The 72,089-nt window shown below is 37.9% G+C and overlaps 1 protein-coding gene and 2 long non-coding RNA genes across 3 annotated transcripts; 1 reads left to right on the forward strand and 2 right to left on the reverse strand.

The window, feature by feature from the left end:
* Window positions 1-8,390: 8,390 nt before the first annotated feature.
* LOC135760459 (glutathione hydrolase 1 proenzyme-like) lies at window positions 8,391-53,544 on the reverse strand. Its single transcript, XM_065274446.1, has 11 exons — window positions 53,498-53,544; window positions 47,777-47,910; window positions 44,182-44,271; window positions 43,849-44,038; window positions 42,831-42,976; window positions 42,587-42,733; window positions 41,773-42,010; window positions 41,428-41,528; window positions 8,880-8,995; window positions 8,642-8,758; window positions 8,391-8,537 (listed from the first exon to the last, which is right to left on the reverse strand). The coding sequence occupies exons 2-11, from the start codon at window positions 47,823-47,825 to the stop codon at window positions 8,391-8,393; spliced, it is 1,341 nt and encodes a 446-aa protein (XP_065130518.1). The 5' UTR covers window positions 47,826-47,910; window positions 53,498-53,544.
* Window positions 27,742-34,607, reverse strand: LOC135760555 (uncharacterized). Its single transcript, XR_010537437.2, has 3 exons — window positions 34,518-34,607; window positions 32,858-32,993; window positions 27,742-28,031 (listed from the first exon to the last, which is right to left on the reverse strand). It is a non-coding gene; the product is annotated as an uncharacterized lncRNA (long non-coding RNA).
* An 11,712-nt stretch (window positions 53,545-65,256) lies between the features above and the next one.
* On the forward strand, window positions 65,257-66,957 carry LOC135760550 (uncharacterized). Its single transcript, XR_010537429.2, has 3 exons — window positions 65,257-65,414; window positions 65,852-65,998; window positions 66,263-66,957. It is a non-coding gene; the product is annotated as an uncharacterized lncRNA (long non-coding RNA).
* Window positions 66,958-72,089: the final 5,132 nt, after the last annotated feature.

Consider the following 72,089-nt stretch of genomic DNA (forward strand, 5'->3'; position numbering starts at 1 on the left):
AATCTGGTTAATAAAGTAAGTCACCATTGCTCCGATTAGTGTTTCCTTTAGTTGGGTACTTGGGTCTTGAAGTTTAGTGTTAGTTTTCTTCTGCTAATTGTGGAAGTGTGTTTATAAAACATATCTGTTAAAGCAGAGGAAGATGAGAGAAATGAAGTCTATTAACTGTTACTATGTCAATTAGTATGAAAGTATAAGTCTTGGGATTCAATGATACCATGAAGTAATCACTTAATATAAGTGTTTAATTTACGTTCTGCCAACCCTGTGAAGCTCCCGTGAAATCCAACAGTGCTGTAAAAGTCCACATACACTGAAGAGTTAAATATTGTTTACCCAAATCTAATCTGTGGTTTTAGTCAGACACACTGAGAGATCAACAATCAGTCTATAAAACACAATCATGGTGACAATCAACAACAAAACATCATGCCTCAATGCATGCTGTGTACCAGGATTGTAGAAAATTCATTCATAAATCCCATCATGCATTGCAACATGACAAAAATTTTGCAACTTTCTTACCATTAACTGTCACCATTGTTGAGATTTGTATCAGAAATCATGAAGTCTCTCTTAAGCAAAAAACAACAACAAAAAAACACTGAAGCATGACAGCAGTCTTATTCAATACAATTTCATTTGCATAGAGATTTTCTATATGCCTGTTTCTTCATAATTAATGTGTGATCGAATGTTTCAATGATCTGTAGAGTAGAATATAATAAAAATAAACAATCTGAGAAGGTCTGGAAGGTTTTCCCTCTACATTAAGCAATGAACAAGTGGTTTTACTAAAACATTGTTGCTATTGTTAAAAGAGGAGAGTTAGATCAGTGAAGGTCAAGGGACAAATGCCTAACTAAAGGAAACACTAATCACAATAATGGTGACTTCAAATGAACTCATAACAAACACAAACTTAAGATTTAATGTGATACATTTTGTGATAAATGTCTATTTGACTTGTGAGACATCACGTCAGAAAGAAGATTTGCCTACTAAATCACGTGTGTGGATGCTGGAATAGTTGAGCACTTGTATTTTGTTCTGACAGCTGTTTAGAAGTCAAACTTATCCATTTAGAAAATAACTCTGCAAGTTATCATTTTATTTTTCAAACAGAGATGATAATAGAGAGGCAAATGTGAAAGATTGCAGCTTTTGGAGGCATACACCCAACAGTATTCATCTATTGCATTTAAGAATTTGTCTTTCTTTATTATTTTAGTATTTTCTCCAGAAAACGAGTCATCAAAATAAAAATTTAGAGACAGGAAAATGTCCAAAATGTAATTGATTTGAATGACCAGCAGGTGTTCACCATTAATGTCTTAATCATCACTTCATTATCTCATTAACTTTAACACTGATTCAGAGTTTTATTTTTAACACCAGTCTTTTTTAACACCGATCTTGGTGTGGATTATATAAACACCAAATAGTGTTGATTTAACACTGGTAGAGTTAACTTAACACTGGGGATTTTCCTGTGTGTATGTGGGCCGAGGAAAACTGGTTGTGTGGGCCAGAGCTAAGCCGGAACAAAATTGCTATGTGGGTCTGTAACCTTGGATGGAGCCCGGTATGAAATTTACTGAAAGCGCAAAAGGCCCCCAGCACTCAAAGCACTACCTCCTACAGAATGTAATATGCGCCTTCATGGAAGACGTGCCCACCTACAGGTGCTACTATGGAAATCAGCTGACCAGCCTGATCCACGGGTTGTGGATATCACCTTGTTTGGATGGGACAAGAAGATGGGTCTAAAGGAAGGAGAGAAACTGATTATGCCCACACAGGATTCAAGTCCAGTTGCTCCTCCTGCTTTGTTAGATGTTGTCAGCTGTGGTTGCAAAGCCAGGTTGAAACCTTGTACATCAGCAAAGTGCAGCTCTGTAGCTGCAGGTCTGGGCCCGGTTGCATAAAGCACCTTACATTTTTCCTTAAGTATGACTGTGACAGAGTGACCTGTCCCTATGCTCGCTGGTCCGTGCAGCACACACACACACACACACACACACATACATACATACGCAGTCATCCCCTGCATACCTCATTCTCTCCGTTCCTGCTGAGGCGGCGGGTGCACACGCACGCCGATAGCATGCTGGTCTTCACACACGCATACATATCCATTCCGTTTCCATCCCCAACCGTATTTAACACACACACACACATTAGCGTTGTCTTTCGTTTGATGTTTGGTCCTGTTGTTATGTCTATACTTCCTTGTTATGAGCGTTTGTTAGCGTCTGTGTTGCCGGTCTTCCACGGTGCTTCTACATTATTGGCCGGTCGAACCCGAGCGCCACCAGCGGCCTGGATAAATAGCTCCAGGTCCGCTGTGGGTGGGCGTGTCCGCGTGAAGCAGCCGAAAGCCGGCTCGTCCATTATCCTGTCTGTTGCAAGGGGGAAAATAATTAAACTAGATATTTTTATTATGTGTTTATAATTTTTTGTTTATCTTTTGTGTTTGTTATTTTGATCACCTTTTGATTCCTATGAATATTTTGTTGATACAGATAAATGTATATATAATTGGGTTGTGTAAAAGTACATAACTATCTGTTTACTCACCTCTGTTGTATATTATGGTCTCAACTAAAAGGGGGCGGGGCTTGGCCTATAAGAAGGTGCCCCGGAGAATGATCTGTGTCAGTTTACCTGGCTAGCTAACGTGCAAGTGTGGTGCCGTGAGAAAATCTTTGTTTGTCCTAAAGTAGTGGGCTTGTATTTACATATACATTTATATTTTCCTTTGTTTTTTCACAGTTTTCTTTCTTTGTTAATTTTGTACATAGTGTTGGATTGGTATTCACCTCTTAAGCACTGTAAAATAAACATCACTTTTACACTTTAACATCTTTGAGAGTATTGCCATCATTTTATTTTTATTTTTTTTGGGAAAACCCAGTTACGCCTGACAGCGGGTCTACGAAGACCTGTTGTCTGACAATGACACTTAAGGGGTAAATTCCCCTTAACTACTGTAAGAGAATAATTAAAGTGTTTTGCATATAATCCCTTAAATGGTTCTCTTAGGTAAAGGTAATCGTAAAGTGTTTCATGACAGCGACCCCAGTTTGTTGTTATTAAATACTATTGTTGCCATGGAGACGCAACAGAAAAAACTTAAGGGTCAATTAAGAGAAAACGCTTCCCCGCCAATGACGAGATTTTCCGTCTTTCCGCAATACCGCTATTATCCACCAGGTGGCGCCCTTCCGCAACTTTTTAAACCCGGAAGTATTGCCCTATGGCAAGCTGCTGCATGTCCGTGTCTGTTTTAAAGATCGCTCTGAATGGGATCTCTATGAAAAGTCCGACACACACATGGAATTATCTCTGCTTTTTGCTCAAAATGTGGTGTTTTTGCAGAAACCTACCTATATTCAAAAGCTGATTACAAAAGAACTACTCAAGGTAGGATGAAACGGTTTTTTGTTTGAAAGCAGAGGGTCTGTTCTTACATTTGGTATATTGTATGTTTATATATTTGAAGAAGAACATTTTCTGGAAGGCATTAAACTTTGGTGAAAATCATGAAAAACGCTGGCGCTGGCTGGCAACTTTTTTAAAAAATGCTGGCGGTGGAAGAGTTAACAGTAGAAGTTCATTCCAATTCTCAAGAACGCAAGTACAGAGGAAGCATGAAAATACCCGGATGGGTTATTGATATCGAGGACAAAGATATGTATAAAGGTTAGATGGCTCAAGGCGGAGTCAGCTGTGTCGTCACTTGGCGGCCATCTTAGGTCAGTGCTGCCATAGTGCTGCTCCCTGCTGCTGTGGACGGAAGGTGAGTGACATACGGCAACTAAAATGCTCGTAACTTGCTGAATTCTTGACGGATTTACAAATGGTTTGGTGTATTACAAACCTTATTAACATGGCTATGATTTGTGCTGATGCCGATGTTTCGATGTATAATTTTTCACAAGTATGCAGTTAAATAGCCGCATCCCTGACGTTTATGACACACCAAGCCGTTTGAAAATCGGTTGAAAATTGAGCAAAATATAGTTATTTCAGCACTACATGCACTTTAATGTTATAACTGGACGAGCGGTCCTGTCCTAAGATGGCCGCCGTGTGACGTCGTCGGGTCCCATTGGCTCTCAGCGCCGGTAAGCCATCTAGCCTTTATACATATCTATGATCGAGGATGCATCGAGTGTAGACTGAAATTGCTTCACGCCCCATAAGTCATTGCGGCAAAACAATGGCGGAGGTCAGGTGACCAACAGGAAGATCGCACACATCTCAATTCTCATAAGTGCGTTCTGTGTTCTCGCGACCTTCTGAGTTTGTCCTTTCAATGTCGCCTGGCAAGTTCGATCTCCACGAGGACGCAAGTCCGTTCTTTGCGTTCTTGGAATTGAGAAACAGCCTAGATACTTTGAGGCAGGTGTGTTGAGGGAAGTTTTAGCTAAACTCTGCAGGACACCGGCCCTCCAGGACCGACTTGGCTTACACTGTAAAAAGATTCCGTAGAAATTACAGTATTACTGGCAGCTGGATGCCAGTAACTTACTGTAAATTTAAATTTATGTTATTTAATGACAACAGTTTGTTCAAAGTTAAATGAACATTAAACATTAACAAGTCTTTGTCTTACAGAATAAAAATATAAAATAACAGCCTCATGCAAAGCATTCTGGGAACCAAAAATCCTCATCAACCCTTTTCTGGGTTTTTCCTTCAGATTTTGTTTCCCAGAATGGTTTGCTTGAGGCTGTTATTTTAGTTTTATTCTGTAAAGATACAGACTTGCTAATGTTTAATTTTCATTTAACTTTGAACAAACTGTTGCAGGTAATTAACATAAATTTAAATCTACAGTAAGTTACTGGCATCCAGCTGCCAGTAATACTGTAAATTCTACGGAATCTTTTTACAGTGTAGGTAATGTCATCTCATTGGGTGTCTTAAAGAGCTACCCGATTAGTTTGTATTGTACAGTTGCAGGATCCAAGTTATGTCAAATACCCGCATTGCTTTTTCATCCAGAAATGCATAACATTCAACCCAACAAAGATTCATTGTTTATCCAAAAATCAATTTTGAATCTTCAGCCTCACTATATCTGTAAACAATGCATCAACATTCACAAGAGTGCTAATATGATTCTGAAATGTTACTAGCATACTGCATAATGACATGTGCAACAAATGCATATAGGGCGTCAAACTCATAGATTTGCATAATTTAAAGTTCAGGTTTTAAAATTTGGGTCAACATGTGGCACATCTTTAAAGCTGAAAGTTATAAAATCCTATCAGAGGTCCAAAATGTCATTGAAACACACCAGTGGCTTTGCTGTCATCAGGATAAAACATGTTACCCCTCAAACCCTCCCTCCTAACAGAGCATACCCACAAAACACACCCCAAATTAACCCCTGAACATATATACTATATTCTCATAATTTTTTAACACATCAATAGTTATGCGCTGGCACAGAGTTAGACCCTTTTGACTCCACACAGAAACAGCAATGTGTGCGGCATGACATAAGGAACATCCTGGTTCTGTTTTTTCGCTCTTCTTTATTCTTTTTTTATGTATTATAGAAGTATCGGATCGGGACTCGTTATCGGCAGATACTCAAAATCAAATGACTCGGACTCGATGGCAAAAAAAACCTGATCGGGACATCCCTAGTTTTTATTATAAATCTTTGAACATCAAATTATGGATTTGAATTTTTTATGTTATTATAACCTAAAGATCCTATGTGAACGTTTGTAACAGTGTTTTTTATCTTGTCATTTTCTTGATATAGAAAACACATTTTACTGAAATTAGTCAAAATGGATTTATTGCGTTTTGGAACCAAACTCTTCATATATACATTTCTATTGCATAGAAAACAAGTTTATTCCTTTTAAACAACACAATGCTAATGCTTTTACATGTATTTTAAGAACAATTCAAAAATTAATATTGAAAAACGCGTTTTTTATCACATCTTTCAAGTATCTTATCATGCACCGTAAATTCTCTGGTGTTAATTTAAGAGTGTGAATTATTTAATTAAGTGATCATTTTAGTGATGATTATTTGATTATTGAAGACCCCTGATGATAATGAGCAGAATCACAGTAGGAAAGAAAAACACAAGAACTACAATTGACTTCCAGCTAATGAAATAAACTGAAAAACATTACAACTCTCATTACAAAACAAAGTCATTATTTCTGTCATTATCTGTTTTTTTTAGGATTAACAGATGTTCAGATGTTACTGTTAACATTGCCACTTTGTAGGTGCGAAAATTAGGTCATTGAAATTTGTCTCTCCTTATGATGTCATAAGGAGATCTTATTATAACCTTAATCTACCTTAATCTGCACTATCCAACCACAGCACTGGCATTTAGTGCAGAGAGATAATTGGCAGCACAATTGAGTTTCAACTGCAACAAACGACCATCATTGTGATCAGTGTTTGCACTTTATATGCTCATTTGGATTTTAAAAGACACAGCCAAAATGACACATTTTTGCTCACATCTACAGAGTGGCAGTGCTAACATTTTCATGCCATGACCCCTTTAATGCAAAGATGGTCAAACAAATTCCTTGCACTGTAAAAGAAAAGTAACTCCTCAATTGTTAAAGACATTTAAATGAATGGGGAAATTCTTACAAGATTTCATAAACAGGCTTTTCCTCAGATCAAGCTTGTTCAATTTCATTTTTTAATCACAACATATTGAAATATTTCATGTTGCAACGCATGATGGGAGTCAAGAATTTATATTACAGTGTATCCCAGTATGCACTGTAGCATGAAAGATGTTACCATGGTTGTGATTAGTGATGGAAATTTTCATTCATCTAAGTGCCTCATTCGTTTTCAGTTCGATCAACAAAATTATTTGTTAGTGATGGGAGAAACGAAGCTTTTCGAAGCTTCGAATCAATTGAACCAGTTGCTTCGAAAATTGATTCAGTTTTTCTAAGCAGTTCGAAACCCACACACGCTGGCGACACCTGCTGGTCAAAATAGTGTAAAAGCAGATGTGTCCAATCATTTTACACTTTTTTTACAAAATAATAGCAAGATTTTTATTAAAATATGTTAAAAAAATTATTTAACTTAATTAAGACATAGTTAAAAGTGTATTATGTGTTTTTAGTTTTATTTAGGGCAAACAAATGATTAAAACTAACTACCCGTTTAATTATGCACATTTTGTCATTAAATCTGTCTATAAACAAAAAGTAGACAAAATGGCAGTGTTATTAGTCAGAAGGATAAATGTTTTATGAACTTTTATAATAAAACTGACCCGAGTTCACCGAAACATATTAAACACTGGTCATGTGATCAACTCCCCCTAGTGGTGAACCATCGGATTTTCGAAACAGTTATGACGTAATGAAGCCTCGTTTGCTAAAATCACGTGACTTGGGCCAGTTTGAAACAAGCTCCGAACCCCTGATTCGAAACAAAAGATTCATAAATGTTTCGAAGCCTCATGAAGCAGTGCTTCGAAAACGACCATCACTATTATTCGTTCAGATTTGTTCATTGATTCGTTCAGTGACAATTTCTTTATTTTACGTAATACGCCAGTAGGTGGCAAAGATGTGTGTTTTATGTGTTGTAAGACAATGAAAATGGCACACTGTTGCTCAGGCCTACACAGTGGCAATTGGTACATGTTATAACAAATTATCTGTGGATTATTTTGAGCTTAAACTTAATATACCCACTCTAAGGACACCAAATATTTAATTTACATCTTAAAAAAAAATCATATATGACCCCTTTAATAAAGCTGTGGAATTGTGAAATACTAAGCATAATTTTATCAAGCTGAAGAATATATTAAGACACACATACAGTTATAGTACATATAATCTGGATTTGTTGTAAATAAAGACTTGTATGCTGTAGGCTTGATTAAGTTTCTTGATTAAGTTTCTAATAATATCTTAATAATACAAAAGTTTACTAAATTAGGTCTGACAATGTGTGGAATAATCAAGTAATCCAGATAAACAACAATAATGACATCAAATGAGCTTTAGTAACACCCCCTGTATGTGACAGAAACAACCACAAAGTTACCATTCTATTACTACCATGATATTTGAAGTGGTAACAATGGTAACACAAATTATAATCAATATGCCAAAAATCTGGCTCCAATATTGCAGTGCATGCAGAAAGTATTCAGGTTTCTCCCATTTCTCATCACAAAAATGAAAGGTGGAATATCATTAAGAAAAATCAATGCACAACATTTTTTAACAGAGCTGTACAGTTTGTCTAAAACAGTATGTTGTTTATGTGGAGCTAAATTTTTCACACACAGTTTTGGAGCTGCAGTTAAACAATGACAGATTAGCTGACTACAGTTGACTCTACAGTTCTCAGTATCCTGCAGGAAAGCCACCTTTCCTGTCATCACATTTAGCACAGAGACTTCCATTATCCATTCGAACAGTTGCCTGGACAACTGACGTTAAGTTCATTACCCTTATAATATGATTCTTCTTTTTCAGTCCCTCAATTACAGGCTGCATTCACAGAGACAAGACAGAGAAAAACTTTAAAAATGTACTAACTTTGTGAATCTGTTTATGGATATTTCATTTTAAGCATTTTTGTACAGAATTCCTACCTTAGGAAAATCAACTTCTACAGTCTCAGTCACATTAGTTTCCCATTCATTGAAAATCCTCGTCTCATTAACTGCTTTATCTAGTTCATAGTCAAAGAACAGGTGGTTTAAGATTACCTAAACCGGGGACGTGAAAAGGTATTTTATTAAAATACAATTACATTTAAATCAAATATTCTTTTGTTTGTACCCAAACATTTGTATTTTTTCTATTGATCAAATCTGTTTTAGTGTTTACCAGTGCAGTTGCTGTTGTGATCCTTTTCCCACCTGAAGCTCCAACCACCATTTTGACTCGCTTGTGTATTTGATCCATTATTATTGTTGGACACATTGATGACATTGGTCTTATACCTTGTCAAATAAAAATATTTAATTTGTTCTTAGTTCCCAGATTGAAAGTTTTTATGATGTCTATATATATTTATACAACAGTTCTTTCTGGTTCTCGAATCTGATTGGCTAAGAGCTATGCGATATTGTGCTGATAACGGCACTGTAACCGCATCACCTTTCGTATTATTCCGCCACCTAGTGAATGGAGGTCCTAAGCAGGCTCATCTCTGAATGGAAAAACACAGACGCGCTGTTTTGAATCACTCTCCGTGTGTCTCATTCACTGGTGTAGTCTACGTGATACGCAGGTATACGCCGTATACCCACTAGAAATTGTCAAGGATTTCCGTATACCCACTAAAAATAGCGCGAGGATGCGTAACAGCATGGTTTTGTGACATTTTTAAAGTTTAGTCATAATATAGATGTGAAGCATTGACCATTAGCATGCTACACTTGCTACTTTAGCGGGTTGAAATACATATTAGGCTATATACTTCATGCCGAACTGCGCGATCCGATCGGCGTATGAATTTCTATGAAATCAGATTACTATAGTGACGCGAAAGTAACTGGGGAGCAGACTGGCGAGTGACAGCAAAGTACCGCGAGAGAGACTCCAGTTATCACATGTAGAAATCTGCTTTGACTCGCTCTCGCGGTACTTTGACATCACCAAGAGGTTTGCTTAGCGCCAAATGAAGTCGAACCTGCAGTGTAGCTGCTCACGCGACACTGTAAACAAACAGTCCAGAGAAGTGAACGAGTGCTGCCTGCAACATAAACTCCATAGAGTTTACAACGCACATGTGAGTAAACAACATTTAAATCAACAGTCCAGTTTATTACTTTATCTGGAGGTAAGGCTCCAAATGCAATAAAATAAGCCCGTGATTATACCCTGATGGTTTTTAGCTGCCTTCAGTTCCTCTGCATGTTTGCTTGTGCTTCACAGTGTTAAACTTCCCTTCTCTGTGTTCATTTATATATCTACGTTCAAGATGTATATGATCTTAAATTTCTGTTTGGTTTGGGTGTCTAATATTAGGCTACATGATGGTCTTGTAATAATAATTATGTATAAGCTTTTAAAAATAAGCTTTTATATCAATGACTATGCAAATTAGAGTTAATTCATGGTCATCTTAAATGTGTATTAATTAAAAACATTTACACCATTAAATTACACATGGTAATGTTATCAATAGTTGTCAGATAATAGCTATTGAAAGAATTTTATATTTTTTTTCATTTAATGCATGTGTTAGCCACAGATTGAAGATTTATTTAATTTTAATTAACAGTTAAATAACTTTTGTCCCTGAGTTAGATGTTGATTAACACTAAACCAGTCTAAAAATCAGTCCAGTTTCCCCAGCTGTAAACCCATTGGCTGTTAAAGTCTTTTTTTTCTTATAATAAACTGACATGTTGATAACACGTTCAGTTTATGTGTTATGAGTACACTTTCAGAATGCTCTAAGTTACATGAATATCTATACTGTATGCATCTGTGAGTGTGGTGGTGCTTATGAGGTGTCGCGCTAGGACGGGTAAGCATAAGGGTGAGAGGGAAAAATCACAGTATACTCACTACAAAAATCTAGACTACACCACTGGTCTCATTAGTTTACTAGCTCATAAATCAGTCTGTGAATCCCCAATCGGAAGTAATTATTCTGTCAAAGATCAGCGCTCTTGGATGTTACGTTAAAGTTAATGGGAGAAATGTCTTGTCACATCGTGTGGACGATTAACACTTGGAAAGAGGAATATAAACACTCGTTTTTTTCTGGAGCTATATCTTTTATCAGAACGCGAAAACACCGTGGAACTGCAGGTAAGCACCGCAGCTTTTAAATGTGGACATTGATCATTTACTTTATCGTGATGTGACTATTAAAACATGTTATGAGATATCGCCACTGGTATATTTATAAGCAGCATGCAAAAACATCTCTCTGACACTTATAAAAAACCGTTTTGTATAGTACTGACAAGAACAAAGTTTAATAATAATAACCGAGTGCTCGTATCGCGTTAAGAATAAATGAGAAAGCAATAGTAACGTTATACAAGTATAGTTTTATTAACTTTTACCTCGCGCCAAAACAATAACAACACAAAAGACACTAAATATGAATAAAAAAACAAGTAATCGTTTGATCATGACACCACATACTGCTGATTTGATCTCATTTTGACGATCATAAACAAACAAGGCCAACATGAGAGCCAGGGTATCTCTGTCAGAAATGTAGCCCAGAGAGGGCGGTGGTCAGCGGGGCGAGTGAACACTGACGTCCGCTCATGCTTTGGTTCTCATTCGTACCGAATCTCAGTAAGCACTCGTTCAAACAGGCGCTATCTTTACTAATCGACTGCAGATTTAAATATAATACATATACATTCTCGACTAAACTAATCTTAAAACTACACTTTGTGACCAAGAAACGGTAATATAAAGAAACGGCTTTTCCGTCCATTGAGTTGTTATGAGCTTCAAAGCAGCCGAAAGTTTTACCTGTCATTCTGGCCGCCCTCAAATCCGTGGCGGAAGAAGTAGTTCTCAAACAAAGAGGCTTTTAAAATAACTCCGTTGTTGTTTTTTAGTTTTCGTTTTTCAAACGTGTGCCGTCGAACTGTTGTATAAAAGCAATATCGCTCTCGGAGTCGTGTGATATAGCTCTATATCATCACGGCTGTGATTGCCTCCGGCACTCGGCCTACGGCCTCGTGCCTCTGGCCTAATCACAGCCGTGATGATATAGGGCTATATCACACTCCTACTCGAGCGATATTGCTTAAATATAGTGTATAATCTTTAGGAATGTTGCAAAAAGATTGCCCATAGATAATTCCCAAATATACAAGTTCAAATCTGACTTTTTCCATGTTTAAGTGCTATACGGACTACCGGCACATCCGGGAACTTGACTGTAAATGTCGTCACCGCCCCTTTTCGGGGGATAAAAAAGCAGCGCTTCCATTGGTTTCCATTCAAAATAGCGGAACAAAGCAACGTTTTTACACAGCCAGCAGGCGTAAATAACTTATGAAATCACTCAGATTAAACATGTTGAGTATTTATCTGTCCATCCTGCCTGCCATAGAGCGCGAAAGGTACATTAACACATTTAATTTGGTCAATATAAAAACATGTCCCTTTCATTCTCACAGCGTCAAATTTTGTGTAACAACGCCATCCAGTGATTGTTGGAAATATCGCTAAGCCAGTTAGTTGTATGGCTGGACGGAAAAGTGCACTCATTACTCTAAATATAAAGACATAATAAATAAATACGAAGTAACTTTCAAATACGAAGTAAAATCATTCACTTGCTTCCCTGTTGACTCGATGAGGTACGAGTAAATGTCCGGGTAAGACACCTCTGGCCAATAGGGAGCGTTGTTACACAAATTTGATGCTGTGAGAATGAAAGAGACATGTTCCGCTATTTTGAATGGAAGCCAATGGAACGTCTAGTGCGATTTCCCCCAAAAGTGGGCGTGAACCTGTTCAGAGACATTCTATGATGTTGCGCCAGTTGTGCGTATAATTGGGTCCCCAGTGCTTCTATCAACCTATCAAAATGCGAAAAAGATCAACCCAGTAACTTAGTTTTGGTAAACCATTCTCTGCAAGCATGTGAAAAAAATAGCTCATTGAAATGTGGCTCCCCTTGTGACGTCAAAAGGGATCTTACTATGATAACAACACTTCTTAATCTGCACTATCCAACCACCCCTGCAAGCAAGCCTACGATAGCCCAGCAAAGATGTTTGGACTTTATGTACTAACCACCAAAAAATGGCACAACTGTCTTTTCTTTTCCATAAACATGTCTTAAAGGGCCCATGGCACGAAAATGTTAGCATTGCCACTTTGTAGGTGTGAAAAAAATTGAAGTTTTGGGTGCGTCCTTTAAAGGGGACATATTATGAGATTTTTTTTAAGATGTAAACTAAGTCTAAAATAGGTCTGAGCAAAAGTGTGCCGTTTTGGGTGTGTCATTTAAAATGCAAATGAGCGGATGAAGTGCAACCACTGATCACAATGATGGTGGTTTGTTGCAATTGAAGCTCAATTGTGCTGTGAAATATTTTATCTCTCTCTTTCTCTCCATACTAAATGGTTGTGCTGTGGTTGGATAGTGCAGATAAAGTGGGCGGTATTATCTTATTCTGACATCACAATAAGGGCCAAATTACAATGACCTATTTTTTCACATGCTTGCAGAAAATGGTTTACCAAAACTAAGTTATTGGGTTGATCTTTTTCACATTTTCTAGGTTGATAGAAGCACTGGGTACACAATTATAGCACTTAAACATGGAAAAAGTCAGATTTTCATAATATGTCCCCTTTAAAATACAAATGACTGGATTAAGTGCAAACACTGATCACAATGATGGTGGTTTGTTGTAATTGAAACTCAATTGTGCTGTCAAGTCCTTCTTTTCTCACTCTTATGCTGCGTTTACCCCAACCGCAGTAGAGGCGTGAAGCGCGAGTGATTTGAAGGCGCGTTGACGCGCGTCAAGAGGTCCCGCGGCGCGGAAGAGGTGTTCGGCGCGGAAGATGCAAATTGAGCATTGTGCGCGGTACGCACGAATGGTGCTTTTTGTGCATTTTATGGTTCACGTGAATTTGCGGCTGACGCCCGAGTTGAAAAATTTGAACTATGGTAGAGAAATTTTGAGTGTTTTATCTTAAGCTTAGTATAAATGTTTTATATAAAGTATAGTTTTAATGTGTTTTATGGTTGAGGTCTAAATTAATTAAAGGAATAGTCTACTCATTTTCAATATTAAAATATGTTATTACCTTAACTAAGAATTGTTGAATCATCCCTCTATCATCTGTGTGTGTGCACGTAAGCGCTGGAGCGCGCTGTGACGCTACGATAGCATTTAGCTTAGCCCCATTCATTCAATGCTGCCATTTAGAGATAAAGTTAGAAGTGACCAAACACATCAACGTTTTTCCTATTTAAGACGAGTAGTTATACGAGCAAGTTTGGTGGTACAAAATAAAACGTAGCGCTTTTCTAAGCGGATTTAAAAGAGGAACTATATTTTATGGCGTAATAGCACTTTTGGGAGAACTTCGACTCGGCGCAGTAACACCCTCCCTCTCCCATTATGAGAGTGAGAAGGGGAGCGGACTTTTCAGGCGAGTCGAAGTACTCCCAAAAGTGCTATTACGCCATACAATATAGCTCCTCTTTTAAATCCGCTTAGAAAAGCGCTACGTTTTATTTTGTACCACCAAACTTGCTCGTATAACTACTCGTCTTAAATAGGAAAAACGTTGATGTGTTTGGTCACTATAACTTTATCTCTAAATGGCAGCATTGAATGAATGGGGCCAAGCTAAATGCTATCGAAGCGTCGCAGCGCGCTCCAGCGCTTACGTGCAAACACAGATGATAGAGGGATGATTCAACAGTTCTTAGTTAAGGTAATAACATATTTTAATATTGAAAATGAGTAGACTATTCCTTTAAGTTGTCTCTCTGTTGCTTGCCATGACAGTGTTTTTCCACAGCTAGGCCTGGATGGGGGACGTGTGACCTCGGTAAGAATAGCAAGATAGCTTTATGATGCATTAGAAAACAAAGGCATTGTGTTTTACCAGCAATGGCTGTCATTTTGTGTAGCAACTTAAAGGTCGCAAAGATACAGGCACAGTACAAACAGATTGTTTGAATGGGAGGGCTACTAAACTGGGGCACTATTTAAATCACTGAGAAACTCAGAACGGGGTCATTGTCATAGTCATTGTCATCATCATTTTATCAATGCAGGTGTATACACCCTATGACCAGTATTGTGTTTCAAGCTGTCTGACACAATTCTTTAATAAAATACTTTGAAGAGAATTTTACATCTCAACCGTCTCTGATTCTCCTGAAAAAAATCCACGACAGAACTTTGGCGGAATTTTGCGCCGCGTTAACCAATCAGGAGCCTGCTTGCTGCTGTGGTGGCAGCCCGGAGTCACTCATTCAACCAACGCTTGACATTGTCCGTAATATACGACACAAGGAGCTATATGACACAAGTTCTTATTTCTATAGAGGAGACAGTAATAAAAAGGACCTCGCTTGGAAGAGTGTCAGTGAGAACATCGGGCAACCTGGTAAGTTGTAATACACACTTCACTTTTGAGTCAAGTGACGTTTATCGACCTGCATCGTTTATTTCCCCCTATAGTAAGGTTACCGAGTACAAACTGGTAACTCTCGATAAATGCACAATCAACATCAGTCATCTTGCAAACAGACAACCGCATAGCACTTGCCCCTCCCACAATAAGCGGAGTTTGCCTCTGACGCGCGTCAAATGCTTGCTTTTTCTGCGCGTCTACTCCGCCCTACACAAGCGAATGCATCCAAATTGTTCAAGCGGCAAACCACGCGCGGTAGACGCGATTTTGACGCCTGAAACACGGTTGGTGTAAACTCAGCATAACTCTCTGCACTAAATGGCAGTGGTGTGGTTGGATAGTACAGATAAAGGGGGCAAAATCTGAATGACCTAATTTTTCACATGCTTGCAGTAAATGGCTTACCCAAACAAAATTACTGGTTTGATCTTTTTCACGTTTTCTAGGTTGATAGAAGCACTGTAGACCCAATTATAGCACTTAAACATAGAAAAAGTCTTATTTTAACACTATGACCCCTTTAACAAACACCATTACCATGCACACACGACGATGTAAAAACAACGAGTCAAACTACCCAACTAAAGAAAACACTGATATTCATGATGGTGACAAAACGTGTTCAATAAAACAGCAGAATCTTGTAATTTCTCAAAAATACGGTAAAAAACAGTAGAGAAATGACAGAAATAAAGTCAATTTCGTTTGTTTAATCAGTATGGTACTTCAAAATAATGCTTTGTTAAAGGGCCCATGGCATGAACATAGCACTAGCATTGCCACTTTGTAGGTGTGAGCAAAAATTAGGTCATTGAAATTTAACCCTCCTTATGATGTTATAAGGAGCTCTTGTTATAATAATACAGCCCACTTAATCTGCACTATCCAACCACAGCACTGCCATTTAGTGCAGAGAGAAAGAGAGAGAGAAAAATAATTGACAACACAATTGAGTTTGAATTGCATCAAACCACCATCATTGTGATCAGTGTTTGTATTTCATTTGCTCATTTGCATTTTAAACGACACACCGAAAACGACACATTTTTTGCTCACGCCTACAAAGTGGCAATGCTAACATTTTCATGCCAATGGCCCTTTAAAACAATTTTTTGTAACAGTGATGACATTGCTTTAGATCAGTGGTTCTCAACTCCAGTCCACGGGACCCACTGCTCTGCACATTTTGGATGTCTGTCATATCTGACACACTCAGTTCAGTTCATGGAATCTATCCTAACGAGCTGATGATCTAAATCAGGTATGTTAAATAAGGGAGACATGCACAATATGCAGAGCAGTGGGTCCCGAGGACTGGAGTTGAGAACCACTGCTTTAGAGAATGTACATGTAACAATTATCCAGCGAGAGTGAGTGAGGGAGAGAGCGAGAGAGAGTGCAGGACATCATATACATATGGTGTCTAAAATTGCTACATTTTAAATAGTTTTACTTTGTGTGGAAGTCCCCTTGACATCAATATCGGATGTTTAAAACACGTCATAAAAAATGTCATAAAACTTTTGGAACGTTAAAATGATGTCTTTTTTGCATTGCTCAGTGGGTTCCCCAAGCACTGATCCAAAACATTAAATCAGGGTTCACCAATCCTGGTCCCGTGGGCTATTTCATAAAACTAGATTACAGAATAAGCCAGGCTTATTTTGTTAAGTCTGGCTTATTGCCGGTGGATTTCGTTTCATAAAACAACCTTGAACTAGTTCAACCCCGGTTACTATGGAAACTTATGTTTGGAAACTAGCCTGGTCCGGCAAGCAGGCTAACTGTCAGGCTAAGCCTCAGTTGTTGCTTAATTAGACTTCCACTGACACTGAAATGTAAATGCAATGATATTACAGCTGACTCTTTGACATTTTATTTGACTCTATTAACCACTATTAATCTAACAATTAAAGAAAATCAACGTATATATTAAATTTGATAAATTTTGTTACAATAATAATTAATAAAATATAGACATGTGTTTTATAATATAGTATATTATAGGCCTATCAAATGTTGAATACAAATGATAATCTTAACTACCCCAATATAAGGATAATAGTTTATTAACAAATTTAAGATGTTTCTAAATTCATATAATTGCAATGTATTGATGATATATATATATATATATATATATATATATATATATATATATATATATATATATATATATATATATATATATATATATATATATATATATATATATATATATATATATATTTTAATTCAGATTGTCTGTCACACAAAGAGGAAATTTTATTTAAATATACAACACACAAAAGTCAAGTACAGTCATTTAATTTTTTTATGCTTGGTGTGCATAAAAATGCACATTATTTTAAAGATCTACAGTATTTGTATCTTTCTCTAGTTGTTACATTTTTCTTGAAATAAAAAAAAATTATGGTGTCTGCATGGCTGAAGGAATACAATATAATTATGTGATGGTATGCTCTTGGCATTTTGTTGTAATGAGTTAAAATTCTTTTTTTTTATCACAGAGAAGATTGTTAGTGTCCTGCATACAATAATTTTTCAGCTCACAAGGCTTGTACTGACTTACAGTATAATGTGCTTATACCTCAGGCTTTTCTTCAACTGATCCTCACCCTGTAACCATTCATAAAACTCTGTTTATCTATCAATACCTAACACTACACTGTTAAAAAATTATGTAGAACTTACAGTATTACTGTCAGCTGTTTGCCAGTAACTTACTGTAGATTTATATATGTTATTTACTGCCAACAGTTTGTTCAAAGTTAAATGAACATTAAACATTAACAAGTCTTTTTATTTACAGAATAAAACCATCAAATAACAGCCTCATGCAAAGCATTCTGGGAACCAAAATATGAAGGAAACAACAGAAAAAGGTTGATGAGGATTTCTGGTTCACAAAATGCTTTGCATGAGGCTGTTATTTTATAGTTTTATGCTGTAAAATCATAGACTTGTTAATGTTTAATGTTGATTTAACTTTGAACAAACTGTTGCCAGTAATAAACTTTTAAATCTACATAAGTTACTGGCAAAGAGCTGCATAACTACTGCTAATTTTTTAACAGTGTGATAATAAACCAGTGGTTTAAAATCTCTCATACTCCCAGGGTTTAACATGATGACTTGTGGCTCTATAACGCACACATAATCTGCCATCAAAAATTTTTTGAGTAACATGTCAAGGAATAATGATTGGTCAAGAATATGTGTAACATACATGATTTTACACAATCATTTGTTGTACTACCGTAAATTCAGAAATGCATATGCTGTTCACCCACCATGCTCTCAGTGACCCCATTTTTTTCTTTCAAGCACAGTTCATCTGCAGGAGTAAAGCTGTGCTGCTGATATGCCAGTTCTCTCCTCATTGCCAGTTAACATCTTTGGCAGCTAACATTATGAGATTAGACACTTATGGCATAAGATTATGCTTAAATCAACTACACTTCTTATGAACAATATATTTATATTTTATTTTCACCTGTTACTTTATTGTCCACTCAAGTTGCTGCTTTTGAAATGTACCCCCAAATAATTTTTTTTTTAAATTTAAGTTACATTTAAAGTTACTGTAAATGTATTAGAATCATTAATCTGCTAAATATGTATTATATAGGTTACTTAGTAAACTACAAATTGTATTTTAAAAGTTAAGATTTGTGTTATTTTTAAAAAGTACAGTATATAAAAATTAGCAAAGCAAAGCCACATGAGCATTGACGGGTTTTAGTTTCGATTTAGTTTTAGTTTCTGTATGCAAGGATTTAATCCATAAGGACTTTCCAACTATTTTATGGGTTTGTTTATTGCAGCAGTACTATAATTTTCAGTCAGTAGTACATTTTTCATACATTTTTATCAGAAATTACCGCTTTCTCTTTAACTTTGATCGATTTGATCCACGCTCGACCTCTAGGGCTGCTCAAGAATAGCGTGCACGCACAATTATCTTGACTAGGGAAATCTGGATCATATTAGTTGGATTGCGTAAGCTTCATTTGCCTTTTTTGAAACCGCTTTACCCTCGCCTCATTTGTTAGGTTAATTCAAGTCGAGTTTGTAACTTTAATCCTCGCTTTTCCAAGCGAGTTTTATGAAATAGCCCTCCGGATTAGCTGCTTTAGGTGTGTTTGATTAGGGTTGGAGCAAAACTCTGAAGAGACACCAGCCCTCCAGGACAAGGATTGGTGACCCCTGCATTAAATACACCCACTGTGAGCTAAGACAGTGGATCCCAATCAAAGTCCTCGGGCCCCCCCTTCCAAAATATTTTAGATTTCTTCTTATATAAAACACCTGATTCAGTTCATCAGCTTGTTAGTGTGTTAATTAAGGAAACGTTTCAAACATTCTCCCAGCTACTAGAGAAAAGTTCTAAGAATGTTCCTTGAACGTTTTCAATGCTCCCAAAAATGTTTTCTGCCAACATAAAAAAGTGTCCAGTGTTTATGTTTTAAAAATGTTTCTTGGTTGTCTGAATGTTAGAGAAATGTCATGTTTTAAACAACTGTTTTCTATATTTACTTGTTTTTGCTTGTTATGTAAATAATAGAGAAACATTGCATTTTATTATTTTAAAACTGTTATAAAACATTATTTCTCAATGTTCTGTAAAAATATTTCTGTAGAAAACACAATTGACTTATTGGGCTTAGATGTTGATGTTTTGTTTAATTTTAAGTCACCGTTATGGTGATCACTGTTTGTTTTACTTGGACTCTTGACACTTGACAACTTGCTCGCTAGTTTTTCTCTGGTCGCATTAATATTTATTGTATGTATAAAATAAATTTGTGATTGTAATCTAAAGTTGCTGTGCAATTCTGTGGTGGCTGGTACATAACTGATTTACTCCCTCATCAAAAGTTTATTCTCTGTTAATAATATGAGATCTGGCACTCTTACAGGAGTTTGTCATTAAGGATCTTTAGAAACTTTGGGCAAAAATCAACCGCTGCCCACTTGGGAGACACAAACATCAAGAAACAGAGTTAATCTGAACAATGGTGACAAAGAAATTTTGTCGAGTTCATTATTTATCCACACTGCAGTGCATGCTGGGAGTCCTAAATGAGATTACAGCAGTCATTTAATTCTCACCATTGTTGAGATTCATACTCTAATTGTTGATGCTTGTGCATCCTAAATAGACAGAGGGTAAGTTTTGTCCATATTTACTAAAAATCCTAAAATGAATAACTGCCATTTTGACAGAAAAGAAAGCTTTTGATATGTCAGTAAAACAATTAATTATATGGTCATCTTTACCATTACTGTCACAAACATATTTTATAGACTCAATGAATATTAATGTGAACAGAGAAAAAACAAGAAGCAAGATGTCACGGGTAAAGAGTCCAACTAAAGCAAACAATATAAGTAACAATTAAACAAAACATCAACATCTAAGCCCAATAAGTGAAGTGTGTTTTCTACAGAAATATTTTTACAGAACATTCAGAAATAATGTTTTATAACAGTTTTAAAATAATAAAATGTAATGTTTCTCTATCATTTACATAACAAGCAAACAAAAAGTAAATATAGAAAACAGTTGTTTTAAAGACACACTATGCAGTTATTTTACCTTAATATAACAGCTTCAAAGTTATTTTGGTGGTAAACAAAGTCTTAGTAAGGCGAATCATCCTCCTGTTGAAGCTCGGGGAGAACGCCACTAGAAAAACCAGCAATGCAAAACCAGAAGCGCCCCTGACAAATCACGTGAGAATCACGACTTGCTTTACAGCAACGACGTCACACACGTTAGGCTTGTTTGACTTTGTGCGGCGCCGCTAGAACTGACAGACAGATGATGTCAAAGTGGCGTCTCGCAGGGCTGGACTGGTAATCTGGCATACCGGGCAAATGCCCGGTGGGCCGACGTCCTTGGGGGCCGGTGAATATAATATGATATATATTTTTTTTTAATTGGCCAACGACCGGCCTCATAAAGCATGGACAGCGGCCCATTGGTTCATTTTCCATACTGACTCTGGGCTGGCCCAATCATCTCTTAACAAGCTACACCCCTCCCCAGGGCTGGACTGGGACAAATATTTGGCCCTGGCATTTTGGCCCAGACCGGCCCACTACATAGGATCACAAATCTTTGTGCAACCTTGACTATAACTCCATATAATGATTAAGTAGAAAAGTATAAGAGCTGACACGTGACATTACAAAAATGTAAGCGCTGTAAAAGGCTTTGCAGGTTTTAAAAATAATAGTATAAGCCAGTGAGTGCACAATGTTGTGCACCTTATGATAACACTGAGACAAGATAAATGTTACAATGACAAGCCACAAGCCCCATCAGGGCCGGCCCGAGGCATAAGCGAACCAAGCGGCTGCTTAGGGCCCCGCTGGCCACCAGGGGGCCCCCGCCCCAATCGTTTTTTTATTTTTATTTTTTATACAATTAAATAACTTAAACAGGTAATATAAATGGATGAATGAATGAATACGAATTTATAAATGAATAATTAAAGACAAGAAAATTTTGATTTGCAGACAACTATGTGTCTGCAGTGCTAGCGTTTTAGTCAGGCGCAACATAGACACCTGCGCCACCTGCGCGTCGGCGCGCAAGTGCACAACGTCGTCACTCACTGTAAACAATGATGAGCCATTTGACATGTCAAAAAAAGGATATATCCCTCTGGGGCCGAAAAGAGAACAAAGAAAAGGACCGAGGATGAGAAAAAAGAGCAAGATAAAGGTATGTTTGCATGATTATATACAGTATGTTTAATTTGTGTTAGTGGTGTGACAGATCGACGTTAATCCGTGACCGTGATCGACCCACGGTTCGGCTCGCATGCGCTTAAATAGTGAAAGTTTATCATTTGCACGTGTTTCAAAGGCTTGCAAAAGTTAACATTTCAAGTGGTTTTAAACATTTTATCCCGCAAAAAGGCGCTAAAGTGAGCAGTATTCTGCAAGCCCATGCGGTTTAAATTGTCCAGCCCAGCTCCCTTCAGAGATCAGAACACTAACACTTGATGTTTAAACTTTAGAGAGAGTTACGCTATTTTGTGTCATACTGTAGTCCATTAACATATATTTGAGGAATAGAGCACTGAAAAGAACATAACGTTTTTATGCTCCGCCGTCTGTATTTCCGTCTGTGTGAGCGCGCCGCGTATAAGTGCACTTAGTAGGGCACACACAAAATCTTTCTGTTCTTGACAGGGCACATACAAACAAAATGATCTCCACAGTACTCTTTTCCAATAAAAACAGTTGTTTATGTCTTTAGACGGTTTATGTATAGATTAGGCAGAAACCAGGTCCGTGCTTCTCTTTAAGAGACAGTAACCTTAATTAACCTACTTAAGTCTGTGTCATTAATGTTAATCAAACCTTCCAAGACAAAGAGAAAATCACTTCTGTAGCTCTAAAAAAGAATAATTATATTTAATTCATACAATAAAGTGTTATGATTCATTTGATTTGATTTCTGTTCCTAATGCTAATTTTAGCCCTTACTTAATGTGCAACTTTGTTCTTTTTATAAATGTTTGTAAGTAATTTCTTCATTTTTTTATTAGTTTTTCCAACCCCTTATTCTGCTGATCCGAAAAATGATCAGATCTGTGCCTCAAAAACCATAATGTGATCCGAACCGTGAGTTTTGTGATATATCACACCCCTAGCTAGCATTGCTGTATGTGTTGAAGTGAACGTTCCAACATCGGTAACGTTCCAGCTTCATAGGCAAAGCACATGCGCTCTCTGTCTAAGATCTTTGGTAAGAGATGGTATTGGACTTTATGAGAATATATACCAATACCATGTTGGGTAGGGAGATTTCTGTGATGAAAATGGACTTCAATCTTATTTATATGGTGGGTAGTGATGTAACAGTGCTATCCTATATTTATTTATTTATTGCTTGTTGTGTAAGTAATGAAAAATAAGCAAAATAAACTCATTCTGCTCGATCAACTATGCACTTATCCAATGCTATTTTTTTCAGGAACACTGTTGAAGTACTTTGGAGCACAACCAACTCCACCCGCCCCTGATGTTTCATCAAGTGTCAGTGTCTCCACAGCTGATGATGCAGCAGATGAGGTGTTTCTTGTTGGCCAATGTTAACATTCCATAGCCTGTTAATATGACATGACACATTGAAGAATAAAGTATTTTATTTAAGTATAGATTTTTTTCATTATTTAAATTATTATTCATTTATAATGTAACATTAGAGCGTGACATTTGTGTCCGCGTGGTGGGAGGGGGGCCCCCAAACACATTCTGCTTAGGGCCCCCAAGAGGCTCAGGCCGGCACTGAGCCCCATTACAGTGTGTGCAGAAAATTTTGATCACTTTCTTTCTGAACACCTTTTACCAATTCCAAACCAAAGTAATTTTAATAACCAACATTAATTTTGTATATATATTTTCCTTTCATCCTATTTTATGCCCTTGCTGCCCGAATCAGGATTTCTTGTATAATGGTCATACCTAGATTTTGCAATTTCCATGCATGGCATCTTTCTTATGGACATAAATAATGAATGTCCAGTGTGTGTTAAACATTTTTGGCCCATTTTAAATGTAAAAGAAAATGTGCCTAATAATTCTGCACACTTGAATATAAGGTGCTTTTTTCTCCAGTCAGCCATCATTAACAATAATGTATTACTTATAAATGCTTTATTTGCTAAATTAATGGTAGTTATTAAAATGTATTTGGTTTGGAATTAGTCAAATATGTTTGATAAAAACTGTGATCAAAAGTTTGATGTAATAATTCTGCCCACACTGTATTTTATAGCAGTGTAATCACTGTCATGTTGCAAACAGCCATTGATCTATCATTTGTGTTTTTGACTGTGTTTTATTAAGAGGATATCTAACAACAGTGTTTTGAAAGCAGTTCTGCTTACCGCATGTCAATTCGCTTCTCAGTCGTCTCTTATTTTGACAGACGCACACTGACGCTGCATGCTTCATAAAATGCCCTAAAAGTTGTTATTGGGCTAGCCAAATGTCAAATCAAAAAGAACCAATGGGCTGCTGATTAGGTGTCTCCTGGGCCGGTCTGTCCGGAAAAAAAAACATCTACGCTAACTTTTTGGAAAATGCAGTACATTGCCACCGCGCCTTTTAGGGCCATTAATGAATTACATTAAAACAAAGAAAGAAAGCAACGGGCTGTGTTGCGCGATGAATGAGTGTTATGGGCTGGTCAGACAAAAATAGTGCGAGATGTATGATACGTCTGTACGATACTCGCGCTCTGTTTCTTGTGTGTGTCAGATCCTCGCTCTCTGTTTCCATCTGACACAAGACACAGAAGGGGAGGCCGTCTTGGATCATTCTTGTGGTACTTTGACGTCATCCGGCTGTCGGTTCTTGCAGCGCTGCATGAAGTCGATCAAGCCTATAACAACAACTGCACACGTGAATTTGAGACGTGAGGCTAAACGATTTAAAAGTTAAGAAAGCGCATTCGAAAGAGAGTAGGAAAAGGAAAAGAGAATCTGACCGCGATAGGAACCGGACAAGAGTCCCATTCCATCAGGCTTTTACTCGTTGGTGTGAGCTTAAAGACCGCACTGGATGCAACAGGGATGCTGATCTGGCGATCTTGTTGATGGATTAGTAAGTAAATCTCTTATTTGTAAAATTGTTTGCGGCCTATGTTGTATGTTGTTGCACTTGCTTTGTAGAATGTCACGCAATTATCATGACAACAGTTGTCAATATCTCACATAATTATCAGGACATAAATAAGCCGACCCAGATAGCAATTACATTCGGCCCGGATCGGTTTTAAGCCCCTTGCCTCCGTTTCTATCTTAGAGACGTTTTCTGATTGTGAACCAGATCCGTGCCAGATAGAGGTTTCAGCTTAAACATCAGTTCAGTATTTATATCATTTTACAGATCTGGCCCAGATCACTTTTCCCACAGGTAACCGAAAGACGTTAGCTGTGTCTGACACTGATTTGGTCCAGATCTGCAATACGAATCTGAGCCGATACTGACGATCAGGCGGTGCTGGATCGGCGCTGGCACATATCCGCAACCAGAGGTGTAAAATCCATGTGCCAAGAGTAAAAGTCCTTTCCAGTTTTTTGTTCCAGGATCTGCTAATTAGCACAATTTTTCAGCAGGAGGTGACCTCCTGACTCGTTGGTGTTTTAAGCCCTCAACGAAGCCTTCAAGGCAGCGCTGCCTGGAAGGCACTCCCCGTGCCCCGAGCGTTTCAGCCTTCCGCCAGCTTCTGGAAGTTCGAGCTCACCGTTGGTCAGGTGAGTAGCGCAGATATAGTAAGATAGTAATGTGACTGTGTTTGAATTCAGCTCGAAACGTTTCGCGCGTTTAAGTGACGTGTTTCTGCGTTTTCACATGTTCGCAGCGCCACTTTCGTGCCCGTTTCATGCTGCGTCCGAAATTGCCTCCTACCATACTATATAGTATGCAAAAATCACTACTTTGTCTACTATGTAGTATGGAAGTAGGCGGTTTTGGACGCAGAATCAGTATTGGTTCCTCTTTTTTTTTTCAAGCCATTGTGGCATGGGATTGGGGTTTAATTTGTGGTTTTCGTCTGATTTTTAAACAATTTTCGCGTGAGGATAAAACTGGTTTTGGCATAATGTGGACATCATTTTAAGCATTGGTTATGTTTTTTTGTCAGAATTTAAAACTGTTTTCGCATGGGGTGAGGATGTCATTTTATGTAACAGACAGTTGTTCTAATCCCAAGCGACAATTGTAAGATAATAAAAAAAAAATGAGTAACCAACACGTGAAACCGGCACAAAGAGAAAGTCGTGCCACGGACACGTGAAAACGCAATAAAACGTCAGTTCAACGCTCAAAACATTTCAAGCTGAGTTCAAATACCGTCACATTCCTATCTTACGATATCTGCGCTACTCACCTGACCAACGGTGAGCTCAAACTTCCAGAAGCTGGCGGAAGGCTCGATATGCTGTGATTGGCTGAAACGCTCGGGGCACGGGGAGTGCCTTCCAGGCAGCGCTGCCTTGAAGGCTTCGCTGAGGGCTTAAAACACCAACGAGTCAGGCGGTCACCTCCTGCTGAAAAACTGTGCTAATTAGCAAATCGATTGGAACAAAATACTGGAGAGGACTTTTACTCATGGCACATTTTACACCTCTGTCCGCAACAACCCCGAAAAACAGAGCAGAAACGGCTTCGGCCCGATGTGCGTTTGGACTCAGGAACGACTCCGGCTCTATCGTTTTGCGGGTGCGGTCCTGTTCCGTTCCAGCATCCAGTGGCTATCAGGGGAGGTTGTAAATAGTGTTAACATGCACAATTTGCAAACTATAGTGATAAATAGCAATAATCATGTATAGTGACATTATAACGACCAATGTTATGAAATAATGCAACGTGCACAATTAACTTTGGCATGGCATTTTGTAATGTTTACATTACAATAAAATAACACATATGAAATTATACAGTAGATGTAGACCAGTGTTTCTCAAACTTTTTCAGCCCAAGGACCACTTTATCTTCCAATTTTTTTCTGAGGACCACCTATCAAAATCTCACTCTAACACGCCCCCAAAAAACAACATAATAGGAAGGATAAGCTACATTTAAGTTTAATATGCAACTGTTTTAAGTCAAAAACTAATTTTTTAAACACAAATGCCATGTTCAGAAATTACTATATGAATTTTATTTCATTTGAACAAGTAAATGTGAAATGAGTTGCAGCTTAATATGAACAACAAACTGCACATGTGAAAAAAACCTGCAATTAAACATACTGTAACAGCCTAGGTTCCACTTTATGTCATTCCCAGGGGCGCCGTAACCCAGCAAACACACCCATTTGGGGCCCAAATGGGTTGCACCTGGGCTGATATCTGGGGCCCACCTGGGCTACCCAACTGGGACCCAGCTAATTTTGTCCTCAGTTTCCATGGAGCCCCCACATGGGTTTGCCCAGATGGGTTCATGATGGGTTCTTGGTGGGCACCTTATCGGGCCCATATGGGTAGACCAGGTAAATCCCATTTGGGACCCACATGGGACTACCCACATGGGTAAATGATGGGCTCTTGGTGGGCACCTTATCGGGCCCATATGGGTAGACCAGGTAAATCCCATTTGGCACCCACATGGGACTACCCACATGGGTTAATGATGGGCTCTTGGTGGGCACCTTATCAGGCCCATATGGGTAGACCAGTTAAATCCCATTTGGGACCCACATGGAACTACCCACATGGGTTAATGATGGGGCCCAGATAGGACTTATATAGGGCACTTATGGGTCACAACTGGTATATTTATGGGCTACACTATATTGTTTTGGGTTACCTTATTTTACAATAAACCCCTAAATACAAAAATTCCATGTAATACACTACAATAAAATCTTAAAGTTATTCAATGAACAGAAAACAGTAGTTCATGCTTTACTTTTACAATTTATTAACAATTTGATCTTGATTACATTTAAAACTTTATAAAACACAACATTAAAAATGAAAAAAAAGAAAAGTTAAACTTGAGGGTTCATCCTAAAATTATTATTTTTGTCATTAATTACTCACCCTCATGTCGTTTCAAACCCATAAGAGCTTCAATCATCTTCAGAACACAAATTAAGCTCACTGATCTCATAAAAAATATCTTTTTGTGTTATATATTTGTGTTTTGAAGATGAACAAAGGTCTTGCAGGTGTGGAACGACATGAGGAAAAGTAATTTATGACATTTTTTTCTTTTTTTGTGGAGCAACACTTTAATTAACTCTTTAAAAAGTTTAATAAACTTCAACTAATTAACTGCATAGAACAATACAAACAAAACAACATTAGGGCAGCTCCTCACTCCTCTGTTGTCACTGTACCAACGGCCCTTTGAACAGAAAAAGAAAATAAATTAACTGTTGTGCCACTTTTCTTCATAAATTCCACTTTTCACAGTTCAAACAGATGTGTCAGGTTACCCTTCATGACATATCATGTTTTTAAAAGAGTTAGTTCACCCAAAAATGAAAATAATGTAGTTTTTTACTCCCCCTCATGTCGTTCCACACCCGTAAGACCCTCGTTAATCTTTAGAACACAAATTAAGATATGCATAGTCAGCAATGACATTTCATCTCTCGGGATCCATTAATGTACTAAACATATATTTAAAACAGTTCATGTGAGTACAGTGGTTAAATAATAATATTATAAAGCAACCAGAATATTTTTGGTGGGAAAACAAATAAAAAAAAACTTATATAATGATGGCTAATTTCAAAACACTGCTTCAGGAAAAGCTTTGGAGCGTTTATGAATCAGCATGTCGAATCATAATTAAGATCGCGTGTCAAACCGCCAAACTGCTGAAATCACGCTGATTCAACACACTGATTCATAAACGCTCCTGAAACTGTGTTTTGAAATCAGCCATCAGTATACAAGTTGTTATTGTCAGGAATAATGGATGAACCCAAGTGCAAGCGATGTCGGGGGTAAACAGAGAACACTTTATAACAAACTTGAAAACAAAAGCCCACTAGGGAGCAAAACACATGAACAGCACACAATTACGAGAGACTAAACACTTAACTTGACTTAAGACTGTAGACATGAACCTAGACTGACTGGATTATACTTGACTTAATTTAAACAGCATACACAAGAACCATGCAAAACGAACGTGCAACTTGACAATAGACACGGGGGTAGGGCTGTAGTCAACCAATGAAAAGCTTAGTCGACCAAAGTCCTGTCCTGCGCAACGATTAGTCGACTAAAAAAAGACGTGATGTTTTGCATATTTTGATTGAATAATTATTAAACAACTGTCATAGAGCATTAATAAAACGACAATGAAAAACATCAATAATACATAAAACTATAATAATAATACAATTTCTTTGAAAATTAAGTGATTTTTTAACTGCAAAGTGAGGATCTCTGTCCTAGGTCTATAGTGACAGTCACAATCGCGCACCGGACCACACCACACGCTACAAAAAAAAAACTGCTAAAATAGCCAATTAATCCTAAAAAAAGCTCTCCTTTATACAGGCTGTATATTCTTCTTTACTTTCGAAGCTATGGGTTAACTTTTGTCCAGCCGATCTGGACGTTTTAAAACACACACACACACACACACACACACACACACACACACACAAAATCCCAAATAGCCTAAAAACAATCCTATTAATAATAGGCTGTATAGTAGGAAAGCCTATAGGTTTATTTTCGTTTTTTGTTACATTATTTAGGCTATTTTCAAACGTGTCAAGTGTACAAATTAAAAACAAAAACATAAGATAACACACACTTTTTTTAAAACCCTTACAGCGCAAACATATCACGCAAACGCAGCACCGAATCGGATGACAAATGGCTCCTTAGTTTTGAAATGGTTTGGGTAAAAGGTGATCGCGTTGAAAATAAAGCCGTTTGTCTAGCGTTAGAAGCTCATTTGAAACATTGCCGCGGCTCATTTAAGAAAATGACAGCTCCGAAGAGACGCCGCTTTAGTTTGATTTAGTTTCGCTTTAGTTTATGCTAGCAATAATAAAGAAAGAGGATGATCATCATCACCTTATCTGGTACCACTGAAATGTAGATGTAATGTATTTCCAAATCTAAGCCCATCTTATGCGGAATGTTGCCTAATAGACTGCAACACGATAAAACCAATGGATAAAACAGGCACCTTCAGAATGCATAAAAGACGCACCGGCCACGGCAAATCTAACTCACTGTGAACGAATGCAGCAAAGATATTTAATGCTAATGTATGAGGCATATATGCCTACGCTGAGTTTTAATCATTTATGATGAGGTGTGTTCTAGTTCAGTGGTTCTTAACGTTATTCCTGGAGGCCCACTGCCCTGCACATTTTGTATGTCTCCCTTATTTAACACACCTGATTCAAATCATCAGCTCATTAGACGAGATCTCCATGAACTGAACTGAGTCTGTCAGACAAAAGAGACATACAAAATGTGCAGGGCAGTGGGCCTCCAGGAATAACGTTAAGAACCACTGTTCTAGTTAACAATGCAGAGCAAGTTAACGAGCCGCGCCGCCGCCTCCATGTCACGGTTATTATATTGTCTGCTATATTTGCTTTTTATTTATTAAATGCATAGAATTGGTTGATAAAACGTTTATTAAGATTAAGATAAAATTTATACAAAACGAAATTCACTTTAAAGAAAGGCTTTCTACAAAGCAAAACTTAATTAAGTGGTAAAAGTCATTTCTGAGGATTTACAAAAACAAAACTTAATCTGCACTTTACTGTTAGCCTAAAAGACGTAAATGTTAATAATTTGGAATACAATCAGTAGAGACTTTCATTTTAATTATTTTATTGCTGTATTTTATTTACTATTCGAATGAAGGAATTTACAAAAAAATAGGCTGCAGCGTTTACTTTTTGAAAACCTTGCGAGCGTGCAAACCGAAACGCCGTGACATTGCGCCAAATGTTTTTATTTGTTTATTAAGTACAAACAGGTAAGTTATGAAAAATTGAGTGTGAGGGATCTGTTCACTTCACACAAAAAGATCTTGGAATGAGATGACTAACTGGTGGTTGAGGAGAATCCCCCTTTCATATGTAAAGCGCTTTGAGTGCTGCAGAAAAGCGCTATATATATATATATATGTAACGAATTATTATAATAATTATTATTATAACTGTAGTAGCATTTAGTCCACTGTCTATAATAGCCTAATTTAGAGATCACTTTTTTTAACCTAAAACCGACAGCTTTCACCCGTTAAGGTTTGTAAAATGCAGCCAGACAAAAGATTTAGATTTCTTGGACATTTTGCCGACTAAAGCAAAAACAAGTAGCATTCTTACTGAATGAATACAGCAAAACTACTTATATTCCTTACTGAGCGCGAAGCAGCAGTGCAGCCATGCAGCCACAGGTGCGGTTCCAGAGTGTTCTACGTGGTGCGCTAAACTGTGAAGCTGTTACAAAACAGCCTAAATTAAAGCGTTTTAAGTTGGGAATAAATATAGGCTAATTATATTTAGAATACAGTAACATATAACTGCTTATAAAGGAATAAATATCAAGGAGTAAATCAATGAAAATTTCTTTATTGGTAAAAAAAATAAAATATGCAACTGGTCGACCAATGAAAATGTCAGTCGACAAAGATGGCTTCGACCGATTAGTCGACTAAACGACTAAAGTTGACAGCCCTACACGGGGGCATTAAATAAAGTAGCAAATCAAGAGGGAAACAGGTGCTAAGGATCAAACAATAAAAACCAATGAGGATGACAAGGGAGCGGGGTAAAAGAGACGAGACAAGGAAAACACATGGCCTGATATCAACACACCATGGCCAGGTGTTCCCACACAAAACATGGTACTGTCAGAACCCTGTCAAATTGAACTAGACATTAAAACAAGACAAGATTCTGACAGGATCCTGACAGTTATTTTGTGTTTTAGGTGCATCAAAAATGTAATTATTAATATTGAACCACTGTACTCGCATGAACTGTTTTAAATGTTTTTACTACAATAATTGAACTTGACAAAGGACATGTCATTGATGTCCCTCCAGAAAAACGTGATTATGCGATTGCATGATTCAATGCCTAATCAGCCAAAGTCTGCGTATTTATGCGGGGGCCGCATTTTTTTAAAATACGCCGCACTTTCGCAGCATAAACTGCAGATTTTCGCACGCAAAATATGCTGGGCTTGCATGATTTCATAATCCCCGCATTCTCATAGCAAAAAGTCTTAACAGAAAATTGAAAAATGTTGCACTTACTTCACACAAGCGCAGCCATGTCCCCTGTTGATATGGGAACATTATGAAGTGACGTGATTATGAGATGTGAACATCATTGAAAAGCTGCAAAAGCTGCAGTTTTTGCAAGTTCCCGCAAATTTTGCAAGTTCCCGGAATTTCATCGCATAAAATTACATAAATATCCCGCATATTCCATCGCTTTTTTTAAGAAAACGTGCCGCAAGATCAAGGATTTTTGCCCGCAACAATCACAAAAAAACTGAATTTTTCTGGAAGGACTGGTCAATGCAGGCCTCAGTGAGCCACTGTATTTAATCAAAAATATCTTAATTTGTGTTCTGATGATGAATGAAGGTTGGGTGTAGAATGACACGAGGGTGAGTAATTAATGACATTATTTACATTTTAGGGTGAACTAACCCTTTTAATTCACAGACAGGTCAAAATATTTAGCATGCCAAATATTACACAATTTTCTTGACAATCTTTGATAATTTACACAGTGATTGTCACTCGCAATGAGCAGCAATTTACCTATAATTTCGGGCATTTGCGACTTTGCAAAACCTGTCGGTGGGTGACAATAAGGCCTAAAATTGTCCAGTAAGAACTCGCCATTAGTGTGTAAACACTGCCTGATATGTTTGTGCCTGAGTACAAATTGCAAGACCAGAAGAAGTAGGTGTGCAGTTCTGTGGGTTCCCAGGACATGTTTGAAAAGCCATGATTCAATATCTTTTGGCTATGATAATATTAGGATCACATGTTCCCACAAGTTAAAATTAGCAAGACAAAACTAAGCTAACAGAGCATGTCCCCTCCCGATCACTGTATGTAATAGCCCACAAATGGTAAAACATTTTTGAATTTGCATTGATTATTCGTCTTTTTAAAGTTTGTATTTCCATTTAAAATGTAAATCTTAAGACATTTACCCATCTTGTTGTCCAACTCGTGCCCTGGCAGTGCGATAACCTCCCCTGTCCCTGGCACCGATTAGCCACTTGGACACTGCCTTCTCTGCCTCTCTTCTTGTTGTTGTATTTGTTAGGGCATTTTTTTTCAAACTTCCTGTAAAATACATAAAAAAGCATTAAAGTGAGATTAAATTTAATCTGAGCTCTTGCAAGAAAGAAGCAGTTATCTCAGCGGAAACTGACTGAGATCACCTCAGATCAATATTTTGTGTTATATATTTATTTATTTACGTGTCTAATTATTTACAAGTAGCCATGTAATAAGCGGGATAACATAGATCTATTCGGTTATTATCTCTGAATAAACCCCTTCAGTCTGATACAAGACCCTTTCTGGGTTTATTCTGAGATAATAACTGAATGGATGTACAAGACATTTCAAGAACTACTATTAAATAACAAGAACACATTTGCGACGCACTGTACAGTGCATGCATTTAAAAAAGATAGGTATGTATTAATTTGTCTAAGTTGAGGTAATAACATAGTTTAATATGGCAAAAGGGTAGACAATTCCTTTAACGAATTTGTAGATGTTACGAATGAAACCGCCTCTCCACGTCCTCCCAGCCGCCACAGGGCGCCTTCACCAGAGTATTAGTCTTTTCCCCATTTCACTACATTTCCCATAATGCCTCTTACCTGGGACTGATTACGTCGCCACCTGCAACCTATCATGAACTGCCTATTTAAACCCCTGTGAGACTCTGAACTGTGCGAAGTCTTGATTTGCCCTGTGTAGTCATTTCCGAGCGTTTATCCTGTGATTGTATTTCTTGTTGTGACCTGGACTGTTATTTGGATTATTCGAGTGTTATCTGCCTGCCTTTGATTACTGCCTGTCTTTGGATTATTGATTGTTATCTGCCTGTCTCGACGCTGCCTGTCCACTGTTTATGATTCTGGTTTGCCCCTACCCTGTGATTATTAATAAAACTGCAAATGGATCCTCTGTCTCACGGCTCCTCGTTACAGTAGAAGTATAGCACTAAGTTGAATGCAGTAGTTAACTGTTAACCAATCAATGTAACCATTTTTTATTTCTCATAGAGAACTACTAAGACTTATTATATACAGGTTCACAATTTATATAATGCATGTATAATTCATTCTAAAATGAAGACCATGCTTACCTAGTGAGCATGAAAGTAATGAAAGTGTTACCAAATCAGTCAGAAGAAAATAACATTACTAATTATTATCAATATTCTAAAGTTTTAGTATTTTGAGTATCTTTTGTGCATTTGCTATTTGAATTAGCACTAAATAAGGGGATTCTTTTGAGAGGAAATAGACATTTTATAAAGATTAATGTTAAATTAAACTTCTAAGAATGCATATATTGAACTAAATGTGAACACTTTTAGAATAAAAACTAAAAGTGGTCGCTGCAAGCACTGTTCTGTGATCACAAAACAAACGGGAGCAGACACAATTAAACAGTTTCGTCTCGTAATTACATTAGAAATGGCACGATCTAGGGAACTGGGATGTCTAACAGTAATTCTAACTTGACAAGAACACATGTTTTGTTAAACATTATGCTTTGAAAACAATGTATTCTTATTAAAATGTACATTTTTCATTTTATTATTGTATGCAAATACTAGGTTCTTACCTTGAACACACTGACAGTGAATTGCAGCAGAATGGCAGAGTGATGGCGCGCTGTGAGATTCAAGGAGGTGTGGGGGATAAGTATAGCTGCATTCAACTAAATTTATGAGGGAAAAGAGCACAGGAATACAAAGGGTTTTGTGATTCAATATATGATAAATTATATATATATATATATATATATATATATATATATATATATATATATATATATATATATATATATAGACATATGCACGCACAGCATATACAGTGCCCTTCATCAGGAGTAGTATCAGGACAGTAAAGACAAAAAATTTCTGTTTGCTGTGGACACCAGAAATTGAAAAGATGAATATCACTATGTCACTTTTTAGTAACCTTTGTTTGTGTTTCAACAACACATGCATGCTTTATCAACAAAGAACAACAACCTTAAATGGTGACTTATATGTGTTTTACCCAAATGCAAGATTAAGGTCAAACTGATCTTACACATTGTCTGATTTTCATGTGTGAACAATTAATGCATGAGGACACAGTTCAACACTTCTGAGCCAATGGTCTCAATATGCCCACATTAGATAAGAGTAAAATACAAATGTGTTGTTGTTCCATTGAGTTGGTATATTGTGTATGTTAATAAGTAAAAAATAAATAAATGTGACATTCTGTACGTTTCTCACGTTCATATTTTAATGTTTAGACATTTCTTGACTCCACAGCAAACAGATAAATTTTGTCTGTATTGTCCCAATACTTATGAAATGCACTATTACAGTTTGTGTGACACTGCAACATAAACAAACAATACATATTAAAGAATACTTAAGACAAACACATAATAGACAAGCATTTCTATGAAATTAACTTTAGTCTCAATGTTAATGTTTACAGCTTATAGCTGAAATATTAGACAAATAAACCTGCCGAGTTTTGCATTTACTATGGAATGCATATAAAGTAAACTCAGAGAATCTCCTAAGATGGTCTAAGTACATTGACGGTTTACAGTTACATGAAATTCAAACTGATTTTAGATGCTGTGAATCTCATGTCACGTGTGAGAAGCACTTACGTAAAGTATGCAGCGAATCAGACGTCAATCATTGGTGGATTTTTTTGTCATTCTGTGGAGGTTGCGCACGTGTGTATGACGGCAAACAGCACGCGCATATGGCGAGTACACGTGTGAAGTTTTCGCTTTTAATAGTAGATTGATATTCACGTCATCCAATGTTCTGCGTGTTTCTTGATGAAACCGCATCAGACGATTCAGTTTCTGAAGCGATCTGAACAAATCAAACTGATTCGCGAACCAATTCAAACCGTTTTTGGCCCATTTGCTTCGTAAAGAATCGATTCAAAAGACTCATTTATTTGCAAACCTTTGTGGAATCCACTTAAACGAGTCATTAATTCGCAAATACCCTACACGAGACTGCAATTTTAAAATAAAATACACATTTCGTCATGAACTAAAACATTAACGAAGGAACGCCGCACAGTGTAACGTAAAAGCACAATTTCCATTAAAAATATGCTCAATAAGGGTAAAAGTTAAAAAAAATATTTACTTTTCAGACCATTTTTTGAAGATTTATACAGTGATGGCGTACAGTAATTTTTATCGTTTTTAAGGCCAAAAATGGCGCGATCTTGGGAACTAGATGTCTAACTGAAATTCTCACTTGACAAGAACACATGTTTGTTAAACATTATGCTTTGAAAACAATGTATTTTAATTAAAATTAAAATATATATATATATTGTATGCAATTATTGGGTTCTTACCTTGAATACACTGACAGCGAAGTCTCCTCATGAAAACTTTAGCAGAATGGCAAGTAATTGAGCGCGCCCGCGAAAATCAGGGAGCGGTGGGGGATGGGTATTGCTGAATAAAATCTCGCGAGATCCATCATGCAGTTTTGAAAACTCTCAAATTAATTTTTTTTTTACTTTTTTCGTGTTTACGGTTTACAGTTACATGAAATTCAAACGGAGTTTGATATTTTAAATTGCACAAAATTGGGTAAAATAGCAATTGTGTATTGTGTTGACAAAACTTTGATTAGATTGTGTTAAAGTGGCAAAATAACAATAAAAGCATTTTCAAGGACCATATTTGTGTACTATCTACTCATGTAATTAAACTTTGGGATTTACAGTGTTTGCACTTGTTGTCTTGTTAAACTGAATTAGTAGCCCATTTTCAGCCCATGTACTCATTTCCCATGACTAAACCAAGTAGGTCCCACATGGTGAGCCCACCTGGGTTTGCCCATGTGGGACCCACTTAGTTGACCCCAGATGGGCCCCAGATAAGATGCCCATTTTGAGCCCATGCCCACTCTGTACCCATCTAGCCCATTTGTAACCCATATGGGCCCCACATACAAGTGTTTGCTGGGAAGGGGGGGAAGTTAGGACGATTCTAAGGGCCCATGAACTTTTGAGGGCCCCAGCCAAGGACTGTGCCGCAAACGCAACCCCCTTAAGCTGAGCCCTCTTAGCTCCGCCCCGTCTTTACTCTGCGTGTTAGCGGCGTCTTTAATCCACGGTCTCACAGTGCGTGTGAACTTCACAAGAGAGCAAGGTGTGTGTATTTACTGCTATTTGCTATGATATCTGCATATGTGCACTTCCTTACTATAAATGCAATTTACACAATGTGACGCTGGAGCAATACAATGCAGTTTTCTTTCCACTGTAAAGTCTTCGCTCTGTTCACCTCAGTTTAAAAAAACACAAGGTGATTTACATTCCCTGTTTTGTGTTATGATTCTAACGTGAAGTCAGCCCTTATAAGCTGTTTTAATTAACGTAGCCCGTATAAGCTAATTAACATAAACTAGAAATGCGACCAGTTACACACTTCAATGTTTTGTAACGCAATATGCCAAGGAAGAGTTTTTATGCAGTCGTGAATCGAGTTGATTGTGATAAAACTGAAATGCAACTAAGGTTAACCTAGTCCAGTTATGTATATCAAAGCTTCTCACCTTGCAACAGGTTTAAGAAATCAATGGAAATCTAAGTTGTAATCTGCTAGTTGTCATTCATTTCATTTTAGAGTCCCGTTGATTAAAAACAGTCTGAAGACTCATTTAATAACAGTATAGCTGTTTTCTCAAGTTCACTGTTTCAATGATCTGTCGTTATTTTTGCTTTACTGAAGCTGCTGGTGTGTGTAGGGATGGGTACCGAAACCCGGTATTAAACTGGCCCCGGGGCTAAATTATGAAAGACCGTAGTATCAGTAAGATCTGACGCTATCGGTTCTGCTTTCGGTCCTGGAGAAAAAAATAAAAATAAATGTACTATGTATTCTTGCTTAATAATGTTTTCGTTAACCTAATTTGCGATTAAGACGTTTGTATGTGAGATCTGCGAGATCTCTCATGCGCGCCGCGGAGGCTGTCTGTCTGTCAAACACAACAACAACAACGAGCGCGGCGCACACACACGCATAACAGCACGAAAACTACCGCTTAATACAAAGAGTGACGATGGCGGATAGAGCAAAACATTCAAAAGTGTGGTTACACTTCACTAGAGTTGATGCAGACAACGCTCGTTGTCATACAGGTAAGTGCAACAAGATGTTTGCATGTAAGGGCGGAAACACAAGCAATCTGTCAAAAGTGTATTACGTGCAGAAAGAAGCTGTGTCCCAATTCAAGGGCTGCGACCTTTTAAGCATACAACCTTAAAAGGGGAGCACTCGGTCTTTCAAGGTGGCAGCCTCAGAAGTCCGCGAAGAGAACTGAAATGAGACAGTCTAACCCTCGGAGGACCTATAATTTGCGTCACCTGTTGCACGCGCCCACCGCGCCTGTCAGCAGGACACAGCGGAGATGTTTCTGACTTATTTAAATAAATATGGAATCAGAAAAATATTCATTTATTTTAGAAAATATGACACGTTGATGTAGATTAAACTATTCAACAGTATATAAAATTAATCAACCTTAGAAATACGGAACATAAACAGAATAATATTAACACAAGTCACAGCCTCAAGTCGCGCTGCTGTGACGCAATCGGTCTTAAAATACGTCGTTTGAAGGTCGCAGCCTGCAAAATTTTTCGACTGCCTAGCTAGCTCATCTCTGGTGGTTGCCGCATCAACGTCAGGCATGTATGCTAAAATCATGTTGAATCAACATTGTTCACGTCATTTAAAATAAATGTACAATCTCCCTAATTGGTTTGCTTGCCTTTCTTTGAAATTCTGTTGATTTCTTTTGGGAGAAATGTTGAACATTATGCATTCAACATATTTTCTACTTCTTTTTAAAATCCCAAATAAAGAAAAATCAGCATGTAAACATTTATTTAGCCTAAATATCCTATTTAGAGCATTTTTTCTGCAGCTTTCACGCTGGTGCATTAACAAATATATGTATAATATTTAGAAATGATATCCAGAAATTAATTTGTAATAATGAAATGCAGACACATAATTAACTTAATCATGTGAACATAGGTTTGTGATCAAATGTTAACATTGGCCAAAGTACCGATAAGAATACCGTTAAAGCACCGGACCGTTAAGCAGTACCGGTAAGAGTAGTAATACCGTTAAAACCATAACGATACCCATCCCTAGGTGTGTGACTGTGAATGTCTTGTTCTTTACCTTATAAATAATGCTAATAATTATAATACAGGCTTTGGTCAAGCATTTTTGACGCAGTCTTATTTGAGGCATAAGGTAACTGTATAGCAAAGATGCATTGTTGTTCGCCATTTTTAAATGTTACAATGTTATTGGTTTGTGTAACAGCTGAAGTATACAGTATGTCACTGAGACTGCCTGTGAAAATCAGACTAAAGTCTCAAATCTTATTGTGAAATAAAAAGCATCACAGTTTAATTTCAAGCATTAATTTCACTATGATTTCAATCGGTGACATGACATTACTCAGTCAATATTAAAGATATCAAGTTTATATTTTCACAAAATGTTCTTTACATTATGTAGGATGATTTTATGTGGAAAACAGTAAACCACAAATAAATACTTCATCTTAAGAACGTTGCATTTTCTCTGAATATTTGATTTAATGTACTGTATTTTTCAATTAAATTTACATTGCACAATAAATTATCTTAGCTGCTGACATTGTAAGTGTCTATAAATACTGATAATTGTGGTCATAACAATAGCAAAATAAATAGTTCTGTATTATTAAATTACAGACAAAGATTTTGAATAGCTACAGTAGGTTGGATTGTATGTTTGGTGCGAAATGGGTATGGTGGGGGCCTGACCCCCTATTCTTTCATAGGGCCCAAAATTGCTAGCGGCGCCCTTACAAAACTAATAGATCTGTGGATTTTAGCTGCTTTCAGTTGACGCTTGATCTTTTCTTTTGACTCCTCTTTGGTTTAGCCATCGATAATTTTAAGTTATTAAAACAGAATGGCAAGAACTGACATCACAGTTTCACAAGTGCATTAAAAATCTCCTTAAATAAGTGACGATTGTATAAACACTTGCCTAGTTTAGGTCATCTTTTGGCGGACCACTGGGGGGGGGGTTTGGCGGACCACTAGTACTTTGAGAATTACTGACGTAGACTATAGACTGTTTACTTGTGATTTAGCTGCAATCATGTAAAAACGTTATAAGCCAGCAAACGCGGTAGGCTACTTTATTATTATAGGCCTACTCTACACTTGGAATAAACTTCTTATTATCCTATTACCATCATCTGTAGTTTAGTAGACTATTCAGTAGCCTAATATTTGTATGAAATTGTGAAACATTACCTGGTTATTTTCTTCGGAGGTGTACAGAGTGGGGGTGGGAAATTACGAAAGTTGCAACTATTCTTCAGTGACTCTAGGGGTCGTTGTTTGACAAAAACGGAAAGTGCATAGAGCGCCTTTAAAGGGGTCATAGCGTGAAAATTAGACTTTTTTCATGTTTAAGTGCTATAATTGTGTCCCCAGTGCTTCTATCAACCAAGAAAATGTGATAAATATCAACCCAGTGACTTTGTTTGGGTAAGCCATTTACTGCAAGCATGTGAATAATTAGGTCGTTCAGATTTCGCCTGTTTTGTGAGGTAGGTAGCAAGGCGAATTACAATAATACCGCCCCCTTTATCTGCACTATCCAACCACAGCACTGCCATTTAGTGTGGAGAAAAAAAGAGGGAGAAAAGAAGGAATTGACAGCACAATTGAGTTTCAATTACAACAAACCACCATCATTGTGATCAGTGTTTGCACTTCATCCGCTCATTTGCATTTTAAACAACACCCAAAAACAGCACACTTTTCCGCAGGCCTACAAATTTGCTATTTTAACACGCCATAATAAATTATCTATATGGTATTTTGAGCGAAATCTTCACATACACACTCTGGGGACACCAAAGATTTATTTTACATCTTAAAAATATCTCATAATATGACCCCTTTAAAACATGACATTGTCGCAACGTTTGAAAATGATTGAATATAACATTTCTCTAACATTCAAACAACCATGAAACGTTCCTAAAACATAAACACTGGACACTTTTTATGTTGGGAGAAAACATTTCTGGGAGCATTGGAAACATTTAAGGAACGTTTTTAGAACTTTTCTCTAGTAGCTGGGAGAATGTTTGAAATGCTTCCTTAATTAACACACTAACAAGCTGATGAACTGAATCAGGTGTTTCATATAAGGAGATATCTAAAACATTTTTGGATGGGGGGGGGCTAGGACCTGGATTGGGAACCACTGTTGTACACCATTGCTTTACATTATCTTTATTTCCCTCATTTGATAAAGAAGGTGTTCTGAGGACATAAAAATTAAACATGTCTTTGTATTTGTTTATCAGATGCATGTTAGTCATCATAATAAATAACCCCTAAAATTAAGTGTAACAACAAGAACTGAAGGCATTAGTTATGGGTTATTTTACCTGGTTCAATTGAGTTGTATATTGATGTAGAATTACTGAAATCATGCATCTGGTTATTAAAGATGATACCTGTTGAGTTTGACATCATCTTAGAACCAAAGCTGCGAAAACAAGATCAAAACAACATAAAGCAAAAAGAAGAAAACAGTTAATAAGAACAGATGCTGTACATTACAGTAACATCTTGGTTCAACATGGAAAGAAATTGGAATCTATAGTATATCTGAAAGGAAGAGAATGCAAAAAGTGCTCAATAACCTGGGTGTATTAAATTAGTAAAGCATTTAAACTGATATTTCTTTAAGGTTAAGAAACTGAGCTCTCATCTGCTTTTTTTACTCTTACAAATTATTGATAGTGCTGGTTACAGCTACAGCACTTCCATCTTCTGCTATGATAGACAGATGAGATGTCCCACTGTCCTCCAATAAAGAGGAAGCACTGTTTGAGCTGGTGGTGCTGTCGTTGATCTTATTCCTGATTTCATCTGCAAACTCTTTTGAGATCATGTTTTTAACATACTGTAAAACAAGATTCACAAACTGCATGAAATATGCTTTGGGAAAATGTCTGCATTTCCCAACTACAGAAGGTGCCATCCCAGTTAACAGAAAAATTTCAACAAATCACCATCATTAAGATCATTGTTTGCATTTCATCAGCTCATTTGCATTTTAAAGGACACACCCAAAAACGGCACATTTTTGCTCAGGCCTACAAAAAATAAATTTGAACATGCTGTAATAAATTACTTGTGGGGTATTAGAGCTAAAATTTCATACTCTGGGAACACCAAACACTTATTTTACTTTTTTTTAAAATCCCTGTAATTGTGTAGAAGTTCAAGAAATCCCCAAGTACAAAGGAGATAAACTCACATTTTTAATTTCCTGATTGACTTCAGAGTTCTTTTTATTGGGATCTCCCAGTTTATGCTTTGGATCGTAAGTGAATCTTAAAGCCTCTGCTATGCGATGATAGGTTTCAGTCTTATTCTCAGTTGTCAACATGCTGTTATTTGAGAAGTTGTAACCTGCAATGAATTTCACATTTTTCTATATATAATAAAAGTTCCTGGGAGTCATGCTTGTCATCTTTGATGTACAACATTACTATTACTAATATTATATTAAATGTTATATTTATTACACACTCTTACCACTGAGTATGTTGAGTATTAGTGCAAGCACAGGTCCACCAAATGGAACAGTAGGAACATGAAATGTGTAATTCCCCACAGTAAAGTTTAATGGGTACTCATTCCTTGCTTTATATCCCTGTAGATCCTCAAAAGTTATATTCCCTCCTGTATTACCACAAACAAACCAATCAGACAGATATGTGGATTATTTGGTCTGTGGACCCTTAAACATCAATACAGTGAAATATTATGATGACATCACCTGCGCGCTGGATGTCCTTTACTATATTTTTGGTCAGGGATCCGTTGTAAAAAGCATCTGGCCCATGTTTTGATATTGTCTCATATGTGTCAGCTAGTTCGGGAAACTTAATCATATCATTTAACTTTGTATTGTTGAAAAAATTACTGGAAAGAGAGGAAAATGATCAGAAACAAAATAAATGGAATTTGTTAAAGTTGTCATAGTGTGAAAATCTGACTTCTTCCATGTTTAAGTGCTATAATTGGGTCCCCAGTGCTTCTGTCAACCTAGAAAACATGATAAAGAACAACCCAGTAACTTAGTTTTGATAAACCATTTTCTGCAAGCATGTGAAAATTAGGTTTTTCGGATTTCGCCTGTTTTGTGAGGTACACTGTAAAAAATACTTTGCTGCCTTAAAATTTTTTGTTAAATCAACTCAGATTTACAAGTCATGTCAACAGAGATGAGTTGTCACAACTTATAAAATGTAGTTGAGAAAAGTCAACTTAATTTTATAAGTTATAACAACTCATCTCTAGTCAAGATAAATAATAGTAAGTTGAAATGACTTCCGAGTTGATTCAACAAAAAATTTTAAGGCAGCAAAGTATTTTATTTATTTATATTACAGTGTAGGTAGCAAGGTCAATTACAATAATACCACCCCTTAATCTGCACTATACAATCATGGCACTGCCATTTAGTGCAGAGAGAAAGAGAGAGAAAAAAATAATTCACAGCACAATTGAGTTTTAATTACAACAAACCACCATTATTGTGATCGGTGTTTGCATTTCATCAGCTCATTTGCATTTTAAAGGACACACCCAAAATCTCACATTTTTGCTTAGGCCTGCAAAATGGCAATTTTAACATGCTATAATTAATTATCTGTTGGGTATTTTAAGCGAAAACGTCACATATGCTCTCTGGGAACACCTACGACTTATTTTACATCTTTTAATCTTATAATATGTCCCCTTTGAGGGATGCAGAAAAAGTAAATTACAAAAAAATACAGTACAACTCTTACTACAATGTTTGGTCATCTGTTATCGAGATATTGTATTGGATGGCTTCAGCCAGGGCTTTTCCGACTTTAACACCCTCTCGTGCCAATTTTATACTAGGCTCAAACAGTTCACTCCATTTTAGTCTTCCGTGCCTATTGTGTGCCATCTCAATACCACGGATGAATCCTGGAACACCAATGGACAATCCACCTGTGGAGCAGTCAAGTCACTTAAGAGCAAAATAAAGAAAAAACAGACAGCTTAACTTTGCTGTTCTGATTATTACTGAATTCAGTGTTCATTAAATGTTGTAAAATCATTATGGACACTGAATTTGGGGAGATGTGATTTACCTGATACTGCTTTTTTGGGGTCTTTGTCAAACATATTTGCTGAAACATTCTTTGGAGCAGTTTCTCTAGCATCAATCACCTCCACCTTTTCTGTAACAAAAAAAATGTATAAGCAAACTTTTTAGTTCCTTCCCAAGATGATAAAACATCTAGAAAGAAAACATTTTGGTCTAGGTTGTTAAAGGGGGTTACAGTCATACAACAATTATTTTTGTTGGTATGAAAATAAAACTTTTTCCATGTCTAAAGGGGTCATAGCATAAAAATCTGACCTTTTTCATGTTTAAAGAGGCCATGGCATGAAAATGTTAGCATTGTCACTTTGTAGGTGTGAGCAAAATAGGTAATTGAAATTTGGCCCTCTTTATGATGTCATAAGGAGATCTTATTATAATAATACCGCCCCCTTAATGTACACTATCCAACCACAGCACTGCTTTTAGTGCTGAGAGAAAGAGATAAAAAAATAATTGACAGCACAATTGAGTTTGAATTGCAACAAACCACCATCATTGTGATCAGTGTTTGCACTTCATCTGCTCATTTGCATTGTAGAGGACACACCAAAATGACACTGGAGTTGGGAACCACAATTCTAGGCTGATAGGAGCACTGGGGACCCAATTATGTGATGGGATCTGTCAAGCATCCATTGCGCTTTCACCCAGCTTGATTTTTTCCCTAAACCAGTTCAGACAGGGGCAGAAAGAAATATGATTGGTTCCCAAAAATGACCAATGAAAGTGCTCGATGGTGTTTTAAGCCCTCAACTGGAGCCTTCAATGCAGTTTCTGCAGGGAAACAGTTTGAGCTCACGGTTGGTCAGATGAGTAGCGCAGATATGGTAAGATAGGAATGAGACTGTTTTGAATTCAGATAATAATGTTTTGAGCATTTAAGTGATGTGTCTGTGGCACGACTTTCTTTTTGTGCCAGTTTCAGAAAAGAAAAAATCTGACACCAATCCCAAGCAACAACGGTTTGTAAAAAGGAAAAAAAATTAAGTAACAAATAATTGAAACTGGCTCAAAAAGAAAGTCGTGCCACAAAAAAATAGGTCATTGAAATTTGGCTCTCCTTATGATGTCATAAGGAGCTCTTATTATAATAGTACCACCCCCTTAAAGGGGCCATGGCATGAAAATGTCAGCATTGCCACTTTGTAGATGTGAGCAAAAATAGGTCATTGAAATTTGGCTTTCCTTATGATGTCATGAGGACATCTTATTAGAATAATACCGCCCCCTTAATCTGCACTTTCCAACCACAGCACTGCCATTTAGTGCAGAGAGAGAGAGAGAGAGAGAGAGAGAGAGAGAGAGAGAGAGAGAGCGAGAGAGAGAGAGAGAGAGAGAGAGAGAGAGAATAATTGACCGCACAATTGAGTTACAATTGCATCAAACCACCATCATTGTGATCAGTGTTTGCACTTCATCTGCTCATTTGCATTTTAAAGGACACACCCAAAACAACAAATTTTTGCACACACCAACAAAGTGGCAATGCTAACATTTTCATGCCATGGAACCTTCAAGTTAAGTTAATTTCCCCATTACTCAATTAAACTGAGAGAATCACTTTCCTCAAATCATTTGTGTAGTCTCAACTTATCAGAGTTTATAATGTAGGGCTTCGCGCCTTTCGGTGTAGGCCATTCTGGCCTGCTCCTTGGTGCTCGGGCCCTAATAATAATTTGAGCAAAAACAAGCCAGGGGCGGCGTTTGCGTATAGCATTCAGACAAAACACCAGAAATCAACCGGCTATAATGATGCTCATTAAAGATAATTTTAAATATTTTTAGCAGAACATATCTGAACATTGGTACATCACTAATAGGGGTAATTTACACGTGTGTTCGACTTACTATAACACAGGAACCGACAAGCGGATGACATCGAAGTGGCGCGAGAGCGGTTCGAAAGCAAACACTTTCGATGATTTCTCGACTCACCCTCAGGGTACCTGTCGTCCTTGCAGCGTAATCTATAATAGTGGGTTCCCCCTGCAGGAGTTCTCATGATGACCGCTGCTGTTATAATCTTTGTTTTTGCAAGTAAAATTCTTTTTTGTTTTTACATTCAAACAGACTCACGGTTCTCCCCCACACTGGAGCTATGCATATTGCATACATTATTTCAGAAGTATTTTTGTTCTCTATGAATAAATAAACATGTTCCATTCCACTGGGAAATTGTAGCACAGTCGAAGTGAATATATTTTTGAATATGGGCACTTGTGCAATAAAAACGGCAGAACGACAAAAGGTAAGCCTTGTTTTTGCATTTAGCCCTGTTTTATTTAGTGTTTTAGTCTTAGTTGGTTAACTCGTGTGCTCTATCACAGTGTTTCCCAATCCTGGTCCTCGAGGCCCCCCTCCCAGAAAGTTTTAGATGTCTCCTTATTTAAAGCACCTGATTCAACTTATCAGCCTTCTTCCAAAATTGTAAACATGTCTCCCTAACAAGCTGATCAATTAAATCAGGTGTGCTAAATAAGGAGACATCTAAAACTTTCTGGGAGGGGGGCCTCGAGGACCAGGATTGGGAAACACTGCTCTATCACATCATTTAAAAAGTCTTTATTAAGTGGGGGTTGTCATGACGGTTGTCATGAGGGGTGGCAGTGGTTGAGTGGTTCATGTAGGTTGTCTACAAATCGGAAGGTTGGTGGTTCAATCCCCGGCTCCACCTGACCAAGTGTCGAGGTGTCCTTGAGCAAGACACCTACTCCCAGCTGCTCCCGATGAGCTGGATGGCGCTTTGCATGGCTGACACCACCGTCGTTGTGTGAATGGTTGAATGTGAGGCAAAATTGTAAAGCGCTTTGGATGGCCATTGGTCTATGAAAGCGCTATATAAATGCAGTCCATTTACCATGACAAGATTTGTGAAGGGAGGTCACAGTATGTTTTGTTTTGATATTATCTTGTTTTAGTTTATCTGTTGCTGGAGTTGCACTTAGTTAAGAATTACAACATTTGAAAAGCATTATTAACCTCTTACAATATGATTTTCAGTTTCTTTTTTTGTTTTTAATTTGTATTGCTTCCGTATTGTTGTCTGTAAGTGTACATATCTGTGCAATCATAGTATGATTTTGTACAGGTTGGTGGAGTATCTAAACACATAATGTGGTTTCATTGATTCGTTATTTGAGAATGGCCTTGTATGATGAAATTTTGTCATACCCTAGGTTTTCTTGAAACACCGCCACTGGTACAGGCCATTCTGGCCTGTTCCATGGTGCTCAGGCCCTAAATATATCATTTTTTTGCAGGGATTGGGCTGTTAGGGTTGTGGAATTTTCCCTTATTTTCAAATCTCAATGTTGACAGGTATGCACAGACCCCACAGGTTGGCAGTAATTAATTAGAATATACAACAAAAATATGCTACAAATTGAATCAAAACCTGTTTAAACTTATTTTTGTAGCATTTTGGGGGGAAATAAATAAATTTTGATGATTTTTCATATAAAAATGTATATTTTAAAAGTGCATTTTTTTGCACTATTTTTATTAGAATAAACTTAAACTGCTATAACTACTGTTTTGTATTTTTTTGTATTTTTTTATTTTATTTTTTATAAGCCTACCTGTAAATGCATTGTATATGGTGAACACCACTCCTCCTCCTATTCCCATACTGTGAGGATTAAACAGACCGACACACAACAGAGTAGCAATAGCGGCATCAACTGCTGAACCATTCTTCTTCTTCAAAATGTCCCTGTCAAAGATGAAAAGTTTATACAAGAGATAAAAAAACGATGTAAGTTTATGGGGCATACACACCAAACGCAAATTCAGAGATTACATACAAATTCAATGGAAAACACGAGTAGACGCAAACTTGCGCGGGGCAATGCGAATGAGCAAGGGATCTCAAAAAGACGTTCCATGAGGAGCCAGAATTAAAGTTTTTATGACGTCTTTTTATGACGTGTTCTGCATATCCAATATTGATGTCAAGGGGACCTCTACGCAAAGTAAAACTATTTAAAATGTGGCCACTTTAGAAATCAAGATCGTTTGTGCGTATATCTCCTGTCAAGCCCAAAGAAATCATGTGTTTGCGTTATTTTTAAAACGCGCGTTGGGCTTGGGCACGTATGCGCACAGAAAACCGCTCCGTTTAACGTTAGCATCTTTGTTGTTCAAATAGTCTAAAATCCACAACGTTTTGAAATGTCTTTTGGCACGGTGTTCATTGACTGATGCGGAAAGATGAATGAATACCTGTCTCTGGCGTTCTATCCCGCGCTCGTTCTGGCACAGCTGATGGAGCCTGCTTTTTGTTAGCAGGAGTGTCATCCGCTTTTACCCGTTCATATTTTGGCGCTTTCCCTCAGTGACGTTCGCATCTCATTTCATGACGTTAACAAAACAAATGAAGCGATAGGCTACTGGTTATAAAACATGCACGTAGGATGCAAATTTTACAATCAAAGGGAGTAAATTTGTATTGTCGCCAATGGCGACCTTGACAGAAATTTCACTCGCAAATAAATATATTTGGTCGCAAATGCGACCATTTTAGTATATTATATATATAATCTTTATATATGAATAAATGTTCAAAAATGCTGCTTATAGATCAGGGGTGGGGAACCCTGGTCCTGGAGGGCCACTGGCCTGCAGAGATTAGTTCCAACCCTTAAACACAACTGAAAAATCTAATTAAAGTCTTCATGGTCACTTGGAAATGAAATGCAGGTGTGTTTAATTAGGGTTGGAACTAAACTCTGCAGGACAGTGGCCCTCCAGGACCAGGGTTCCCCACTCCTGTTATAGATAATTCCCAAATATACAAGTTCCACCTTAAAGGGGTCATAGCATGAAAATGTTAGCATTGCCACTTTGTAGGTTTGAGCAAAAATGTGTCGTTTTGGGTGTGTTTTTTAAAATGCAAATGAGCGGCTGAAGTGCAAACAATGATCACAATGATGGTGGTTTGTTGTAATTGAAACTCAATTGTGCTGTCAAGTCCTTCTTTTCTCTCTCTTTCTCTCTGCACTAAATGGCAGTGCAGTGGTTGGATAGTGCAGATTAAGGGGGCGGTATTATTCTAATAAGATATCCTTATGACATCATAATGAAAGCCAAATTTCAATGACCTATTTTTGCTCAAACCTACAAAGTGGCAATGGTAACATTTTCATGCCATGGCCCCTTTAACTGTATGCACCTGCAATCTCACTCTCTCATGCTCGCTCGCTCTCTCTCTCACTCTCTTTCCCTCTCTCTTGTTCATGGCTCACAACCAGTTTTAAAGGGGTCATAGGATGAAAATCAGACTTTTTTCATATTTAAGTGCTATAATTGGGTCCCCAGTGCTTCTATAAACCTAGAAAATGTGATAAAGATCAACCCAGTAACTTAATTTGAGTAAGCCATTTACTGCAAGCATGTGAAAAATTAGGTCGTTCAGATTTCGCCTGTTTTGTGAGGTAGGTAGCAAGGCGAATTACAATAATACCGCCCCCTTTATCTGCACTATCCAACCACAGCACTGCCATTTAGTGCAGAGAGAAAGAGGGAGAAAAGAAGGACTTGACAGCACAATTGAGTTTCAATTACAACAAACCACCATCATCGTGATCAGTGTTTGGATTTCATCCGCTCATTTGCATTTTAAAGGAAACACCCAAAAACGGCTCACTTTTGCTCAGACCTACAAATTTGCAATTTTAACATGCTGTAATTAATTATCTGTGGGGTATTTTGAGTTAAATCCTTACCTTCACACTCTTGGGACACCAAAGATTTAACTTACAACAAAAAAATCTCATAATATGACCCCTTTAAGCCCTCAACGAAGCCTTCAAGGCAGCGCTGCCTGGAAGGCACTCCCCGTACCCCGAGCGTTTGAGCCAATCACAGCACTGGTGCTAGATATCGGGGCTTTCGCCAGCTTCTGGAAGTTCGAGCTCACTGTTGGTCAGGTGAGTAGTGCAGATATGGTAAGATAGGAATGTGACTCCATTTGTATTCAGGTCAATATGTTTTAAGTGATGTATTTCCGTGTTTTTACGTGTTTGTGGCACGACTGTCTTTTGCGTGCCAGTTTTACGTATTGGTTACTCAATTGTTTTTCCTTTTTCAAACTCTTGTCGCTTTGGATTGGGGTTAGATTTGTTGTTTTTGTCTGATTTTAAAATTGTTTTTGCGTGAGGATAAAGTTGTGTTTGGTGCGGATGTCATTTTAAGCATTGATTTATTTGTCAGAATTTTAAACTGCTTACGCTTGGGGTTAGAGTTGGGTTAGGATGTAATTTTATGTAACAAAGTTGTTTTATCCCCAATCCGAAGCTACAATGGTAAGAAAATTGGGAAAACAATTGAGTAACCAATATGTGAAACAGGCACAAAGAAAAACGTGCCACGAAAACATGGAAATACGTCACTTAAACACTCAAAACATTCAAGGTGTATTCAAATACAGTCACATTCATATCTTACCATATGTGAAGGCTTCGTTGAGGGCTTAAAAAACTCTGGAAAATGTGCTAATTAGCAAATCCAGGTGATTGGAACAAAATAATGGAGAGGACTTTTACTCATGGCACATGGATTACCCACCTCTGTATGACACAAAGTTAAATCTCATGAGTAATCTAGAGTGAGGAACGCAATGCTTTGCTTTTGGTGTGTATGCAGCATTAGTTCTGATAAAGTTTTGCTAATTTGTATTTTCTCATTTAATTAGTCTACGCCAGAGGCGGGTAATCCATGTGCCATGAGTAAAGTCCACTCCAGTATTTTGTTCCAATCACCTGGATTTGCTTATTAGCACAGTTTTTCAGCAGGAGGTGACCTCCTGACTCGTTGGTGTTTTAAGCCCTCAACGAAGCCTTCAAGGAAGCGCTGCCTGGAAGACACTCCACGCCCCCGAGTGTTTCAGCCAATCACAGCACTGATGCTAGATATCGAGCCTTCCGCCAGCTTCTGGCAGTTTGAGCTCACGTTTGAGTAACGCAGATATGGTAAGATTGGAATGTGACTGTATTTGATTCAGCTCGAAATGTTTTGAGCGTTTAAGTGACGTGTTTCCACGTGTCCGTAACACGACTGTCTTTATCATGCTAGTTTCATGTATTGGTTACGCAATTGTTTTTCCTATTTTCTTACCATTGTAGCTTGGGATTGGGGTTAGAACAACTTTCTGTTACAGAAAATTACATTTTCACCCTAACCCAACTCTAAACCCAACCACAAGTGAAAACAGTTTAAAATTCTGACAAATAAAAATATAAACCAATGCTTAAAAAGACATCCGCATTTATGCCAAACCCAACTTTATCCTCACGCAAAAACAGCCAAAAAATATCAGAGGAAAACCACAAATTTAACCCCAATCGTAAGAAACAATGATTTGAAAAACGAAAAACAATTGCGTAACCAATAAGTAAAACTAGTACGATAAAGACAGTCATGCCACAGACACATGAAGACATGAAAACACGTCACTTAAACGCTCTAAAAATTTCGAGCTGAACTCAAACACAGTCACATTCCAATCTTACCATATCTGCGCTACTCACCTGACCAACGGCGAGCTCAAACTGCCAGAAGGTGGCGGAAGGCTCGATATCTTGCACCAGTGCTGTGATTGGCTGAAACGCTTGGGGCACGTGGAGTGCCTTCTAGGCAGCGCTGCCTTGAAGGCTTTATTAAAACAACAACAAGTCAGGAGGTCACCAAAATACTGGCGTAGACTTTTACTCATGGCACATGGATTGTCCACCTCTGGTCTAAGCCAAAAGCTTGATTTTTTTCCCAAACCAGTTCAGATAGGAGTTTTACTTAAACATGATCTCAGGGGCAGAAAGAAATATGATTGGTTCACAAAAATGACCAATGAAAGTGCTTGTTGGTGTTTGAAGCCCTCAACGAAGCCTTCAAGGTAGCTTCTGCAGTGAAACAGTTTGAGCTCACCATTGGTCAGGTGAGTAGCGCAGATATGGTAAGATTGGAATGAGACTGTCTTTGAATTCAGCTCAAAATGTTTTGAGCGTTTAAGTGACGTGTTTCTGCGTTTTCACGTGTCTGTGGTATGAGATTCTTTTACGTACCAGTTTCTTGTATTAGTTACTCAATTTTTTCATTTTTCAAACCATTGTCGCTTGCGATTGGAGTTAAATTTGTGTTTTTCGTTTGATTTTTAAAGGAACGGTATGTAAGAAATGTTTATCAATTAATCATAAAATGGCCCTGATATGTCACTAGACATTAAGAAATCATTTTCATTTCAAATACTTATATCACTGACAACAGTGCTCTGGCCAGGATATTGTCATTTAAAAAGTGGAGTTGCAGCCCTCAACTGATGTTTATGTTGTCATTTTGTGTATTGGCCACCAGTTGTGTGGTTGCAGTACCAATTTTAGCCACAAGTTTTGTGATTGCAATACCAGTTTTGGCCACAATCCTACATACTGTTCCTTTAAAGGGGTCATATCGTGAAAATGTTAGCATTGTCACTTTGTAGGTGTGCAAAAATAGGTCATTGAAATTTGGCTTTCTTTATGATGTCATAAGGATATCTTATTAGAATAATACCGCCCCCTTAATGTACACTATCCAACCACAGCACTGCTATTTAGTGCAGAGAGAAAGAAAGAGAGAAAAAATAATTCACAGCACAATTGAGTTTGAATTGCATCAAACCACCATCATTGTGATCAGTGTTTGCACTTCATCAGCTCATTTGCATTTTAAAAGAAACACCCAAAACGACACATTTTTGCTCACACCTACAAAGTGGCAATGCTAACATTTTCACGATATGACCCCTTTAAACCGTATTCACGCGAGGATGTCATTTTAAGCATTGGTTTATGTTCATATACGTCATATTTTTAAACTGTTTTCGCTGGGGTTAGAGTTGGATGTCATTTTATGTAACAGAAAATTGTTCTAACACCAATTCCAAGCGACAATGGTAAGAAAATAGGAAAAACAATTGAGTAGCCAATACGTGAAACTGGCACAAAATTGAAAGTCGTGCCACAGACACGTGAAAACACAGAAACATGTTACTCAAATGTTCAAAACATTTCAACCTAAGTTCAACTACAGTCTCATTCCTATCTAACCATCTGCGCTACTCACCTGACCAACGGTGAGCTTGAACTGCTTCACTGCAGAAGCTGCCTTGAAGGCTCCAGTTGAACAAGCACTTTCATTGGTCATTTTTGTAAACCAATCATATTTCTTTCTGCCCCTGAGATCATGTTTAAGTAAAACTCCTATCTGAACTGGTTTGGGGGGGAAATCACGCCTCCCAAAAAATGTATGGTTTTTTGGAATCCTACCTCCCGACCTCAGAGCATCTCCCAGCATCTGCAGCCACTGCTGCCTTAGAAAAGCATTTATATGGGGGGCTTTCCGTGACCGAAGAGTTTGTGACCGGAGAGTTTGTGACCGGAGAGTTTGTGACCGGAGAGTTTGTGACCGGAGAGTTTGTGACCGGAGAGTTTGTGACCAAAGAGTTTGTGACCGAAGAGTTTGTGACCGAAGAGTTTGTGACCGGAGAGTTTGTGACCGGAGAGTCCATGCCCAGAGTCAGAATCAGAATTAACACCATCACAGCACACCCTAACAGCAAGCATCTGAGGGTAAAGTTTAGGAAAACTGTTACATAAACAGAAAACAAATATTCTTCTACACTCTAAAAAACACAGGTAAAAACGTTGCAGCTTTTGTCGATAGGATAGTACCTTTTAAAAAGGGCCTAATATGTACATATATACACTGTAAAAAAACATGCAGAACAATGTTAAAACAACTTGGTTTTGCAAGTCAATTCAACATACTATTTTAATTTTTGGCTTAAAAAAGTTGACATAACTTTAAATAACATGACATAACTATAAATTCAAGTTGAAATTGTTTAACTTAATATTTTTAAATTAAAGTAACATAAAAATATGTGATTTGACAAAAATGCTCAGTCCGCCACAAAATCAAAATTGACCACCACAAATGTTTGCACATTGCGTTTATCACTACATCTGCCTCAAATGATGTCGTTTTGGGGCATTTTTGCTCAGGCCTAAAAAGTGGCAATTTTAATATACTATAATTTATTATCAGTGAAGTATTTTGAGCTAAAACTTCACAAACGCACTCTGAGGACACCAAAGACTTATTTTACATCTTAAAAAAATCTCATAATATGACCCCTTTAAACGAAACAGCCTAAAAACTCTATAAGTAAGGTGTAAAATGCATTTTTAGTTTTCAAACAGAAATGGTGATAGAGAGGATAAAGTTACAGATTGCAGCTTTTAAATCTGCTTCATAGTTACTTTTGAACTCTCTGTAAGTTTGGGACAATATGTACACACAGCAGAGTTGATTTAAGCCCTTAACGAAGCCTTCAAGGCAGCGCTGCTTGGAAGGCACTCCACGTGCCCCAAGCGTTTCAGCCAATCACAGCACTGGTGCTAGATGTTGAGCCTTCGGCCAGCTTCTGGCAGTTCGAGCTCGCCATTGGTCAGGTGAGTAGCGCAGATATGTTAAGATAGGAATGTGACTGTTTTTGAAATCAGCTCGAAGTTTTTAGAGAGTTTAAGTGATGTGTTTTCACGTCTTCACGTGTCCGTGGCATGATTTTCTTTTTGTGCCAGTTTCACGTATTGGTTACGCAATCGTTTTTCATTTTTTCAATCCATTGTCACTAAGGATTGGGGTTAGATTTGTGGTTATCCTCTCATTTTTTTTCGGCTATTTTCGCGTGAGGATAAAGTTGGTTTTTGCATAAATGTGTATGTCATTTTATGCATTGGTTTATATGTCAGAATTTTAAACCGTTTTCGGTTGTGGCTGGGTTTAGAGTTGGGTTAGACTGAGGACATAATATTCTGTAACAAAGTTGTTCTAACCCCAATCCCAAGCCATAAAAAAAAGAAAATCAGTTGAGTAACCAATACATGAAACTGGCACAAAAAAGAAAATCGTGCCACAGACACGTAGAAACATGTCACTTAAACGCTTGAACATTTCAAGCTAAATTCAAATACAGTCACATTCCTATCTTACGATATCTGCACTACTCACCTGACCAACGGTCAGCTCAAACTGCCAGAAGCTGGCAGAAGACTCGATATCTTGCACCAGTGCTGTGATTGGCTGAAATGCTCGGGGCACGTGGAGTGCCTTCCAGGCAGCGCTGCCTTAAAGGCTTCGTTGAGGGCTTAAAACACCAACAAGCCAAGAGCTCATCTCCTGCTGAAAAACTGTGCTAATTAAGCTGGGCGTACACGGTGCGAATTCTGACGGTCGGAACGTCGTGAGCTCCCGCACACGACACGAGTGAGTTTATACGAAAATAATTCGGACGCAGTCACACACGACAAGATTTTACTGTACGACTTGACGAATTCTGACGTAAGCATTTTCACACCTGTGAGGATGAAAGGGGGTTCCTTTCGTTGTGGCAGAATGTACAAAAAAATAAAACAAAAAGAATAGGGTTAAGATATTGGCTTAGTATATAAAACAGCCTGGAATTTCTGTTCTTTTGTATTTCTATTTATGCATTCCGAAATTGCAATATAGGTCTAGTTCTGTGGCGGTGAAGGAATTTCTCTGGCAGTGATTGTTCGTGCTTGCGCATATGCGGTTTTACCGTCTTAATACATCATGTTTGTAATGCCTAGTTAATATCTATTGTAGAAACTAAATGCCTAATACATGGACTTTCCCAAACACCCCTACCGTTTCATCAGAAATGGACTGTTCCAAAAGTTCGCACTGGGGTTGCTAGGTTACGGAGCGGGAGAGAGAACCGTATAGCGGAGTTGGCTGCACGTTGTAGATAGTTTATAGACCGAAACAGGTGGATTAAGTGCCAAAGTATTGAAGTGTTTATTGATTATGTATACGTGTGCGTGTATGACGATGTAAGTAATTATATATGTATATAAGTAACTTTATAGGACGTTTACATATTATAGTTATGATTGGTGTGATAACATGCAGATGTTTACACTCTAAATATTATTCGATGATATCCAATCAACTATTACTTATGCTTACCAGTTAGCATTCTTGTTATGTGTATATGTTTATATTTATTCATTTAAAATCATAAATGCTTCTTTACATGTTAACAATGCACATGCGCTCTAAGTTTTGCATAATAGCAGCGCCATTGCACGTGCACGGCAGAGACGAGCACGTGAACTGTGCATGCACATAAATAACACACTTTCTACATGTTCGTGTTTAAGTTTCATAATATAAGTAGTTGTAATTATAGTATAAATGCAGAGTTGTTGTGTTTTAGTTGTTATTCATTATTAATCTGTTTACTAGTGGATTATTTAACCGTTGTAATATTTACATATTCATGTTTGTACTTTATTTATGTTTCAGAACCACACATTTCTTATTCAATAAACAAACCAACATTTCTTGAGATATCGTTGTCTTGACCAGCAACCTGTAGCCTTCAGCAATCCAACCAGTGGTTGAAAAAGAGATTTTACATGGTCCTTCGAGCCGGATGCTGACTGGCTACAGAGATGTCTCAACCAAGGAAAGAAGCACCTGTTGTACGTCCACGACGACAAGTTAAACCCCCAGCTCATTTGGTAGATTATGAGCTTGGTGATCCATTACAGCATCTACAGTCACTCCCTATGACAGGGCGAAGCAGAGTACAGCCCCCAAGCAATGCAGATAATTCCAGATCGACTTCGCCTATTAGTCAGGTGGCAGAGTATGAGAAATGGAGATTAGAAGATGAGTGGTATGCATCTGATGAACAAGGAGAAGATGTCGAGCTTAAAGCTATATTACGTACAGTGCAGAATGATAGCGCTGATTTACGTCGTCAAACTAGTCAGCTGCCATTGATCATGTCGGCATTACAGGAGATGCGAATGCAGAATGCCATGTTACATCAGGAGCTACAAAGCCTGAAAGCAGAACAGAGAGCTCAGTCAGTAATACCACCACCCGCATCCTTCGTTCCAGTGGCTAGTCCAGAGACCTCATACTCATATCATCCAGTGCCAGCTCCACGGACAAGAGCGCCACCACCTGCTTCCATGAGAGCACTGCACCCAGTTCAAAAGGACGTATACACTGACTTAACTGAGGACTTCAGGAATTTAGACATTTCTTCCTTCGCTCACGAGAGAGTACAATCACGAGTACGACACAGCAGTCCGTTTCAACCCAGATATCCCCCATCTTCTCAGCACATCTCATCTCATCAGTCAAAGTTTGAGACTCCAGTACATGAGCAAATGCCACCTGCTCCTCCAAATAAGACTCAAGATGTTAGTCAGCCTTCATTTACACAGGAGAAAACATACAAGGGCCCTGCTCCAACCATTCCCTTTCTAACATCTGCTGATCCTAGACAATTCTCTAGACTAAAAATAGCCCTTGAGAACATTCTGCCTGAGGATGCCACCGAGCATTTCAAATTTCAGATACTTACTGACCACCTGAAGCTGGAGGAGGCACTTCTTGTGTCAGATTCATACAGTAATTCAAGGTTTCCTTTTACTAATACCATGAGAGCACTAAACAAAATGTACGGTCAACCCCACCAGTTAGCCTTACAACGCATCGCAGATCTGATGGATGGACCAAACATTCGTAGCGGTGATGTGAAAGCTTTCCGGCTGTTTGGACTCCATGTACGCTCATTGGTTAGTATGTTGGAACAACTTGGCCAGAATGGAATGACTGAGCTGGAGTGTGGATCACATGTTTCCAGACTTATGAGCAAACTACCACATGACCTCAGGTCCAGTTTTAAGAGGTACATACATCCTCTGGGAGTTACCATTCCTACATTACTGGACTTCGCCGAATGGCTTGAGTACGAGCTTCAGGTTCAGGAAGACCACACTGATTACAGCCCGCAACTCAAACAAGTGTCATCGGTTCAGAGAAAGGAAATGAGGAAAGAGTATAAGCAAAACCGCAAACCCACTGCCATTTTCCTTGGAACAGAGAAACCAAAGGCTGCTTCTGTATCACCAGCTGATCAGAGACCAACTGCTGCTAAGAGAGAATGGGTGAATGCTTACTGTGCATACTGTGATAACAACAGACATTACCTGAATAACTGTGAGAGCTTTAAGTTACTAAGCAAAGAACAGAAAGTGACATGGATTAGGAGCCAGAATAGATGCTGGCGCTGTGGACGCGGTCACCAAGCCGCTTACTGCACTCTGAAAGTTCTCTGTCAAACCTGTAACAGAAAGCACTTGGTTGCACTACATGATGTAAATGAGAAAGGTAGAGAAACAGAAGAATCTGTTCCGACCAGTGCAGTACTATATGTTGATCGTCCCACCTGTGACAACAAGATTCTGTTAAAAGTGACCAAAGTTTTGCTCAGAAATGGCAACAAAGCTATGGAGGCTTATGCTGTACTTGATGATGGGTCAGAGCGAACCATTATCCTAAATGATGCAGTACAGAAGCTAAAACTGAAGGGACAGCCAGAGGACTTAGCCCTTCGCACAGTCAGGCAAGAGACACAGACCATTCACGGGGCGGCTGTAACATTCACATTGTCTTCAATGGATAACCCTCGTAAGGTTTTCAGGATTCGGAGTGCCTTTACAGCTGATAGCCTGGGACTAGCGGAGCACACCCACCCAGTAAAGGTACTTCAGAAAAGATACAAACACCTTGCAGGTCTGCCGCTTCAGCATTTTCACAATGTGAAACCTGTGATTCTTATTGGTTCTGACTGCCCTCACCTCATAACACCCATAGAACCAGTCAGACTAGGCCCACCGGGTGGCCCTGCTGCTGTGAGAACACGCTTGGGATGGACATTACAGGGTCCAGCACAAGATATAACAACCAAATTTTCCCCACAGCATTGTCTCTTCACTAGCCTGCGACCCATTGACAGCCTGTATGCTGATGTGGAGAAACTGTGGAAAATGGACATCCTCCCATTTCAGAGTGAGAAAGTACTAACAAGGTCACGACAAGACCAGGAGTCCATACAGCTACTCCAAGACAAAACAGTGAGAGTAGAAGTTGATGGAGTCCAGCGATATGCAACCCCTCTGCTACGTGTTAAGAACATGCCATTCCTTCAGGCACCCAAAGAAGCTGTACTGCCACAATTACGGGGAATTGAAAATCGGTTGGAAAGAAAACCTGACCAAGCAGCAGCATACCAGGAAGAGATAGTCAGGTTACAGAAAGCCGGCTACATCATGAAACTCAACCCTAAGCAGGTGAAACAGTCCAAGGAAACTTGGTACATACCACACCATATGGTAGAGCATAATGGAAAGAACAGGGTCGTATTCAACTGTTCATTCACATACAAAGGCCAGAATTTAAATGAGTTCTTGCTACCTGGTCCAACACTCAGTCCTTCTCTCCTGGCAGTTCTACTACGTTTCAGAGAACATTCCATTGCAGTTAGCAGCGACATTCGTGGTATGTTCCATCAGGTGCGCCTTCTGCCTGAAGACAAGCCGCTGCTGCGATTCCTATGGAGAGATTTACAGAAAGATAAACCGCCAGAGGTATATGAATGGCAAGTGCTTCCCTTTGGAACTACATGCAGTCCCTGCTGTGTTACATTTGCTTTACAGAAGCATGTTCAGGATCACAGTGAGTCCATAGACACACAGGTTTCCGTGGAGAAATCTTTTTATGTTGACAACTGCCTTCAAAGCTTCGTCTCCAGTGAAATGGCCAAAGACCTAGTAGACAGACTCCGCAGTCTCTTAAGCTCGGGAGGCTTTGACTTAAGGCAGTGGGCGAGCAATGATCCATCAGTCATCAGTCACTTACCAGCTGACGTTCAATCCCAAAGCAGTATTCAGTGGCTTAGTGAAGGTCATCAGAACGCACAGGAGTCAACTCTTGGTTTGCACTGGCACTGTTTATCAGACACCTTGTCATATAAACCTCGCAATCTTGACCACTCCCCACCTACAATGCGGAGCATCTACCATGTTCTAGCCAGCCAGTATGACCCCATTGGCTACATTGTGCCATTTACTACACGAGCCAAAGTAATTGTGCAGAGATTATGGGACAAGAAGAGGGAGTGGGATGACCCTAGGTTGCCTGAGGAACTGTTAAGCTCATGGAAAGCCTGGGTGAACGAGCTGGACGAATTACAAAACATCAACTGGCCGAGGTGTTACTGTAGCAAAGAGCTCGATCATCATACTAGTGTGAGGCAGATTCATATTTTCTGTGATGCTTCAGAGCAAGCTTACGGCTCCGTAGCATACCTGCGGACGGAAGACCAGGGTAGAGTGGAAGTAGCCTTTGTTACCGCCCGATCCCGTGTAGCTCCTAAGAAACAGCAAACCATTCCTCGCTTGGAGCTATGCGCCGCTCTGACTGGCGCACAACTTGCAAAAGTTTTGAGAACAGAGCTAACTTTGCCTATCCAAAGCATTACTCTGTGGTCTGATTCCACAACTGTGCTTAACTGGCTTCTGTCACAATCTTGCCGATTCAAAGTGTTTGTAGGCACCAGAGTGGCTGAAATACAGGAGCTCACGGAGTCTGATACCTGGAGGTATGTGCCTTCACAGGACAACCCTGCAGATGACATCACGAAAGGTAGATCTATCCGTGACATAGGCCGTGAAAGCAGATGGTACAGTGGGCCCAAATTTCTTAGCCAAACATCTCATAGCTGGCCAGAGATGCTGTCGCTAACCACCACTAATCATGACAACGAACTGAGAAAGTCAGCCTTTTGTGGTTTAACAACTTCCACTGTGCCTACCCCAGACCTGCAGCAGTACTCAACCTATACAGATTTGCTAAAGGCCTATATTCAACATGCCAATACACCAACAGCAGATGACTATAAAGGAGCAGAGCTGGCAGCTCTTCGTAAGATTCAAACTGACTCCTTCGCAGAGGAACTGTCATGCTTAAGAGCAAACAAACCCTTGCCAAAACATAGTCGACTGTTATGCTTAGCTCCTGTATTCGATGATGTCATAGAACTTATACGTGTTGGTGGCCGCCTCCGTCAGATCAGCCAACTGGAAGAAGATGCCATTCATCCTATCGTCCTTGACTCACGCCACCCAATTACCAAACTAATAATCAAAGAATATGACAATCAATTGCATCACCCAGGGCCAGACAGGGTGTTTGCTGAGCTTCGAAGAAAGTACTGGGTGTTACGGGGACGAGCAGCAGTCAAAAGTCATCAACGGCAATGCACAGAGTGTCAAAGATGGCGGGGACAACCACACCCTCCCAAAATGGCAGATCTTCCTCAGGCCAGATTAAGGATCCATCAACCAGTATTTTATTCCACGGGTGTAGACTGTTTCGGACCTTACACTATAAAAGTGGGACGTAGGAATGAAAAGAGATGGGGAATCATTTTTAAATGCATGACCTCACGGGCAGTCCATATTGATATACTTACCAGTATGGACACAGATTCCTTCTTGATGGCCCTACGGAGATTCATAGCCAGACGCGGCAAACCCTTTGAGCTCTTGGCAGACCAGGGTACCAATTTCAGAGGAGGAGAAAGAGAACTAAGAGAATCGTTTATGGCTCTTCATCCTGAGTTACAAGCTCACCTCGCCAGCCAGCAGATAAGATTTCTCTTTAACCCACCCAGTGCACCTCACTTCGGAGGATGCTGGGAGAGAGAAATACGTTCTCTAAAGGCAGCGCTTCAAGTCACACTTGGGGCCCAGACGGTCAGTGAAGAAGTACTGAGAACAGTCCTTATAGAAATAGAAGGTATTCTCAACTCCAAACCCATTGCCTACACCTCTTCTGACATTGCGGATCCAGACCAAGTAACTCCAAACCTCTTGTTGATGGGGCGGCGGGATGCCTCATTACCTCAAGTCACATACCATGATTCTGAACTCTTGAGCCGTAGAAGATGGAAGCATAGTCAGCTCCTCGCTGATCATTTTTGGAGACACTTTATTCGTCACTACTTACCAAACCTTCAGATTAGGCAGAAATGGAAAACAGGAGGACCTGATCTGCAGATTGGAGATACCGTTATGATCATAGACCAGCAATTGCCACGTGCTTTGTGGCCTGTGGGAAAGGTTGTTCAGGTACATCCTGGAACTGATAAGAGAATTAGATCGGCAGAGATACAGGTGAAAGACAAAACTTACACCCGACCTGTAGCCAAGTTAGTATGTCTGCCCCCTCTCCATGATTAACTCCCATCCTGGACAGATAGAAAGATGAGCCACTTTTAAGAATCAAATTCACAAGGTGAATTTGGGGGCGGCTGTAGAAACTAAATGCCTAATACATGGACTTTCCCAAACACCCCTACCGTTTCATCAGAAATGGACTGTTCCAAAAGTTCGCACTGGGGTTGCTAGGTTACGGAGCGGGAGAGAGAACCGTATAGCGGAGTTGGCTGCACGTTGTAGATAGTTTATAGACCGAAACAGGTGGATTAAGTGCCAAAGTATTGAAGTGTTTATTGATTATGTATACGTGTGCGTGTATGACGATGTAAGTAATTATATATGTATATAAGTAACTTTATAGGACGTTTACATATTATAGTTATGATTGGTGTGATAACATGCAGATGTTTACACTCTAAATATTATTCGATGATATCCAATCAACTATTACTTATGCTTACCAGTTAGCATTCTTGTTATGTGTATATGTTTATATTTATTCATTTAAAATCATAAATGCTTCTTTACATGTTAACAATGCACATGCGCTCTAAGTTTTGCATAATAGCAGCGCCATTGCACGTGCACGGCAGAGACGAGCACGTGAACTGTGCATGCACATAAATAACACACTTTCTACATGTTCGTGTTTAAGTTTCATAATATAAGTAGTTGTAATTATAGTATAAATGCAGAGTTGTTGTGTTTTAGTTGTTATTCATTATTAATCTGTTTACTAGTGGATTATTTAACCGTTGTAATATTTACATATTCATGTTTGTACTTTATTTATGTTTCAGAACCACACATTTCTTATTCAATAAACAAACCAACATTTCTTGAGATATCGTTGTCTTGACCAGCAACCTGTAGCCTTCAGCAATCCAACCAGTGGTTGAAAAAGAGATTTTACATCTATATTGCTATTATTAATGTTACATATATTGTTGCTTTTTTATAAATATGACCGTTCAAAAAACACATTGGGCCTATTTATTTATTTGTAAATGCAGAATGAGGAGCAATGAGGTAAAACGCAAGCTAACGTTACACGTCTTTCCCTTTATAATTAAATTATTAAGACAACACATCTATAGCCAAATATTAATTTGTAAAACGAAAATAATTTAATTTAATATAAAGCACATTGTCTAGGCTTGTTATGTGCAAATGTTCGGTCAATGCAGTGTCTTGAAGTAAAAGTGAGACCGCAGCATTTATGCTGTGACTGCACAAAATAAATGCCATACAGAAGGCATTGCATATTAATATAGTGCATTTTCACAGTAGGCCTATATGTAAATTAATACATAGCAATACAAATATAGTATGAAAACAAATTAATCATTATTTAAATAAAGTTTCAGAGATAGCCTACATTTTTAGTCATTTAAATGTTCTCATCATTTCAAAACAAGCTAAGGCTACCATATAACTTACACTGGGCTATATCTTTTGTTCCTTTGGTCGAAAATATGTAAAAGAATATATATGTGGGTAAAAATACCGAACAAGCTCAGTTGTTAAAGCAGAAGCTCCATAATAAGATGGGAAACATCGTCTCCGCATATGATCATCATGTTTATGTACTCTCTCAATAAATGCCTTAGCCTATTAAACATGGACATTCCGTTGCTTTTTTCTGTCGCGACAGCCCTTTTAATATATCATTTATGAAACTACAGCCACTTTGGCACAGCTTGGATTACACAAAAATTGCGACATTCTTTGTACATCCTGTACTATTTAAACCAGTGGTCTCTGCACGGAGTCTAATAATTTTTAAATGTATTTATTACATAATTGAGTTGGCTTATTTTATGTTTACATTGTAAATAATGATAAAACATATTAACAAGTAAAGAAAAATCAACAAGTAAAACAAAAAAGTTTTAATATCAAAAAGCCTCGTTTAATGCATTGTGGTAGCACTTATCAGAACAGCGGTATAGCCTAAAACAACTATCTCTCCTGTTTCGACACACATCCAAAGCTGTGACCCGACATCACAAAAACACATATGACAGTTTTTTTTCAGGCAAATAAGCTGATCAAGAGGTCGTCACTGAAAGGACCTGTACATATTTGTCATGATGTCCGGTCACCGGAGTGTGTATGTGCGCGAAACATAGCCAGCTATAGAGTAGTCATCAATATTTGAGGTAGCAGTGCTACATTTGTCTTTCTTCTTCTGCGTTTTGTACATTCTGATTGGTCAACTTCAAGTGCTTTGCCAGATCGTCTCGTACACCCGCACCAACACTACGAATTTATAGTAGTTTATATGCTCATTACTGGTTTAAGCCCTCGGCGGAGCCTCCAAGGCAGCTTCTGCAGTGAAGCAGTTCGAGCTCACCGTTGGTCAGATGAGTAGCGCAGATATGGTAAGATAGGAACGAGACTGTTTTTGAATTCAGCTCGAAACGTTTCGAGCATTTAAGTGACGCGTTTTCACGTGTCCGTGGCACGACTTTCTTTATCGTGCCAGTTTCACATATTAGTTATTCAATTTTTTTTCCTTTTTTCAAACCATTGTCGCTTGGGATTGGGGTTAGATTTGTGGTTTTCGGCACATTTTTATACTGTTTTCGCGCGAGGATAAAGTTGGGTTTGGGTTAGAATGGCATTGTTTATACATTTATTTGTCAGAAATTTAAATTGTTCTTGCTTGGAGTTGGGGTTAGAGTTGGGTTAGGGTGAGGATGTCACTTTATGTAACAGAAAATTGTTCTAACCCCAATCCCAAGCGACAATGGTAAGAATATAGGAAAAACAATTGAATAACTAATATGTGAAACTGGCACGAAAAAGAAAGTCGTGCCAGGGACACGTGAAAATGCGTCACTTAAATGCTCGAAACGTTGAGACACCCCTCGCTGCAGCGTGCAGCGCGATGACGTGGTGGATTAATCCAATACGTAGTGGATGTTCAAACACGCATGCGCCGTGAATATAATGTTACGCGCATGCGCGGTGGTGTGTTGTTATTGGTGAACAATCGCACGTGCTTTGGTATTTCAAGAAGAATCTGCCGAAAAACGATGGATTATTTAACAACAGTGATTGTATAAAGGTAGGTAATTAATCTTTATTTACTGATTTGTTGTTTCAACATGTATAGTCTTGTGTAACGTTAGTGTTAGGTGTCCGAAGCGGTATAAAGGTGGCTTAATATGTTCACAGCGATTCTCATTTAAATCTTATAACATTACTTCAGAACATATATATGCATATATGCCAACCGTGGACAGACTGCAGGTCTAATGTAAAACTAACCTGATTTTGCTAGGCTAACTAATGTTTTTTTTTGCTATTGCATTGTTCTAGATGAATGTCTTTTAAAAGGACATTTGCCCAGCAATTTCAAGGTGCATATACTGTAACCATCACTTAATCTTAAATTAATACATCTGGATTGTATTTTTTATAAAAGAGACTTAGTACTTGTATGTTAACAATCCTTTGCATTTTTATTTGAAAAGGTCAACTTAATGAGATTTTTTTTTGTAGATTTGACTGGATTTGGCAAGATGCCCTTGCTCATTAAAGAAGATGGAGATGTGGCTTTCCTCAGACTGTCTCTGACATGCCAGCTTTTTCACCATGTTGTTAGTGAAGCATCTTTCAGAGAAAAGGCTCATGTTGTCTGGCTTGACAGTGAGTTATTAATTTAAACATTTTCCCATAGCTCAATTGGTAGAGCATTACATTACTAGCAAATATCATCAGGGAACACACATACTAAATAAAGCATGTTACTGTAAGTCACTTTGGATAAAAGCATCTGCCAAACGTGTAAATGTAAATGGGTGTGTATGCTTATACTGTAGTAACAGTGTTTTTTATTCATATAAAGTATCCCTAGATTTAGACTATACATTTAAGTTAATTTTTAATATTTATTTTTCTTTCTTAAAATAGGTGTTGTCAACTGGAACACATTCTCCATGGTGTAGAGATTTATTTACAGACTGTCCACCTGGTCGAGTTGGAGGAAGGGTGTCCCAGGGAGGAATTGTTCATCTATTCTGCATCAGTAAAGCAGTGGTGGCGTGGCACTGACCTTAAACTATTTAAGATCAAACTGTGACAAAAGCTTTACCTGACCTTACTGCAGTCAGTTATATGTGACCCTGCCTGTGAAAAAACAGGATAAGTCTTGAAATGTTATTATGATATATTGAGTATCAAAGTGTTATTTTCATTAATCTCACATTGATTTTGATATTTGACATGATTTTACTCAGTCAACCCCACACACCCAGACAACACTTTCTTTGAACTTTTGCCCTTTGGCGCTACAGAGCACTGAATACTAGACACAACAACCGTTTGTTCCTCAGGCTAAAACCTAAACAATAAAAGCACCCATAACTTCCACACCTGTAAGTGTATTGTTTATAATCACCACATACTGTACATCTGTAAATACTATTCTAAACTGTAAATATCACCTATTATCTATCTGTACAATAACAGCATCTGAACATCCATACATGCATCACTACACACAATTGTAAAAAAGGAGAAAATATATACATATACTTACTGTACCATACTGCTTATTTAAATTATTTTTGTTTTTATGTGACTAGTGTGTTATTGTCTTCAATTTTACTTAGTTATTCTATGTATGTCTATGTAGTTATTCTGCGCATGCGTGTTTGAACATGTCACCAAGAGAAATTCCTTGTATGTGACAAAAACATACTTGGCAATAAAGCAGATTCTGATTCAATATTAAAGATATCAAGGTTATATTTTTACAGAATGTTGTTTACATTATGTAGGATGAGTTAATGTAGAAACTAGTAAATCACAGAAAGATGACTATAGCTGGGTTTTCACTAAGTTCATGTTTAGGCCTAATGTTTATTGTTAAAAATTTTTGATATTTGCAGTCACCGATCATCAGTGAATTGAATAAGCTGTGGGGTAAAAGTTAAATAAATAAACAACTTAAATTAATGACAAGTTATTTTTGTTTCGATTTAACAGTAAATAACTTGAATATGAATATATATTTATATATATAAATTTTAATAACTCCAATACAACACTCAAATAAATTATTAATTAAAACGTTGCATATCATTGCTAATATACCTTATCTTGTTTAAAGATGATTGTTTAATACCGGCTGTGTAGGCCACATGTTAAGATAATACATTACACAATGCTAAAAATGTAATATGAGTTTACAGTAGCCTACTCATCCAATACGATCAGCTTTTAGGGATGAATTAATAACTGCACTGGACACGCGAAAACATGGTATTATTTTGCACGTGGGTATCCACGTAAACTTATGACTTCTTAACTAAGCTAGGATCACAGCAAATACGTTTATCGGCATTATCACGGCGAATGTGTTAATGTTTGTGTTCAAATACACACAACCGAGCATGTGTATTACAGCATCCACTACGTAGTACGTACTGGATTTGGATTTATATTAACTGCGCATGCGTGTTTGAACATCCACTACGTACTGGATTAATCCACTACGTCATCGCGCTGCAAGCTGCAGCGAGGACTTCTTGGAAGCGTTTCGAGCTGAATTCAGAAACAGTCTCGTTCCTATCTTACCATATCTGCGCTACTCATATGACCGACGGTGAGCTCGAACTGCTTCAGTGCAGAAGCTGCCTTGGAGGCTCCGCCGAGGGCTTAAACCAGTAACGAGCATTTTGATTGGTCGTTTTGTGAACCAATCACACTCTTTCTGCCCTCAGAACATGTTTGAGTAAGGAAAACTCCTACGTGCGAATTGATACCGACAGCTCCCGAACTTTTTTGACATGTTTAAAAATTATCGGGAGGTCGTAAGGTGCTCGTAACCTGCTCGGCTCGTAATTCCTCTCACACGGTGCGAGCCGCGACCATACGAGCATGAATGATTTTCTCCCGAGGAAAAAAAATTGCATGCGAGCCCCTACGACAGCAAAAATCGCACCGTGTACGCCCGCCTTTAGCAAATCCAGGTGATTGGAACAAAATACTGGAGAGGACTTTTACTCATGGCTCATGGATTGTCTGCCTCTCGAGAATAGTTTACCAAAACTAAGTTACTGGGTTGATCTTTTTCACATTTTCTAGGGTGATAGAACCACTGGGGACACAATTATAGCACTTAAACATGGAAAAAATCAGATTTTCATAATTTGTCCCCTTTAAATTAAATGAAAAACTTCATGCTGCAATGCATGCTGGGTATCAACAAATTACAAATCTCATTCAGGATTCCCAACATGCACTGCAGCATGGATAAATAAGGATTTTTTAAACAATTTTATTTGTCACCATGGTTGAGATTCATACTCTGATTCTTGATGTTTGTGCGTCCCAATTATACAGCGGTATTTTTTGTCCAAAGTTTCTTAAACTACTTAATGACAAACTGCTGTGAAAGTATGTTAGCATATGGGTAGCATAATTCAATTTAGAATGTAATATGCAATATGACAATGCAATATGTAAAATGGCAATGCATTTCTGTATTTAAGTTTACATTTTCCATGCTTGTATGTGCAATGCTTGGTGCAAAATAAAAATGAAAATGTAATACTTTAATTTACATTTTCCATTTTTTTTAAATACATATTTTAATGCTTTAGAAGTTGCAAAATTAAAATGGAAATGTATTACCCGAACTGATATAATGTGTTTCACATGGTCAAGCAAAAACTGTAGCAAAATTATAATTTAAATGTAATTCTGCCTAAATGCATTTACATTTACAGGTGGGAAACTTGGGATTGCATTTTCATTTACATAGAGCGCAACGGATGTAGCAAAATTAAATTGGAAATGTATATGCTGGATTGATTAGATGTGCTTTACATGGTCAAGCAAAAACTGTAGCAAAATGACCATTTAAATGTAATTTTCGCTGAATGCATTTACATTTACGGGTGGGAAACTTGGGATTGCATTTTCATTTACATAGAGAGCAACGGATGTAGCAAAATTCAATTGAAAATGCATTCCGAGTTGACCACGCCCCCGCACCCGTGAATCACTGCGTCAAGGCAGGCCAACAACTCCCATTGCCTGGCCTCTCACATGGGAAACATGGCGGCAGCAGGGCTGATTGAGAGTGTTATATTCGCTGACCGATTAAGTGAAGCATAAACAGAGAGATATTAGTGTTTATGGAGATTATTACGTGTCTGTAGGTGACAGAACAACAGCGTTGTTTGATCCTCTCACCGAATTGTCTGCATTATCAGACGCTAGTTCACCCCTGTGCACTGTCCTGTGGCTGTCTTCGCATGCAAGTAGCCTACGGATGTTTCTACCGCGAACATTTCATCACAGTTCAAATAAACACTGACTGTTACATATATGAGAACAGGCACGTGCACACATAGACATCAAAGGGGGCTTGAGCACCTGCCCTTTTTATTCCTGGAGAGAAAGTGCCCTTTTTTTCTGGGGTGCTTTTTAAAAAAAAATACTAATATGATCTTTATTCATATAACAACTGATGTCTGTCTGTTTCTTGTGTTTTTTACTTGTTTCTTATTTTAATTTAACATGAATTTATTCAGAAATCATTTAAATGAGATTTAAACTCTTATATAAAGAAAAATAGCGCTATTTGTGGCACACAAACGGTTAAACGATGAGTCCCGCCTCCAAAATTCACATCGCAAATATGATTGGCTTTACCTTTCCTTAGTCCCGCCTCTCTAACTTACTTCGCTTTATGATTGGTTTGTCTACACTCGTGCTGCATCATTCGCGCTTCAAGCGCCAAAGCTCAGCCTGAAGGAGACGCGATCATGTGCATGATTATGCAGGCAGCTACCGGTAAGTGTGTGAGGAAGAAAGCATTCTTATATTAACAGTTTTATGCAAAAAATATGGGACACGTTGGTACACATAATGTTTCAGGGACATTGTTTTCCATGGCAATCCCATATTAACCTGAAGAGTTGCAAACTTGTAACAGTGTAGTGTATGTAGTTTAAACAGACTGCTCATAAAATAATAAAGCACAAACAATAATATAATTGCTAACTGCAGTAGTAAGCTTTTTTGTTTGCGTTTTTTGTAATGGCTGTTAAATAATTATAATGTGTTATACTGGAGTGCTGGAGTAGATTGGGAAGAAATCTGATGGTTCAGTATTTTACTTGCCCAGTCTGAATTTTCACTGACATCACAAAAAAGTAAAATATAAAATACAAATAAAATAGGCCTAATCTATATTTGATGTTTCTGACATGTGTAACCCTAATAAATATGAAACCTAAGATTAAAGGTGCCATAGGATGTGTTGTCATAATATGTTAAATTGTTCTTTGACAATTACATAGAAGGTATGTTGCTTTATTAAGTGCAAAAATTATCCAGAAACGTTTTTACATGTCCATGTACAACCCTAGAATTTGTAATTTGAATGAAATGGTCTATTTTTGCCCTATTTGAAAGGGTCATGAATAATAATGTTGAGCTCTGCTCTGAGGCTCATGCCAGAAGCTCACATTAGTAAACAGACCTTATATTTTGAGCCCTTATCAGACAAAAATACATTTTGAGTAACAACTAACAACTAATCAGCTAAACGCTAGCATATGATATAGCATTTATTGGCATGTAGCGCTAACTCAGCAGTCACAACTTTGTTTTTAGCATTTTAACAAACTTGTAATTAATGTGTAATTTAATGTTTTCAAAACATGCACATTGTGTAATGGCTTCCTTTGCTGCACTATAAACCTACTACTAAGGAGACCATGGTGTCTGTGTGAACTGATTATTTTGTAGACATCTTTTGAAAATTAAACAATTGCGTGAGTTTGAGGAAGATAAAATTAATTAACTTTTTAAATATTTTTTTTAAAAAGGAAGTAAGAATTGCTTTAATATATATACTTTTTGTTTAAAAAAAAGAAGAAAAAATATACTTAATTATGAGAAGTGCCCTTTATTTCACTTGAGCCCCAGCCCCTCAAAATGTCTGTGCACGTCCCTGTATGAGAATGTATTTTTATGTTGAATACATTGTACATTTTTTAAAATGATTTTAAAATAAAGATAATGGGGTTAAAACCTCACACGGTGCGAATGATAAAAGGTTTATAAGCTATAACAGACTACTTCTTTATTTAGTTTGACATGTTATTGTGAAGAAGAATAAACATTAGCTGTTCCAGTGAAAGTCTTTAACAATTATGCAATAATAGATTATCATCTAACCATGGTTTTACTACAGTAAGGTTTAAGTTTTTTTAAAAGCTCTTGTGTGGTTGGTTTTCAAAACCATCTTGTTGTAACCATGATTTTGGCTTTAACTATAGTCAAACTATGATAAATTTTCGAAAGGGTCTAAGACGTCATTGCTTGTTTTACTGTTTGCATCTCCAGCAATTCGGTTCATAACCAGAGCACCGCATATAATAATCTAAGTTTCGTTTCATTCTCAGTCTCGGTTAGCTCTTCTGTTTTATCAGTAAAAAGAGGCTAATTTCTCATGATGCGCACGTCTAAATAACACGCGAGCAAGTGAAATCAGAGAAAACCCAGCAGCGGTGTTAAATCTCGAAATAGGTTACTGCGACCTAAATGGCCAAAACAATCAGAAATACATACAAAATAATTTTCAGGTATACTACTTCTTTACATAAAATAAAACAAATGAAGTGATAGCGCATTAAATGACCATTCTATATTACAATACCTTAACCCTGCAGTGACACGTTAAAAAAATTTTGAATAGATTTTTTTCTTTTCGAATAAG

Source organism: Paramisgurnus dabryanus, chromosome 4, assembly GCF_030506205.2.
Source record: "Paramisgurnus dabryanus chromosome 4, PD_genome_1.1, whole genome shotgun sequence".
Classification (NCBI taxonomy): Eukaryota; Metazoa; Chordata; class Actinopteri; order Cypriniformes; family Cobitidae; genus Paramisgurnus; species Paramisgurnus dabryanus.

Excerpts from the sequence above, each read along its gene's own strand:
- LOC135760459 (XM_065274446.1), bottom strand. The coding sequence starts at position 47,825 with ATGGGAATAGGAGGAGGAGTGGTGTTCACCATATACAATGCATTTACA. Across the intron at positions 44,272-47,776 it reads CATATACAATGCATTTACAG|AAAAGGTGGAGGTGATTGAT; the intron begins GTAGGCTTATAA and ends TTTTTGTTACAG. Across the intron at positions 41,529-41,772 it reads ACCAGCACTATCAATAATTT|CTTTGGTTCTAAGATGATGT; the intron begins GTAAGAGTAAAA and ends TTGTTTTCGCAG.